This window comes from Sesamum indicum, linkage group LG9, assembly GCF_026168435.1.
Source record: "Sesamum indicum cultivar Baizhima isolate 11 linkage group LG9, ASM2616843v1, whole genome shotgun sequence".
NCBI lineage: Eukaryota > Viridiplantae > Streptophyta > Magnoliopsida > Lamiales > Pedaliaceae > Sesamum > Sesamum indicum.
This window is the reverse complement of record NC_142665.1, coordinates 9153345-9225433: the sequence shown is the minus strand read 5'-3', so window position 1 is coordinate 9225433 and position 72089 is coordinate 9153345. Positions and strand designations below refer to the sequence as shown.

The window sequence follows — 72089 nt, the reverse complement described above, 5'->3', positions numbered from 1 at the left end:
AGCTACTTGGTCTAAGGTTGTGAATCAAGAAGAAGTCCTTCTGAAGCTCACTGAGAAAGCACTCAGAATTACAGAAGAGAACGAAGATGATCAACAGAAGACAGGAGGTCAAACTGAATCAAATTTGATCGGCAGTGGTGAGAAGAGGAAGTGCAGCTTCGATCCAGAAACGACGTTCGATCCTCTCTAAACTTGCCAGAACTCCAAGTGCCCAAATAGTTGCATAGAATGGGCGTTTTCTGACAAGACTTCAAGAACTAATCACGAGACGTGGATGTGTATTTACAGGGACAATGATGTTGTTCAAAACGGGCAAGAAATTGTTGGTGGGATTCTTGAAAAACAGCTAAGTTTCGTTCATGCTGAAGAGAGGGAAATGCAGCCGAGTGATTTGATACAGATGACACAGGAAAAGGGCAGCCATGTCTTCAACGAAGGTGGAGAAGAGGCGCCTGGTGAGGTGACTGAACAGTTGCCGTTGGATCCGGGAATTTATTGGGATGTGATTGCACAGCTGCCGTTGGATCCGGCTTGTGGCAACATGGATTTGAATGCTAAGCCTTTTGAGGAGTTATTAAACGAGGAACCTGCAACTTCTGTCTGGGACTTGGCTTATCCGGACATGTAGGAGCCACCGGAAACTGCTTGCCGTACAGTACAGATGGGAAATTCTAGTTCATATAAACCGCCAATGTGAACGAATCACATGATATGTGAATTGCATTTACACATATGATTGATTCGGTTCAATCAATCTTAATTTAGATAAATTTTTTTCCATAAATTAGCATAATGAACCTGATTTTCCTCTTTTTCTCTCGTCCTGTTGGAGTCGGATTGTGTTGTGTTAGTTTCTTGATAAATATATAAAAAAGTGGAATCAAGAAAATAATTATCCACATTTTTTAATGATATTGTTTCCATCTTAGGTTTGTTGTTTAATATTTTGGAAATAAGAAGTTGGTATTCAAGTCTAAAAATTGAATGAGGAATTTTCTTGTTTCTTTTTTGTCACAATAATAATTTTCATAAATTTAATAGAATGATAGGTTATGTTCGCCACTTTTTGTCGCAAAAACAGTCACAAAAATGCCGTTCGTCATTTGGGAAGGTTAATTAGCAAGGGACATAATCATCTCAAAATTTGAGATGGGTTTTCCAATGATCTTGGTGAAAATGAGACAGCTCAGTGAAAAAGGTGAAGTATTTGGGATGGGTTTTTGGAACAGAAATGAATTAATTTGTAATGAGCCGACGGATTTTGGGGCAAAATTGACACGGGCAAATGCCCGTTCTTGCTAGTAGTGTCGGAAAAACTTTGTGATGGGAAAAATAAATTCGTAAAAAATTTGATGTGGACTTGGGACGGTGTTATATGTTGTCTAATATGCAAATATTAGTTGAATTAAATTTATAAGGATTAATTACAAAAACTGACCTATAATTTGGTGGTAGTATTTTGAGGTCTGTAACTTTGACCCTGGCAATATGTGCCCATAACTTTAAAAATTCGGCAATTTCTACCCTCCAACTGAATCTAAACAACAAATGACAATTTCACCCCTTTATAATTTTAAAATGAGCAATTTAGTCTTGTTTCACTATTTTTACAAAAGAAATATTTATTTATATTGCATTTAGATATTTTTACTACTAACGGAGGAGGCTTTTCAAAAGTATGAATCGAACGAAAGTTTGAGTTACAATGAAAATAGGGGATATTTTCAAATTTTGAAAATATAAAGAAGGAATTTTCTTATGAAAATTCTTGAAAAATGTGACAATAGTCCGAAAAGGATTGACTCAACTCTTCTCACGCTAGACGAAGAAAAGGAATGGATGCTGAATTTCTAGGTCTGTCAGATACTACCAGGGAATGCGCTGTGGCGCTTTACACTCCACTGAAGCCCATAGTAGAGTACTAGCAAGGAGAAATGGAATGGATAAATTCCTTCACCAATACAGTTTTATAAATTATGATTAGAGGAACTGCTCGAAAGAACTTGATCCAGGTACCTCAAAAATCTCTCAAAATCTAAGAGAGATCCAAAAAATAGTTCAAGACTATGGACATAGAATATACCTATGATAATAGAATCTTTGAGCCACGAGGTGGAAGAAATTCTCCCAGATTTACACAAGGATCTTGCAGATCTGAAGACTGATGTTACAGATCTAAAGAGAAACCAGAGGAAAAACTCTGAAACATCTAGATCTCGACAAGAACGAACCACGGATGCCTTTGGACTAGTATCTCTTTTATATCAGAAGGAAAAGACGATGGAGATTCCAAAGCCAAAGACTAGAGAAGATCTAATCCTTGAAGCCATCAAATACATAAAATAGTGGAGGTTACGAGGACAGATTTATTGGATTTATAAAAATTAGCTCAATCTTTTTCCCAACTCAGGATTGTGGACTTAGTCAATGTCAAACGAATGAAATCACTCCAGCATTGCCACCGCCGAAGGAAGTAAAGATTCAAATGATTCTTCATCAGATAATCCAATGAGAGAAAGTACGAATTTCCACACCTATGCCACCCCGATGTCTGTGGGAACCAGATAAAGATAAAAACCAAGGAGAAAGCCTAAAAATACACCTTGGGCAAGAACCATGCTCTAGCCCTTGAATCCATACGGCACTATACTCAAAACTGGATGTTATTGACTTTTGAAACATCGAGAAATTGATAGATGAATGGGTTGCATCCTTGAAGATAGCAACAACTACCTTAGAGCTCAAGAAAACTTCATAAGATTATTGGAGTTGAGGTCGGAGGGTTCTGTGAAGATCGGATGTGATAATACCCCAAATATAGTAAAGCCAATATCCTTTGCTGGAGAATCTAGAAGTACCATGGCAGAAAAGCTAGGAAAGCTCATCAATATACACTTTATCGGAGATGGATACTTCGAAGGAAGTATAATATAAAAAGTTATAGAATACGCACAAGCTCTCTTTGGCCTTGAATTAAGAAGTATATGAGCAGTAGGTTTCACAAGTATTTCTTCTAGGGTGGAGTAGCAACAGAAGTAACAACTCCTATGTTCTTTGCAAAGATCTATAGTCTATGGAGGAAAATGTTGATCCAATCATACAAAGTACTTGAAGGACAATTGGATTCAGTAGCAAGTAGGATGTCTTTCCTCAAAGATAAATAGAAGGATTGGTGTTATCAAATATCTATATAGAAAAACATGAAGAGACTAAGAGGGAAGATCAAACGAACACCTCTCTCTTTCAATAATAATGATTTTTCTACAATTATAGGAGAATCAAGCGAGCTAATGAAGAGGAGGAAGCAAAGCAGTGACTCCTACCCTAGGAGTTCTAGCAAATCTTTTTTCCGAAGGAGATCATGGTGGTCCAAATCAAATGTCAGATCATACAAAACTGGACAAAAAATTGGACCAACAAGGGCTTCATCCGAAGGATCTAGACGAACAGATGCAAGATCCAAAAGGAAAACCCCTTCAAGGAGAACTTTCAGAGGAGCCCATACTAGATTCCATGAAAGTTTCAACGACTAATTGCTGGACATACGGAGCAAAGGGATATATATCTCTAGACTGCTGGTAGAAACGTGGTGAATTATAATTTGAAGCCACGAATGATATCATAGATGTAGTTTACTATGGCGATTTGGTACCCATGTATCGATTCCAAGACCTTCCTTAAGATGAAAGCATTTATGAGGAAGAAATAGAGATTCATGCAGATGGATTTTCAATCGAGTTAAAATAACTAGAACGAAAGAGATAGGCTTCAAACATCTGAAGCCTACCAGGATTCTTTTCAAGGATGACAACATCAAACAAAACCATGGAAAGAATCATGCATCATGACTCTAATTCAGCCCATATGATGGATTTAGGATTGGAGGAATCGGTAAAGTCCTCAACCAAATAGGACTAATCCAAAAGAAGTGTCACATAATTTACAAAGTAAGTTCAAGTGAGTTTGCTATTCCTATGGAATTTACTAGTAATGTGATGGAAATACAACTTATTCCTAAGGAAGAAATTCTTGAAGAAATAAGTAGGCTCAAAGAAGAAGTAGTTGCTACTATGAAATGGATCCACATAGGAACGATTGAAGCAGTAATAAAAACAACTTTTAAGGAAGGAATTGATTCAGAAATATATTTATCAATAATGGATAGAAGAATCAACTTAAGAGATGGTTGTCTTGGGACAATGATAGAAAATCTGTTTGCAGGAAAATTAATGTTAGATATTCATTCTAGAATTGCATACAACCTAGCAGACTAAGATTTCAGCAAAGTCTAACACTTCATCAGGATTTTAAGAGAAAAGATCTTATGAAAGAAGGAAATAGATCATATTATATAACCTATGGAATAGCTTATGCTCTTTTCAATACACATATTCCGATTTATTTCTTAGAAAAGAATATATTGAGATTCCTAGAATTTTCAAGGAATTCGCCAAGGTAATGACACCAGATCCAATTAGAAAACCTAGAATAGGTAGTGATGATATAGTGATAAAAGATCACTGAGTTTTAAATCGAACACTTAGCTCTAGAATTGAGTTTAATAGCAAGATGTCCTTTACGAAAGATAGGATTACAGGCCACAAAGGTAAGGAGAAAGAATTGTTAAAAGCTTTAACTCCTCAGTTAATTCGGGTAGATAACGTAAAACTTAGATGCCCTAAAGACTAGAAAAAAATTCAAGTTGTATTTGACATTACTTAGAAAGAAGATTATTTTTCTTGTGACACTTATATCATTTACAGCAACCTGATATTGGTAAATATGAAGTTATGCTAGAAATAGTAGACCATTGGATCATGGTTGCAGGTGTTGCACGACGAGAAATGAGAGTATGACTTTGGGGTTAAGTTTCCTCGAAAATCATAAATCATGGGAGAAAAAAGTAACAATATGAAATTCAGTCTTAATGATGTTACCATAAGGATTGAATGACCAACCCCTTTTCACTATATAAATTTGTTGGTATGTTATGATCAATATAAGAAAGAATGCTCTGCAGCTTATACTGATTCAAGATCAGGAATTGCATAGCAAACCTGTAGTTTTCCCTAGAGAATCTATGGAAACCTTACCCGTCATTGCAGGAAGGGATATTTCACAGGAAATTCTAATGCTCAGTAAGGAAATACGAGAACCAAAAATCATGACTCGAGGAGTATTTGGAACACCTTGGTATAGGAAAAATTGCCCCTATCTATTTTCATGATACAAGAGCAGATATTTTGCTAGGAAATAATTTTATTCAAACATTTGCAAAATATGTACAGGATAACCACAAAAATCTATTGATAGTTACTACTAACTGTGTTAGTGAGATACAGGTTTTGCGAAGAGAAAAGACATTTAACAAGATATTGTCCATAAATTTTCACAGCACATATGGTGATTATGACGAGGCCAAATTAGCTCATCCGAAAATGCAGGTAAGAGAAAATTTGGTAAAACCCTTCTGTCTTTTACGCAACACGGCCTAAGCGATAGCAATAGTTTCTATGAGGCTTCTGAAGAAGAAATTAGGAACCTCAAGGAAGCATTGTAGGAGATAAAGTCACTGGACATAATCGAAGAGAGCAGGCTTTCTATAAAAAGTATCAAGAGACTTATCCAGAGGAATTTCAAAGAGAACCCTTTGGCATGATGGGATAGAAGCAAAATCGAAACTACTTTGAAAGTAAAAAAGGAATGTAAGTACGAGTATGTTCAATACAAGCCTATCCAGATGAACATGGAGGATAAAAAAGATATATGCTGGAGATCATCAAGGAGCATATCAATCTTAAACTTATAGTAACCCTGGGTTTTCTGATAAGAAACTATGGTCAGATAAAGAGAGGTAAACCCATTTTAGTTATTTTAACTATCAAGGTACTTATAGAATATTGGAATTTGATGGTTATTACATTCCCAGTAGAGAACACTTTTATACTAAAGGAGCAAAACTGTTTTTTAAATTTGATTGCAAATCTGAATATTACCAGATCAAGATGAAAAGTGAATCAAAGAAATTTACTGCATTCTCCACACTATATGACAATATTTCTGGAATGTGCTCCCAATTGACAAGCTAATGCATCCCAGATATTTAAAAGAAAAATGGATAATCTTTTTAAAGACTATGTTGAATTTATGTTTGTTTACATTAACGACATACTGATTGTATCTAAAAATATGAAAGAGCATACCAAACATCTTTAAATATTTTCTGATGTATGCTATAAAGAAGGTTTAGTACTTTCCAAAAAAAAAAAATCTACTATAAAAATCAATAAAATCAAATTATTAGAAATTCTTATTGACAAAACATGCATTGAGTTATAGGAGCATATTGAGGAAAAAAATTCGCAATTTTCCTGAAATTCTCAAAGAAAAGAAGCAATTGTAGAGCTTCTTGGGAGTCGTGAATTTTGCAAAAATCTTTATCAAAGATCTTGTAAGATATCGAAAGGATTTCTGACCACTTTTGAAGGAAACTGAAAGTGCAAAGTGGAAGTGGGAAGAAATTCACACTCAGAGGGTTCGTGAGGTTTCGCGATAACCTGCCCAAGCTTGTCGTACCATAGGGTGAGGATGAATTGGTAGTCTACACGGATGCCAATGACTATACATGGGCAGCAGTGCTCATGAAGAAGACTACTATAGGGGAAGAACCTAGTAGATATACATGAGGATTGTTCACAGAACAACAAGCCTAAGTTTTACACATCAACGAGAAAAATTTTTTTGCAGTTTGGAAGGCATTCAAGAAATGACCATTATTTTACTTGGTAAAGAATTTACGTTAAAGGTTGATAATACTAACGTTAGTCTTTCTTAAAAAAAAAATTAGAATAAAAAATTGAGAAAACTCGTATTATCAGATGAGAAACAAAATGCCATATTATTGTTATAAAATCTCATGAAAATATTTTTGCAGATTTCCTGATTAAAGATTGAGGTATTTGAAGCAAACTCCATCATTTTAGGCTCAGGTATCTCTAGGAGAATCTTGAGGAGCTTGATATAAAGTTTGGACAGTTAATGGTGAAAGCCCAAATAGCTGGCCAAGTTTAACGAGCAGATCTAGACACTGTCCAGATCATAATAAGAAGTACCATCCTGGCTTTTAGTTTGCTATTGAACGATCTCATGGAACCAATACGTAAGGCATCTGCCATTAGTGATGACTCGCGAGTTGAGAGAGCATAACTCTAAACCTGCGATTAGAGTACACAACTCTATACCTATAGCTGCGGATTCAAGTACCGCTGGCCATCGACAGACTCTTGTTAAAAAGCAACAATTGAGTCACAGGAAATAAAAACTCTTAAAGATTCATGTCAACCCAGCACCTTTGGGGTTAAAGAGGAGAGATTAGCCTTAGGCTAATGACTGAAAACTCTAAGGTTAATACTAACTATTTGATATCTTCATCTTCTGCTTGGTAGGTATATTAGCAAATGTGTGAAAATTAATTTCTCGCAGAGGAGTAAACGCAGGCAAGAACATAATCAAAACATTCAAAAAATACAATCGAGTCTAAATGCTAGAGGGGTCTAAACTTGATAATATCAGAGAATAGTATGATTTTGGAGCCTTGGCTTCGGTTCATCCTATGTCACCAAGTTTTTCAAAAATTTCAAAGCTTCCGGAATGTATTAGTATGGCGGTCTATGATTCATGACAAAACAACCCCCACTTGAAATGAGGAGATATTTTGGAGTTAAAATTCATTTCAGTAGCTCCAGAAACTTCAGGAAAAGAGTCTCATCCATCATTCCGTTTCATCAAGCTTCAAAGACCAGATATGGTGGCTTTTAACAAAATCAAAGCTACCACAGGAGAAGCTCCGTTTGTATCATCCATAAGTGAAGATGACATTTCTACTAGAAGAGCTTAGGGATTATGTGTCTATCTCATGGAGATGGACAAAGTAAAGTATCTATTAAAATTTTTTTCAAACAAATTAAATGGATCAATCCTATTAAACTCCATGACAGGGAAGATCACCAAGTTTGCGGAGTGCTTATTCGAGAAAAAGAGAATATGGGAGAATATGCTACCTGCAGCTGAGGCTACAAGGATTAAGATATGCAGTTTGTTGCATATTGGGCAATAGAATAACCATGTATGCCCTTGCTGTCAGAAACAAGAAAAGCCTCTATTCAGAACTATAATTCGGGTCACCCAAAAGAATCCGTAACCAAAACATGACAAGGGTAAAAGGAAGAATTTTTACAAGAAGAGGAAAAATCTTCATAATGTAAAAAAGCAAAAGCAGGGCTGTCGGTAGAAAAGGACAAGTAAGACAATAATTAAAAAGAAGTGGTAACAAGCTGGCAAGCACATGGTCGACAAGCTATCATGACCAACAACTGGAAAGAAGAAAGACAAAGAAGATGGCGAATTTAATGATGTCATCCAAAATAAGTTTGAAGTCCAAATTGAAGCCCGCGAGCTATTATAAATAAGCAGGATCAGAAGCAGATGAGGAGCATCAGACTACTTCTCCAACTCTTCAATTCATAAATATTTGAGTCTTTTAGAGTTTTATGTTTTATTTTCTAGTGTATGGGGATTTCCCATAGTGTCAAGTCCTCTTACCTTTGAGAGGCTAAATAGTTGTCTCCTCCTATAAAGGAAGAAGTATCCATGTAATATTTCATATATTTCTTCAATAAAAGTAAGGTTTCTCTTCAACCTGTTTCACCAAATTTTATTAATTCTCTATATTAGAATGCTTTCTACGCACTTAGGTAGGACATGAAATAGGATTATGCTGTTTGTTGCTGAAGGAGCCAAGTACCTACGGACCATCTGCTGCGGTAATGTGGTTGGAGAAAGTCAGTAAAATTGAGGACTTGGAATACCTAAGAGCATGGCGGTATAAACAAGGTATGAATTTATGGAGGCTTAATTTTATTTCGTAAGTATGTTGGGCCAAACTGAGTGCATGATAATGGACTATAGGGCTTTATCATCAAAAGGGTAAATGGTGATAATTTGGTTGGAGGGCATAAATCACACACATTTGAAAAGATACATGGTGAAATTGCCACCCCCGTAGTTTCGGTCCTTATTTTGACACTAACCTATAGGTACAGGGCAGTAATTGCATTTAAGCCAAATTTACAATGAATTTGTGGCGAACTTTGGAATGACTCCTTTTTATCATTTTGCAATGACTTTCTGTGATGCACGCCCATCTCAAACCTGTAAGAACTTTTGTGGCGGTTTTCCATGATTAACACCTAAAAGATGGGACAAATTTAAGACGCAGTTTGCAGCGCCATTGCTTGTGCGGGTTATTTTGCATAATTTGTGTTGCATTTTGTGGCTGTTTTTGCATTGGATTTTTTTTTTCAGCTATTTTTTTTTTATGTATGATGTTAATTTTTGTGACGATATCGATTATAAAATCTGCTATATTTTTTTAAAAAAATTAATTTTTTTATTTTTTATTAGATTGAATTATTTTAATTTATTTTATTTTTAATTAGTTTAATTTTTAATTTAATATTTCTAAATTTTAATTTGATAATTAAAATTTACATTTCTTATTATAATAGTTTATTTGAATTTGAATTGATAAATTTATTATTTTAAATTCTATAAACTGAAAAATTAAATAAATTGAACTGCAATTAAATATTAAAACTAGAATTAATAACATAATATATTAATTAGAAAATAATACCAAAATAAATATTAAAAAAAGCCCTAATATAATCAGCCTTTTCGTATTAGTTGTCGTCATCACCAGATTTGTTAGTTGCACAGGGTCATCTACTTGAGGATGGGAATGCTAGGACACTGGAGGGATGGGTAAGTGCATCATCATATGTATTATCATCTTCTCCATCCTTGCCATATGATTTTTCAGGTCGATCGTCTATGGATTTGGGGTTTGTGCCGATGGCGGTGGTGATGTAATCCTTTATGATGGTCCCACAGCTAACGTGTAGGCCTTTGAGCCTAAATCGAATATAAGACCTTGTTCGAGCTACCGATAGTTGAGATCCACTTTTGTTGTTTGGTTTGGGCCACCGAGCCTATTGAAGAAACAGGAAAATCATGCCCATAGGCGGGAGCTTGGGCTTTTGGAAGATCTCCTCAAATAAGAAAATTTTAATTAGTAAACAATCAAATAATTAAGTTTTATATTTTTTTTATGTACTTACTGCCACCTGCTCCGCCCTCGGCTCGCTTTAGCTACTGTCGACCTTCTTGTAGCATTTAGAAAAAGCTCCACCAGATTTGGCTTGCCAACCGAAGTATGTCTCCTTTGCAACAAATGAAGATCGTTTAGACTATAATTTATTAACTAAACCATATTTATTAATTATTTATAATTGTTTTACAAAAAGAATTTACTAGTTAATTTCATTTTGTGCATCCTAACGTAGGATGATCCCTGTGGTACACAATGGCCATGATTGACCTTATTCTTCGTGCCGTCTTCCTAATACCCGGGGGAGCCCCCGTACTCCTACAACTGATGCTAGATCTCGTTTGGTTAATCACAACAGTTGGACCAGTGTCTTCCTAGCTTCGCTGAACTAACAACGCCTGTATTTTTTGGCAAATATCTTGAAGAGTTTGTAAATGTCGTCGTCGATGCAATCCCAGTAATACTTAAGCTAAAAGTATGAGAGGCCAAAAAAATTGTTAGTCGAAAGTAATATCTTTTTAAAAGATAAAATAATAATTATTCACCATAAGTTGCTAGAATCATAAGTGCTGGTGTTTTAGAAGGACGTCCTTGTATCTAGGCCACAGATGGGGTATATGGGTGCGCACCATATCCCCAATAGCATTGTTGAAATCTCGATCTGTCCTAAAAAAATAATTAATCAATATCCCCTGAGAAAGATGCAAGGAAAAAAAATTAAAGCAATTTATTTGCTTTACCTCCCGTCGGAGAGGCTGATATACTGACACACGCTTGGTGGCAGTGGTGGTGCTATGAAGGATGGGATGGGGGATGTGGTGATAGATGGGGAGGGGGGCAATTGATGGCCCAACATGTGATGTGCTAGGCCAAGGGACTAATGGAATCATCGTTGTTAGATCCACCTCCAGGCTTTGAGATGCCGAAGTGGACTCTAATAGCGGGGGTGATAGTGTCCATGTTTCCATAGCATGGGAAACAATAGTAGCGGGTGGTGGAACCACCTACCCATGACCTCGGCCACATCCTGGAGGAGCAGGTCCCGAACTATGAGCCATGATCTATAACTAAAGAATTAAAGAAAAAAATTATAATTTGTTTTCAAAATTATAGTATTACATTTAAATATAAAATACTAGAATTGATTAAAAACTATACTATAAATATATATTTAATTATAGGCTTAAATGCAATTACTGCCCCATATCTATAGGGTAGTGGCAAAACAAGGACTGTATAAATAGGGGTGGCAATTTATGCCTTATATATATCAGATCTGAGCGTTTATTGCCCTCTGACCATTTTATCCTTTTGATGATAAATCCTTTATAGTCCATTTTTATGCTCTTAGTTTCGCCCAACATGCTTCCGATAATAAAATTAAGCCTCTATAAATTCATATTTTGCTTTGATCGCCTTGCTCCTGGGTATTCCAGGTCCTCCATTTTACGGACTTTTTACAACCACACAACAGCAGCTGATGGTTTGCAGGCACTTAGCTCCTTCAACAACGAAACAACACAGCTTAATTCCTTTCCTACCTCAGGGGGTAAAAGATATTTAAAAACAGAGACTTAATAATAATTTTGGATAAACAAGTGGAACAGAAGCCTTTTTTTTTTTAGTGAAGAAAATTTGAAAATATTGCATAGATATTTCTTCCTCTATAGGAGGAGACAATTGTTTAGCCTCTCATATAGAGGACTCTACTTGTTGGGGAAACCCCCATAAAATTGAAAAAATTAAAACTACAAAGATTTGGAAACTTGCAACGTATTACATATCTTCATCCTCGTAGCCTCGATTGTAGGCAACTTGTTTTTCCATATAAGTAGTCTCTTCTTCTCGAACATGCATTCTGCAAACTCAATACTCTTCCCTATTATGGAGTTTAATAGGAATGGTCTACTTAATTTGTTTCAAAATATTTTAAAGGGATATTTGACTGTCTATCTCGATGAGACAGACCCATAGACCTCAAGCTCTCTTGGTGGAAATATTATCTTCACTTATAGTTGACACTAGTGGAGCTTCTCCTAAGGCAACTTTAATTTTGTTGAAAGCTACCATGTCTGGCCTCTGCAGCTTGATAAAATAGAATGCTGGATGAGACCCCTTTCTTGCTATTTTTGGACCTACTTATATGAATTTTAACTCAAGAATATCTCCTCTTTTCAAGTGGAGGCTATTTTGCCAAGAATCATGAACTGCCCCACTAATCCACTCGGTGAAGTTTCCAGATTTTTGAAAAATTTGGAGACATAGTATGAACTGAAGCTAGTGCCCCCAAATCATAGCACTCTTAAATATCTTCTGGTTTGAACCCTTCTAACATCCAGACTCGATTATATTTTTTGGATGTTTCAATGATGGTCTTGGTTGGATTGACACCATTGCGAGAAATTAGTTTTTCCCTCATTTGCTGGTAAACTTGCCAAGCAGAAGAAGAAGATATCAGTATGTTAGTATCAGCTTTAGAGGTGCCTATAATTGGCCTAAGGATAACCTCTCTCCTTTGACCCTAGAGGTACTAAGTTGACTTGGATTATCAACTTTTAACTTGAATTCTGTAACAAGTAAGAATAAAGGTTATTTCTTAAAAGTCTTCCAAACTGCAAAGAACTCCTTGTTAATATGCCAAGTTTGGACTTGTTTTTTTGAGAATAACTTTCCTATATATCCACAAGGTCTTCCCCTGTAGTAGTTTTTTTAATGAGCATTGCTACCTATCTATAGTTATTGGTGTCTGTGTAGATTACCAATTCATCCGAGTCTTGTGGTATGACAGGTTTTGGCAGGTTACTTCAAATCTGTTTCAGCTAACGAACCATTTGAGTGTAAATTTCCTCCCAATTCCACTTTGAACTTTTTGTTTCTTTCAAAAGCGGTCAGAAATCCTTCCTGTATCTTGCAAGATCCTTAATAAAGATACTTGCAAAATTAACAACACTCAAGACGCTCTGCAAATGCTTGTTGTCCTTGAGCACATCTGGAAAATTGCGAATTTTCTTCATAATATGTTCCTGTAACTCAATACCTATCTCGTCCATAAGAATTCCTAAAATTTCAATTTTATTGACAAGAATGGTAACTTTGTTCTCATAAATCACTAATCCCTCTATATGGCATGCATCAGAAAATATTTCAAAATGTTTAATATGATCTTTCATATTCTTAGATGCAATCAATATGTCGTCGATATACATAAACATAAATTCAAAATAATCTTTAAAAAGATTATCCATTTTTCTCTAAAATATCTGGTGTGCATTAGCTAAACCATTTGAAGCACATTCTAGATATATTGTCCTTGTGGTGTGGAAATTGTAGTAAATTCTTTTGATTCACTCTCCATCTTAATTTGGTAAAATCCAGATTTGCAATCGAATTTTGAAAACACTTTAGCACCTTTAATGCAATCGATTAAGTATTTTCTACTGGGAATGTAATAACCATCAAATTTTAATATTTTATTAATGCCTTGATAGTCAATTACCAACCTGGGTTTACCTTTTTTTATCTCACCATGGTTCCTTATTAGAAAACTAGGGCTACTACATGCAAAGACTCCAGGCTCAATGAGTCCGAAATTGATAAGCTCTTTCATAATCTCTTGCATGTCCTTCTAATCCTCCATGTTCGTCTGGATAGGCTTGTATTGAACATACTTGTATTTTCACTTCTCTTTAACCTTCGGAGTAGCTTTGATTTTGTTCCTATCCCATCATGCCAGAGGGTTCTCGCTAAAATTCCTCTAGATAAGTCTCTTGACATTTTCAAAAGAGAGCTTGCTTTCTCCGCTAATATCTAGCGAATTTATCTCCTATAATGTTTCATTGAGGTTTTTAATTTCTTTTTCAAAGTACTCATAGAAGTTATAGCTATGGATGAGTCCCTATTGTATGAAAGACAAAAGAGCTTTACCAAATTCTCTTATTCAGCATTTTTGGACAGGTTAATTTGGCATCATCACCACGTTTGCTGTGAAATTTATGGACATTATCTTGTTAAATGCCTTTTCTGTTCACAAAATCTGTATCTCACTACCACAATTAGTCGTAAAAATCAATAGTTTTATGTTGTTCACATATTTTGCAAAGATTTGAATAAAATTGTTCCCAGCAAAATATCAGCACCTGCATTATGAAAGTAGATAGAAGGCATTTTCACCCTGCACAAGGTGTCCCAAATGCTCCTCTATTCATGATTTTCGTCTCCCGTATACCCTTATTGAGTATTAGGGTTTTCTCTAAAAAATCCCTGCCTGCAATAACGGGTAAGGTTTCCATAGCTTCCCTAAGAAAAACTCCTGATTTTGTTGTGCGAATTCCTGATCCTGAATCGATATAAATTGCAAAATATTCTGTCTTATATTAATCATACAAAATACCAACAGATATGTATATAGCAATGGGAATCATCATTGAATCCTTATGATAACACCATGAATACTAAAGTCCATACCGTTATATATTTTTTTCATGGTTTATGATTTTTGACGAAACTTATGAAAGCGCCTTGAAGTAAGAGTAGATTGGCCCGGGAACGTACTAGCAGAAGTAACGATAATAAATGCGTAAATTAAAATGAAAACGCAATAAAATCATAGTTCTAAGGGTGTACCCTTGGAGTTCCCGAGGGTTCGATGTAGTTAATAAATGAGAGGGGCATAAATCATAAATCAAGAATTACTTTGATTTGATTTCTAACCTCCTACATTTGATCCGTTCACGCAAGGCTTCAACATAGAAATCCTCTAAAGTTGCGTCCACACCACTCCGGAACTAGGGACCTTCTCAACTCAATTTGTTAGAAAAGAATTGAGGAGAAAAAAACACCAAGTGTGTACAAGAGGGGATCCGGCCGAGTGGAGTAACTTTAGTGAGGGAAATTACAGAGGACGAATTCTCTTCTTAGAACTCACAATCCTCGCTACGTACTTTGAATGCACTAGACAAGACTTATGATGACCATACACGATCACCTCTCGCACAAATCTAAGATACAGTCATCGCATGCACATTACTACCGTGGTTCCTCAAGTTTAAGGACTACTCCTGTACTATCGGACCTAGGTACTCAAGTCAACCGACCAAGCCTCTAAGGCTTCCCCGCAAATCAGTTCAGTCGATTCGACACCTAGTCAATCGACATTTTTAAGATCGCATAAACGTCCACGTCTATCACCGATGAAACACAGTACTCATCAAGTGAATGCTACTCTTAATGCAAGTCTCCATAGGACACTTGGATAGCCATTCTCGAGGTCCTCGACTTGAAATATTTCAGACCCAACCTTAAACAGTTGGTTTCATGACCGCCATCTAATGCGCAGTCCAACTGTTACACGGTTGTGCAAGGTGGTTTATGGGTTTTGTTGTGATGTTTGTAAGAAATGCAAACATAAATATAATGAAGACGACAAATGAAATGCCAATAGCGAATAGTCATTTTATTCACTCAATTATATTACATAAAATCGAGTTATTGCCAGAATAGATTACAAGCATGCCAATCCAATTGGTTTTTAGGTCACATATTCTAACAATCTCCGCTTGACCTAAAGCCAATCACCCATTGACCTCAAACCCAACTTATCCAGATGCCGAGCATGGGCAATTTGCATCATCAGCTTAGTAAGTGGATCCTCTGTGTTTTCTGCTGAGCTGACTCAGTCCATCCTGACGTCACCTCTCCTCACCATCTCTCTAAGCAGATGGTAGCATATAAAAATATATTTAGAATGGTGATGAGGTTTCAGTTCCTTTGCTTGTGCTATCACCCCGTTGTTATCATAGAAAATAACTACAGGATCAGCAATAATAGGTACCATACCCAACTCTTGGATGTAGTTTTTCATCTAAACCGCTTCCTTAGCTGCTTCCGAAACAGCTATGTATTCAGCTTTCGTGGTGAAATCCGTTGTGGTATCCTGCTTGGAAACCACCATTTAGCTTGACTACAAAATTCGATTGAGACTTGGCATCATCATCGTTTGATTGGAAGCTAGCATCGCTATAGCCTTCTAATATCGATTCTCCACTACCGTAAATCAAGAACATATCTCTAGTCCTTTTCAGGTACTTAAGTATTGTCTTGACTGCGGCCTAGTGCGTCTCCCCGGCGCATGCCTGATATCTATTTGTCCTGCTCAAAGCGTACGTGACATGGGTCTGGTGTATTGGACAACATACTGAATGCTTCCTATGGCTGAAGCATAGGGGATGTCCGACTTGGCCATGGCTACGGGCGAATAGTTTTCCTAGAAATCAAACTTGGGTCATCGAGTGTATCCTTTTGCCACGAGCCTAGCTTTAAAGGCTGTAACCTTTCCATCAACTCCAAGCTTACGTTTGTAGACCCATTTGCACCCGACAGGCTTAACACCTTTAGGTGGGTCTACGAGGGTCCAAACTTGATTTGAACCCATCGAGTCCATTTTGAACCTCATGGCCTCAAGCCACTTATAGTCATCTCGTTGGACGTCTGCTCTATCTTTGCCTTACACGGCCAGACATTTCCCATGGGGTGCAGCAATTGAGTCAGTTCCTGCAACGCCCCCGTGGTTCACATTGGCGAGCTGGTCTGTGTTTGGTGCGATACTTGAAGGGTTATCTAGACTTGGGTCTCTTCTATCCTTCTTCGAGTTCTCTTCGACTCTGGGCATTTTGTGACACTGATTGGGCCGCTTGTTCTGACTCCCGTCGTTCCCTGACTGAATTTGCAATCTTTCTTGGCCCTGCCCTCATTTCCTGGAAGACTAAGAAGCAATCTACGGTGTCCCGTTCGTCGGCAGAAGTTGAATATCGCAGTATGGCTGCGACTACTTGTGAACTGGAATGGCTCAGTTACCTTCTTCGTGATTTTGGAATTTCTGTTTCTGATCCTATCCCACTTCATTATGATAATCAAGCGGCCTTGCATATTATGGCCAGTCCCGTTTTTCACAAACACACTAAGAAGCACCTTGACATCGATTGTCATGTGGTGCGGAATTGTTATAAAGTTGGTTTTCTTCTTTTGGTCTTTGTCCGCAGTAATGATCAAATTGCAAATTTGTTCACCAAATCTCTTTCTCATCGCTCTTTCTCTGGTTTGCTAGGCAAGTTGGGCTTGTTCACGGGATTCACAAATCCACCTTATGGAGGGGGGGGGGGGTGTTGAGGAGGACATTCGTGAATGGCATCTTGGTTAGGCAAATTTGCAGCTCTAGCTACAGCTACTTCTTGCAACTTGAAGAAGTGGTAGCTTGAAGAAGACGAGCAAAAGCGTATTTTATGATTACATTTTTTCTTTGTCTGTGTAACACCTTTATAAGTTGCTGACTGGGCATGATGTGTATGCCATTTGGCGCCTACGTGTACTGTTAGTTAGTTAGTTAGGAGTTGGTTAATTTTTCTGTTTTTCCACTGTTTTCTTCCCTGTATTTAAACAAGAAACTACAGCAGAGTACTGATGATGACTGAGAAATTTTTCACTTGCTCCTTGATGTAGTCGAGGTTTTTACTAAGGGATAAAAATTGAGAATTTTATCTACGGCACAAATACCCACCAGGTGAAGTGCAATTTTCGAGGGAGCAAGAAAAGTAGTCAAATCAATGAATAGTGCTTGCCTTAAAAAATTAATATTTTGTTATTTATAGTAGTGTTGGAAATTATATGGTGTGGTGGGTTGCATTTGTTTAATGTGTGCCTCATATATGTTAAATTACTTTTTTACCCTTACAAGTTAATATTTTTTATCAATGTACATCATACAGCCCCCCCCTCCGATGGATATGCACAACCGGTGTAATATTTTGTCCAAGAGTAAACACTTTTCTAAATTGAATTAATACATGAGATTGGATGAATGGGTGGTAGTCGTTTATTATTTATAATTCTCATTGGGGGTGTTGGGGCTCGAGCAGGTTGCCTCGAGCTCGACCACGCGAGCCCACTCCAGCTGGCACCTGGTGCTGCGGCTCAAGTCCTCAAGTGTTGGGAGGAGGATCGCTTATTGTTGCGTCCCATGGGTTTTGAACCCAGGTCAAATTGATGGGAAGTGGGAACCCCAACCACTACACCATCCAATATTTTTTGTCAATATTTGTTCCTTTCTCTATTGGTAGAGGTTATTCAGAGTCTATTTATCTTTTGTACCGAATTCTTTCATTTATTTTGAGGAATTCAACGTCATCTTCAACAGATGAGATTCCCCGTAAACAATTCTTACATTTGGTGATGGAGCCCCCGAAGACTTTGGAAGAGATGAAGCGGTGTAATTTTTTTTTTAAGGACATTGCCTCTTGGGGTGATTTTTTCACCATCCATTAGGTTGAAAATTTTGGTAGGTAACTCGATAGTACTCCATATTCATAAATTTTGGATATTTTTGCTCAAGCCCCAGAGTTAGGTTTTTATCAACTTCGGAAGGGGGGGCAAAATTTTTCGAGTCCAATATTTTTATGAGGCGACATTGCCTCAAGAATTTGATAAGGGGATGTTGCCTCAAAGGATACTTCATGTCTCGGAGTCGGTCTTTTACCAACTTCAATGGGATGTAAAGTTTTTCGGACGACATTATTGACGAGGATCTCAATGAAAGTTCCGTTTAGGGGGTCCCGGGGCCATAGCGACTTTTTCCTATATGACAATGACGATTTTTGCCTCTAGGGTCCTCATGAAACTTCAAGAATCTCTATGTATAAATTTGTTTCGTTTGTTGGGACTACGACAAGAAAACTAACTTCATTACTTAAAATTCGGAATACAAAGTTTTAGGGAAAATCATAAGGGGACAAGGATATATTGAGCTACTACTCGAGTTTTCTCCTATTACAAGTGAATAGCCAAAAAAAAATTTTTTCCGCTACATGAACTTTGAATTACTCCTTCGTGGCTTGTTGATCTTTTTGAGGTCACAAGATGACTCTTGTGGTGGAATAGTTATCGTCACGAGGAGTTGGTACATTTGGCCCATGGTCAAATTGGCGTCCTTGTGGATAGTGGTTGACATATTCCTTTAAGTATCCTTGCTGGATCAATTTTTCTATCTCATACTTCAGGTGATGGCATTCCTCCATCGTGTGTCCCCTGTCTCGATGAAAACAACAATACTTATCGGATTTGAGTCTTTTGGGGTTATCTTTCATCTTTGTCGGCCATTGATTGATTAACCTTTGCTGTTCCGTCACCATTAATTTCTCCCCCCTGGGAGCATTCAAGGGGCTATAGTGAGCAAACCCCGCTGGAGGTTGATAGGATCGCATTTTGTGTTTATTTCATATAATATTTTAGCCTATTTTGTGATCAAATGCTCCTAATTAAATATTATTTTGCAGCATTAGGACAAAAGAATTGGAAAATGAAGAAAAACACCAAAATGGAAATTCAAACAAGATTCAAACCCAATTTTTGGCAAGAGTTTGGAGCTGCTTGGACTACCTCTGATGAAGGAAGAGTTTAACTAGGATTATAATTTTATCTCTATAAGTCTTTTAGTTCAACTAGGAATCTACTTCTAATCCTAGTAGAACTAGGTATCTAGCTATTATAAATAGGTTATCTAATTCACTTTAAGAGACAACTTTTGAACTCTTCGATTTCTCTACATTTTTATAATATTTTCTTACTTTGCTTTTCATGCTTTTTTTCATTAGCATGTCTAGCTAGTTCTCTTATTCCGGTTGAAGACTTGGTGAACGCTTAAATCCAACGAGTTGTGAGATCTAATTTATACTTTCTACTTTTATTTATATTGGTATTTGTGTTGTTCTCTGTGCTTTTATTACAAATAATCTGATTTATTGTCAAGAATATTTGCCTAGCCAATTGAAATTCCAAATCCGTAATTGTTTGTTTAGTTTGATAACTAGTGGTAACATAGCATAAGTGATTATGTAGAAGTTTTCGATTATGTTGTAGGGAATGCACAATCTAGCTTAAATAAATCCTCGTAGGAATTTATTGGTTAGAATTGGGCCTTTCTAGTTCTTAATGCCGTCGGTAAATTAAATCTTGAGAACGTTTCCAAGGTTGTTTATTGATTAGGGATTTAGTCAACGGACGTTCCTAAAGTTGTTTACTGATTAGGGATTTAGTTAACGGACGTTCCTTGACTATCCACAAGGTAAGGAAAGGTGAGGTCGTTAGGTTGTACCAATGGCCATAACCAATTTATCTATCATGAATAATTGTTATCTTTGCATCTATGATCAACCGTGGAATTAACCGTGATTCTGTCTTTAACTGGAATACTTTTATCATATATTTATCTCTTCTTATTTTAGTTTTTTTATTTTTATACTTCACAATCATAAATCCCCCCAATTATTTTTATTTTTATTTTTTTGAAGGAATTAATTTAAAACCAATCTCTGTGGATTCAACCCTACTCACACTTCTACAAAAGTGTTCGTAGGAATTATTTTTTGTGGATTCGACACCCATCAAATTTTGGCGCCGTTGCCGGGGATTGGTATCATTAAATTAATTTCTTTTTCGTATTACTTGATTTTATGCCACATTCTTCTCGTACAGGTAAACTTGAATTTGACCCAAAGATCGAGAAAATCGCTCGTAGACTCCGAAAAGAAACCAAGCAACACAAGGAAGAGGCTTCTACTTCTTCCAAACCAGCAGCAGACTCTGAGTTAGACGTGTCCACGTCTAACAACTCTAAAGACGAAGTCATGACTCAAAATCTGGAACGAACGATCAAAGAGATGACTTCCTTTGACTTAAATCAACAACCAGTCTACATCGAATATCCTAATTTAAATGTTGATTTTGAACTTAAATCTAGCCTAATTCATTTACTTCCTACTTTTCGTGGCCTTGCAGGTGAAGACCCACACAAACACCTCAAACAATTCCATGTGGTGTGTTCTGGCATTAGACCTGAAGGAGTAACTGAAGAACAAGTCAAGTTAAGGGCCTTTCCATTCACATTGGGTGACAAAGCAAAAGATTGGTTCTACTCCTTACCTTCGGGATCTATTGTTAGTTGGAACGAGCTCGAGAAACAATTTCTTGAGAACTACTTCCCCGCTGCAAAGACTACAAACATCAGAAAGGAAATAAGTGGAATACGCCAGTTCTCTAGTGAAAGTTTCTATGAGTATTGGGGGAGATTCAAGCAATTGGTGGAGAGTTGCCCTCATCACCAAATTCCCGACCATCTTCTAATTCAATATTTTTATGAAGGATTGTCTGAGGCAAACCGAAGCTTGGTGGATGCAGCTAGTGGAGGTGTTTTGTATGACAAAACTCTTACTGAAGCACGGAAGCTAATCACAACCATGGCGGCTAATAATCAACAATTTGGTAGTAGAAACGACAACCCCCCACGAAGGGGTAAACGAGGTAAGTACTTCTATTGATGAACGTTCAGATAAACTTACTTTTCTTGTTGAACAAGTCAAGACTTGTGGGATATGTACATCTTCGGGGCATTACATCGACGCTTGTCCTACACTTCACGAAAAATCAACCGAACATGCTGACGTCGTTGGTGGATTTTCTAGGCAAAAACAAAGGACATATGACCCATTTTCCAATACCTATATCCCTGGATGGAGAGATCACCCAAATTTGAGGTATGGTAATCAACCTCAAAATTTTCAAAGGGTTCCACACCAACAACCACCACCACCTCAAACCAATTCCAATAATGGTATGCCCTTGGAGGATATCGTGAAGACACTCTCCTTGAGCACCCAACAATTCTAACAAGAAACCCGCTTGAGCATACAAAATTTGGAATCCCAAATGAGCCAACTGGCCTCCTCCGTCAGCCGCTTGGAGTCTCAAGGTAAGTTTCCCTCCCAAACTATTATTAATCCTAGATAAAATGTTAGTGCTATTACCTTGTGCAGTGAAAAAGAGCTACAACTCGAAAATAGCACTAGGCGTGGGCTCGTACAGCAGGGCGAAACAGAGGATGCACTCGAAATTTATCCAAAACAAGTTGGAAAATTCAACCAAGCCGGCGAGGAAAATCCCAAGGTGTTCGTACCCAAACCTCCCTCCCCGGAGAGATTTGCCAAGTCCAAAGCGGAGGAAGAGGATAAGGATATCCTTGAAACATTACTCAATGTTGAGGTAAATATTCCCTTGCTTGATGCAATTAAACAAATACCACGCTATGCCAAGTTTCTCAAGGAGTTGTGCACCAACAAATTCAAATTGAGAGATAATGAAAGGGTAAGTATGGGAGAAAATATTTCTGCCATTCTTCAAAGAAAACTACCTCTTAAATGCAATGATCCATGTACGTTTTCTATCCCTTGCAAAATTGGAAAGATTCGAATAGAAAAAGCAATGTGTGATTTGGTTGCCTCTATCAATATTATGCCTCTTACCATTTATGAATCTTTGAATGTTGGCCCATTGAAAAAAACGGGGATCGTTTTTCAACTTGCCGATCATTCCGTAGTTTACCCCAAAGGAGTTCTTGAGGATGTTCTTGTGCAAGTTAATGAATTGGTTTTTCCTGCTGACTTTTATGTGCTTGATATGAAGGGAGATATTTTTTCCAACTCTACATCCATCTTGCTAGGAAGACCATTCCTTAAAACCTCAAAAATCAAAATTGATGTTGATGCTGGAATTCTCTCTATGGCATTTGATAATGAAGTTATGAGTTTTAGAATTGGTGGTGCCATGAAATATTCTAATGATGTGCATTCTATTTTTTTTTATTGATTTTATTGATCATTTGGTGCAAAAAAATACTATGTTCGATGGTGGAGGAGCATTTAAGACAACAATTACCAAAAGCCTCACCTCGAGTCCAAGAACTTATAAGAACTAAATCTTTCAGGACAAAATAAGTTCAAGGAAGAAGTCATCCATGGACCGCCAAGTTTTCCTAAATCCACACCATCACCAGGTGCATTACATAGAAGAAGTGGATTTAGAGTGTCCAACTTATTTGAGTTAAGGCACAACAACGTCTAGCCAAAGACGCTAAAGAAAGGCGCTTCTTGGGAGGCAACCCATATCTTTTTATTGTTCTCAATTGTTTATTTCTCTCTTCTTGTGAATGTTGTTATACCACTAAAATCGATTTTTGCAGGTAAAAAGGTATGAGCATCCACAGGGAACTCTTTCTCTCATCCAAGGTCTCACAATTCTCGAGCTGCTACAGTTCCACCCGAATCACTAAGGGACGTTCTCTTTATCCCTTTCTCTTATTTTATCGTCCTAGATATGTATGCTTATCACATTGGGGACAATGTGGAATTAAGTGGGGGGAGGGTGTTTTGATTTCTTTGGTAGAAAAATGAGTCTTGATGGATTAATTATTTTGATTGATGCTTACTACCCCTTCCATATTTGTTGAAGCCAATATTTTTTTTATCTTGTCCTCTTACTAGCTTTATGATCAAAGACTTATGCTAATCAAGTAATAATTTGGTAATATGTGATAAGGGTGTGCATCTAATGACTCTTGACAACTTACGGTTAAAAACTTGTTTTTGCAAATGGTGATTTAATTTGAAAATTGAATGTGGAAAATTGATGGACATAACCTACCTAGAGAGGAATTTTGAGCTTATACACTCATGAAAATATACAATTTTTCTTGTCTTTAGAGACAATGCCTCATGATTTTATCTTCCTAGAACTTGCTTTGAACCATATCGAGACCACATCTCCATGCATACACTTGAAAATGATAAAGGCACTAGGATAAAAACCCCTTTATCTTAAAAGACCACCCACATGCAATTCCCTATAGTAAGCCCATTTGAGCCTTATAAGTCTCAATTCCTTGTTATGAGACCCCAAGTATAAACAAACTTTTACCGTCTTTTTATTATCCTTGTTTGGCCCTTTCAAGGACTAATAGAGCGTCAAGGAAATAAAGATGTATTCTAAGTATGTATTTTGACATTAAGTGTGGGGATATCTCAATTATTGTAAAGGACGTTTATGAGCTAACATGTCACGTGACAATCTTGTTCTATGCCTTAATAGACAAAGAAAGAGAGAAAAGAAAAAAGAAAAAAAAATACTTTCAAAAAAAAAAGAGAAAAAGAAAAAAAAATCAAAGAAGGCAAGAAAAAAAAAGGAAAAAGAAAATTCTCTCTTTGAAAGAAAGGCATAGTTCGAGTCCGGGAAAGTGGGACATGAAAGAGCATGAGATAAATCAATTGTTAGAAGCTTGGATTCTTACATCTATTACTTGGTACTCTAATATAGTTCCTTGGATTCTCACCTCATTTTCTTCTTAATTCTTCCTACCCCTAAACCAAAGCCCCATTACAACCAAAATATAAGACCTATTGATTCAAGTGTGTGCATATTTATAAGTGGTGGAGATTATGGTGTATAATCAAGCCTATAGTGAAGTATTTTCATAGCAAGCATTTGAGCGAAACACTCAACCAAAAACACTTGAGAGATTGGGAGATATGAGAGCATAGTCCACTTGTTTTCCATATTTAGTTTTCATGAAGATCATCTTGTGAAAACTTGTTTGAAGCTTGTTGAATTGTCTTTTATCATATGATGTACCATTCTTTGAACACTTAACTAGATTCTTACTTGTTACTTTCATCTGCGATCCATAAAATTTGGAATGAACTTCTTCAACTATTTTATCTCTATTTCTTTGCATCGAGGACGAGCAAAGGGTTAAGTGGGGGGATATTTGATAGGATCGCATTTTGTGTTTATTTCATATAATATTTTAGCCTATTTTGTAACCAAATGCTCCTAATTAAATATTATTTTGCAGCATTAAGACAAAAGAATTGGAATATGAAGAAAAGCACCAAGATGAAAATTCAAACAAGATTCAAACTCAATTTTTGCCAAGAGTTTGGAACTGCTTGGACTACCTCTGATGAAGGAAGAGTTTAACTATGATTATAATTTTATCTCTATAAGTCTTTTAGTTCAACTAGGAATCTACTTCTAATCCTAGTAGAACTAGGTATCTAGCTATTATAAATAGATGATGTAATTCACTTTAAGAGACAACTTTTGAACTCTTCGATTTCTCTACGTTTTTATAATATTTTCTTACTTTGCTTTTCATGCTTTTTTCCATTAGCATGTCTAGCTAGTTCTCTTATTCCGGTTGAAGACTTGGTGAACGCTTAAATCCAACGAGTTGTGAGATCTAATTTATACTTTCTACTTTTATTTATATTGGTATTTGTGTTGTTCTCTGTGCTTTTATTACAAATAATCTGATTTATTATCAAGAATATTTGCCTAGCCAATTGAACTTCCAAATCCGTAATTGTTTGTTTAGTTCGATAACTAGTGGTAACATAGCATAATTGATTATGTAGAAGTTTTCGATTATGTTGTGGGGAAATGCACAATCTAACTTAAATAAATCCTCGTAGGAATTTATTGGTTAGAATTGGGCCTTTCTAGTTCTTAATGTCGTCGGTAAATTAAATCTTGAGAACGTTCCCAAGGTTGTTTACTGATTAGGGATTTAGTCAACGGACGTTCCTTGACTATCCACAAGGTAAGGAAAGGTGAGGTCGTTAGGTCGTACCAATGGCCATAACCAATTTATCTATCATGAATAATTGTTATCTTTGCATTTATGATCAACCGTGGAATTAAGCGTGATCTTGTCTTTAACTGGAATACTTTTATCATATATTTATCTCTTCTTATTTTAATTTTTTTATTTTTATTCTTCACAATCATAAATCCTCCCAATTATTTTTATTTTTATTTTTTTTAAAAGAATTAATTTAAAACCAATCTCTGTGGATTCGACCCTACTCACACTTCTACAAAAGTGTTCGTAGGAATTATTTTTGGTGGATTTGACACTCATCAGAGGTATATGCTTCCGTTCCTCTTTCTTTTTCGGCTCCTTTTCCTCTTCTCGACCCTTCCTTTTGCCGCTAAGGGAAGGATCCAAAGCATTAGACTCCTCAATCGGGATGTATTTTTGGGAGCGCACAAGTAAATCTTTCATAGTGCTAGGGGGCTTGTCGGCTATGGACTCCTTGAATCTTCCCGGTAGCAGGTTCTGTTGGATAATACTAGCCAACAACTCATGATTAATATGGGGAACTTCATGCACTGCGTCCACGAATATTTGGATGTAGTCTCTCAAAGTTTCGCCCTCCCTTTGGCAAATGGTGAATAGAGATGCAGCCGTTTTCGAAACGTTTTTTATTCATGGAAAAGTGATGCAAGAAACGTTGAACCAACTGCTCGACGATAGAAATAGTTCCAGCGGGCAGTTGGTTGAACCAGGCTAATGCACGTTTCGAGAGCGTAGTGCGGCAGACCTTGCAGTAAGCGGCGTCACTTAGATCGTACTAATCAATCTTGGCATAAAATTTGTCTAAGTGTTCTTGTGGGTCTCCTATTCCATTATATTCCGATAGATTCGAGACCTTGAGGCCTGCTGGGAGCGCTTCAGCTAGAATGTTCAGGGCAAAAGGGCTACGTCTTGGAGGATCTACGGCCAATGACAAGTAGGAATCCTTGACTCTCTTAGGTGGTGGGGGTGCGGAAGATTCTCGATTGCAGAGATTATGACCTTGAGTTTGTGCAACTTCAGGCCTAGAGATCTTGTTGTTCACTTCCTCCCACCTCTGCTCCTCCTCCTCGAGAGCCGAGGATAATTTTCGACTTCTGCGGGGGGAGTGCTCTCCCGGGAGGCACGGGCGGAGATTGTCGATGTGGTGGAGGAATCTCCTCATTGAGGGGTACTTGCTCATGCGTCAGAGGGGTTACCTCTTGGGGTGGTGACTGTTCGCGAGGCCGGTCTTGTTCCACCAAGGCTCGAGACCTGATTTGCATACTCAGTGTCGAGGTAAATATTCCCACAGACGGCGCCAATGATGTGGTCGAGGTTTTTACTAAGGGATAAAAATTGAGAATTTGACCTACCGCACAAATACCCACCAGGTGAAGTGCAATTTTCGAAGGAGCAAGAAAAGTAGTCAAATCAATGAATATTGCTTGCCTTAAAAAATTAATATTTTTGGTATTTATGGTAGTGTTGAAATTATACGGTGTAGTGGGTTGCATTTGTTTAATGTATGCATCATATATGTTAAATTACTCTTTTACCCTTACAAGTTAATATTTTTACCGATGTACATCACTCCTGAAAAAGTTTCCAGCTCTTGAACACACCTTCACCTTCTTTGCTTGCTCTTTCAACAGTCTCACTATTGGGCTGGATGTTTCTTTCCACACAATACTAAGTGTGATGTTCCGGTCAATAACATGAATGAATCATTTAACCACATCGTAATTGAGGCAAGAATATAGTTGAAAATAGGGATGGAGAAATACGAAGGGGTTGTTTGTCCTAATACCGCTATTAAGATTGATATAGAGACATGAATGCAGAAACTGTTTTTCGTCTTGGACTGGTGAGAATAAATATAAAACTATGCAAAACCCTATTGCTTTCGTCAGGGACAGACACTACAAATTTGGCAAGTTGTTTAACCTTGTAGGCTATCCCTGTTGCCATGCAGCTGAAGCAATTGACAATTCAAGAGAAAATATTGTTCGAGCCTTTTCTCTGTTTTTTTTTTTTTTTAGTTATTCAGAGTTTGACTTATTTATATTTGGTTTTCTTGTTTATTGCAACTTAATCATGCAATTCAAGTGGCATAAAACATAGACATATATTCACATTAAAGTTCACTTAAATATTACAACAATATTTATAACAAAAATAGCCACACATAGTGCCTTCAGCATTCCTTGATATGCCTCCAAATGCTTCATTTTGGTTGTTAGGTATTCGCATACGGATATTAGTTCCGTAAACCTTTCTTCTAGTCCTCTTGCATCGGACTCGACCTCTTCTTCCATTTGTGGTTTCTGGAACGTGCTTGAATTTGTACTTTGTGAATTCTTTTCAGAAAAATTAATAGGCTCCAACCAACTAAAATAATTGCAACGTCCGAATCTGCAATTGCAAAATAATTTTCCTTCAATATCTTTTATTTGACCCACAACTCTGATGGCGGCATGTTCTTGACAATAGCACCTAGGGTTCTTGAACCTCAAATCCATAAATTCCTCTCTTTTGATATTGGATTTCCTTGAATAGGATGTCATTCTACATGCACATCAAAAAATAAAAAAAATTAATTCAAAATAAAACTAAACAATAATATCAAAACTCAAGAGACGGGGGGAGGGGGGCGGTCGCAGGAAGGAAAAATGAAATTTAGCCTATAATTTATCCTAATAGAACGCGTGGAACCAACCTTCCGTTAGTTCCTAACAGAAAGGGTTTCGCGCAATGTTTGGACGGGGAGAGGGGGGTGGTTCACATACTTTCAAGAGATGAGACGATTTTAATTATTTTTCTCAAATACAGGAGGAAAAAATAGAATTTAGCCTATAATTTATTCTATTTATTTAAGTATAGGGTAGGATTAAAAAATTTATGAAGAGTTATATATAAGTAATAATTATTTTAAAATTGCTATTTAATCTTTTTCTATTAGCATTCTTTGTTCTTGTAGAGTTATATATAATTCTTTTCAAGAAGACATGAAAAGAGCACAAGAACCCATCACATTTGGATTATCGATTTCAAATTCTATTGCATGTTTTTTATTTCATTTAATATATACACGCTACGTGTACAAAATTTTTTCCGGAATAAAATAAAAAACATACTTTTTATACATGTAAGCGCGTATATATTAAACATAATAAAAGAATACAATAAAATTTAAAACAGAAAATTCAATCTGATATGAGTCGATGTGAGTTAGTAAGTATCGATCTATAGCTAAAACTCGCAAAAACTATGCCTTTGAGGCATGCAGTCCTGGAATTCCAACTTGGTGCCTGCGCAGGAATATCCCTTTCTGAACTTGTTGATGTTTTTGTTCCTGACCTCCACCTCCACCGCGAAGACGGCGGACACCGGCCGGTGGTCGGAAAATCTCGACTCCCCTCGTACATACGATAATTGTTCGATCCCGTTGCCACGCCATAAAATTCTGTCACACCTGAGGTGAAATCCGTCGTCGTGTTACAACAAATTTTTATGGAAGATTTGAGCAATTAATGGATATGTCTCTATTTTGATTATATTTCTCAGTTTCTAAAGTTTTTTTTTCTAAAAAAAAATATTTTATACACATAAATAAAATATCAGATGCAATATTATTTTTCCATAAATATATTTTTTTGATGGAATAAAACCAACTCATCCTATTTTGAAGAATTTGTTTTTTGTCAGAACTAGTCTTGATTATATGCAATTAATTAATTTGCATAAATATTATTACACTTACGATATATATAATTAATAATATTTTTCTATACTATACAGAAAAATATGTAATAAGTATAATGCACTTCCTATTAAATATATGGATAATTACATTGTTCTGCAAATATTTGGTGTAATTACATGTAAACTTCTGAGTTTGAAAAATTACGTCTAATAATCCCAATATTTATTTTCATCTAATAAATAGACACATCAGTTAGTAAAAATTCAAGTAATTTGTTGACATCAACAAAAAATTGAATGAAAATTCATATTAGACTTGTTGCAAATTAAACAAATCTTTTTTTGACTAAACTACCCTCATACACCTTTACATTCAAATTCATGTGAGGAGGTACTAGTGGAAAAATCGCATTTTGATCATCGCATTTTTGGTCTCATATGTTAGGGCCGTTTTCAATTTAATCATATTTGTTATGATTTTCTCATATTGTCTCCCATAAGCTGAAAATTTTCTCAATATTAGTCCTCACATACATTTTTTGTCCAATAATTAACTGAAAATGTGTGGAAATTCTAAAGCCTTTGTTAATCATTGGACGAAAATACACGCAATGACTAAAATTAGAAAACAAATCAACTTATAGGATGTAATATAAGCATGGGACTAAATTGAAAAAAATCCTAACATATGGGACAAAAAATGCAACGTTCTCAAGCACTTGTAATTAAAATTAAATTGTAAAGGTAAATAGTATAATATATCTAACAAATTCACATGCAATAATTTTGGAATAAATCAATCGAGGTCATATATGAATTTTCATTCAATTTTTTGTTAATATCGGCAAATTATATGAATTTTTACTAGTGAGTGAATCTATTTGTGGGCAAAAATAAATATTAGGATATTAGGAATAATTTTCCAAACTACATTATTTTTATATCTAATTATACCAAATTATGGGTCGCATTTAATTTAAAATAAAATATTTTGTGTTTGAAATATATATATATATATATATATGGGAAAAGTATTATTTTAGTCCGCTAAGTATGTCTAATTTTAATTTTAATCCAATAACTATGTCCATTTTTGTTTAGGTCCAGTAACTTACGAAATTGCTTACTTTTAGTACTCTGGCAGATTTTCGAACAATTTTACCCCTATGCAACTTTTGAAAGGCAGTTTTAGTCCATATGCACTCATAGGAGTAAAATTATCCGAAAATCTGCTAGAGGACTAAAAGTAAGCAATTTCGTAAGTTACTGGACCTAAACAAAAATGGACATAGTTATCGAACTAAAATTAAAATTAGGCATACTTAGCGGACTAAAATAATAGTTTTCCCTATATATATAGTGTGTGTGTGTGTGTTGGGTGGGGGGTTAGCAAGTACCATGCAGGGGTCCTTCGTTTTCTCCTGGACTTGGTGTTCTCTCCAGCATAGGAATCAGAATTTTGGGAGTACTTGTACGTGGGTGCGAACATAATCTTCCCTTCATTCCACCCACTAAACACTCTCCCAGCTTCTCTTTCCCTGTTCAGCTGTTGTTCAAACCATTCATTAATTCAAATATTTTATTTTTTATATAGTATGTACTTTTATTTTTAAATTTAATTTTTCATCTAATATTCTTATTATAAATTTGACATATACACATACAGCGTAAAATGGTAATAATTCAACAATCGCATAAAAGAACAAACTATTTCCTACATTACAAATTAATGCAACGTACAAGGGAAAATATTACAATTTTGATCCACTAACTTAGGGGTGGTCTGTGATGATTTTCAGTACAAATCAATTCGAAAATTGTAAGAAAAGATTATAATTTATAAAAAATAATAATTATGGTAAAAAAATCCTAATTCGACCAAAATTTGTCATATAGCCTACACGTGACACTTAGAAATTGAGGAATTTTTTTTTAAACTTTTCAATCAAATTAAGGTTAATTGGAACAAAATTGTCATTTTTTTTTCCATAAATTGTAGTCCTTTATGACAAATTTTCAATTGACCTAGTTAGTGGACTAAATTTACATTATCCCTAATGCAATTTTGGTCTGGAATAATGTAATTTTGGTCCACTAACATAGGGATGGTGGTAATTTCAGTTCAGACGAATTCAAGATTTGCAATATAAGATTGTAACTTATGAAAAATGACGATTTTGATCCAACAAACCCTAATTTGATTGGAATTTGTCATATGACCTGCACATGACACCTACAGATTAAGAAGATTTAAATTTTCCGGCCAAATTTGAGTTTTTTGAAACAAATTTGCCATTCTAGATAGATTACAGTCGTTTATTGCAAATCTGAAATTAGCCTAGACTGAAACTGCCACTACCCTATGTTAGTTGACCAAAGTTGCATTTTTCCTCGACTTACAAATCATGATAAATTAATACTATTCATAAGAGTCAAACAAAACTAATCCAAAACTTAAATTTTGATCACACACCGTTAACCAATAATTTTCATGATTTCAATTATATTCAAAATATTTTTTATGATTTTTAGCTATGACTAATTTAATTTGTCCAGTCGTAGACTAAAGTTAATTAGTGGGAAAAAAAAATTACGACTGTAGTTAATTAGTTAATCTTATGTCCCACAGGTTAGTCTTTTTGTGACTTTTTGGTCCCAACTTTTTTGAACTCGTCACATTGCATCTCATATACAACTCTAAAATATTCACAATTTTAGTCAAAAATTAAACTTTAATGCTGTTAAATTTTTGATGGAAACATCACGTGCATGGAACGGGTTTCGTTAAGTCTTGAGGGGCACTGACTTACATTTTTATTAGAAATTTAATATAATTAAAGTTTGAGACAAAAATTATAATTTTTTTTTTCATAATTATGGGATGCAAGTTACAAAACAACGAGACCAAATTACAAAACGACTAACCTAAGGGACGTAAAAAAATGTAATTTTCTCTTTATTAATAGGAAAAAGTATTATTTTAGTTCGCTAAATATGCTTAATTTTAATTTTAGTCCGATAACTATATTCATTTTTATTTAGGTTTAGTAACTTACGAAATTGCTTACTTTTAGTCCTCTTGCAGATTTTCGAATAATTTTACCCCTATGCAACTTTTGAAAGACAGTTTTAGTCCATATGCACTCATAGGAGTAAAATTGTCCGAAAATCTATCAGAGGACTAAAAGTAAGCAATTTCGTAAGTTACTGGACCTAAACAAAAATGGACATAGTTATCGAACTAAAATTAAAATTAGGCATACTTAGCGGACTAAAATAATACTTTTTCCTTATTAATATTGGCCACGATCGAGTTTTTATTTTTACTATGATAATTAATTATAATAAAAAAGCAACATATATCTTATAATAAATGTTATATGTACCTATTTACTTATTACTTAAAATAAAAGGTTGTGATGTAAGTTATCAGAAACCACAACCCTTAGGAGACTTGCACGTACATATATATCTAGAAATGAGCTACATTATGAATTGACTTCTTTAATATTGACATTTAGAGATATCATGTAGACTTAGGGGGTGTATTAGCTAAGTATCTTTTTGACTTGTAAACCCCATAAATTAATTTAATTTTAAATTATAAAAAAATAATAATAATAATTTAATAATAGATACACCAACACCAACCTGATCTTTGGCCAAGAGGGATTCCCAATCATTATCCTCTAGCAATAGCCTTGCTTCTTGATAGCTCAATCCCACTCGATAATTCAAGTCCCCTAGCCATATCGTACGGCTGTAAAAAAATTTATTTTTACAAGGTTGTAAGAATATAATTAGCATATATATGTACTCGTGAAGAAAGGACTTGTGTCATAATATTGCAAAATCAATGTAGTGAAATTGGACTTGGAAATTAAGGGTTTAATATAATTTACTGTTTTATGATATTATAAATGAATAAATTACCCTCTTATTATAAAGAAAAATAATTTACTTAAAAAATATAAAGGGTAAGTTGCTGTATTTTGAAAAATACAAAAGATAAATTGATATTTTTTCTTATAAGAGGATAATTTGTTCATTTACAATATCACGGGAGTTACTTGCATTTTTCTCCTAGAATTAATAACTAAATGCTATTCATGGTCGATGAACTTACTCGTGGTCCATGATTCTTTCTGGGATTTTGCGGCTTGGATTCTTGCAAGTTCTTGGGAATTGAGTGCCCTTTAGGATTTCGGTTACATCTGAGTTTCGTCTTAGCTCGTCTCCTTCCTTCTCCCCCGACGCCAGGTGACTGCACACGAAGCAAAAGCTCGTTTGGTGCAGTGTCATGCTTATAGATATACAACCCTGCAAATAACGTCTACGTTAGAATTCCTTCGTATAATGTCTAGTACTATTTTGAGTTGAACTCCTTGTCTTTAACAAGACAACCTCTGACCTAATGGTGGTACTTTGTTCGTATGAAATTAAGGCAGGTCAACAGGGTGCACGAGAAGTTTAAAATTTTAATGTTTAAACCAATTACCTTATTACCAAGGTAGCCCATGATGCCTCGTCCCATGCAAGAAATCCTAAGATGACCAATGTCTTTAACCAGCTCATGTCGAGCCCATATTGACAGGAAGATGCCGACCATTTGCTTGCTCGCGACAAGCTGGTAATTGAGCCTTGTGGGCAAGGAAATCTCAGCCATTGAGAGGAAATCATCCATGCTTGGATCACAGTAACTGAAGGGTGATCCACAAGGGTCTGTGAGTTTTCTAGCCCTCCGGTTCGAGATCAAGGAATCCCTAGAGCAATTGCAGGCCTTGAGTAGTTCACTCTCACCCCTCAGATTCTTACTGAGAGCTTTCAAATATGGCTTGTGGAATATGTTGACGGATTTCGAGTCCTTTGAATCATCGGACAACGGTTTGTTTAGGGCATGGCTTATTAGGGCTAGCCATTTTACTGCTGGCTCGCTGTCTTCTACCACTAACACATTTCCTGCATTTAGTGGGACAATCTCCTGAAACCTAAATTATGTGAAAAAAAAGAAAACACTTTGTCTTAGAAAAAACATAACAATCTTATAATTAGGAACGACGAACTAGGTAATAAAGAGTGGATAGAAACAAGAATGAAGAATCAATTGAACGCAAGAACGTCGGCCACAAGGACTCTGAATTCTCCTGCGTCCATGCGAATGCTCAATTTCTGATTAAAGTTGTATTGTTTCAATATGTTTCTATTCCATGAATTCGAACATGAAATCACATGAGATGAACATGTTTTATTACATGATGCACTTTGATATATATATATATATATATAGATGTTCCTATTCCATGAATTCTAACATGAAATCACAGGCTTCTCGATGGTTTTAGCCAATGGATTTCTTCTCCATGAACATTTGCATATCTATGCTCTTCAAACAATTAAACAGCAGCAAGTCACATATATATATAGTACCCGAGTACATAGATGTCTGCAGAGCCCTCCGCCTGCAAGAAATCCTCAAGGTTGAGTCCATAGTTAGGACTGTTCCCTCCCACATTCCACGTTCCCACGAAAATCCTACAATTTTTTCTCAACAAACCCTATTTTCAATACCTTAATACATTCAATTCTTTTTTTATTTTATACGTTCAAAAAGTCTCAGAACGATTAGTTACAGCTCATACCGGACATCTTGAACTGTCATGGACGGTGCCATCGATTGATCAAAACTCGAGAGGCTTAGGCTTTCGATCCCCGCGCAACTATGCCGTTCTGAGAGGGAAAAACAAATCATTACAGCTCTTTTATATTTCCCCCTCATGTCCTAAGTAAGGGTCAATGCACTAAGTGACAACATCTATGCAAGAAAAAACAACCACAAACTTAAGTTCTTTTCAACATTCAATGAATGCAATTGCAGTTTTCTTACACAGACACTTTAGTCTTCTGTTAGGTAAGCTACCAAAATACATATACACAAGCGAAAACATATATACGGGCTTCGACTAGATTAGTACGTGGCGTATATCCAATTAATGTCGTATCGACCTACTGCACGAACACTAGATTCTTGGATTATAAGGATAACATAAAAATATGCCGGAGATACGAGAATTCTTTAGAATAATATGGGTTTTCTTTCTTCAGTGTAAGGACAATTAGCATAGCCATCGCCTACTCATCATATGGCAAAGTAAAAATAATGTTCATGGATATTATACTATAATGTAAGAAAAAATTGACATGATATTATAATGATTTAGGTTTTTCAGCACATGAAGGGTTACATATATTAAATATTATTTATTTATTTATTTATTTTTGGATGATGGATGGATTTTACCTGAAAGACCTCTTCTCATGTTGCTGGGTGTAGCCTCCTGCCAAAAAGCTGTTGTTCTTGATGTAATATTTCCTTCGGATTCTGCTACCAAACACCCAACAACGCAAAGATTATCAAAAAGTAATATATAACTACAATTTTAAAAATTTCATATATTAAGGACAAAAATGGTCGGAAAATTACACATAATTAAGTTGGTCAATTACGTCCACTTTTCAGGTTATTTTAGCAAATCTCGATCATTTTTGTCCTCAATATGTAAAAATTTTAAAATTACAGAATAAAATTGTCAAGATGAATTCGTATATAGGAAAAATTATACTTTAGGCCCATAAGATAGGGTTCAATTCTTTTGGTTCTCAATTTTATGGGATTTTTAAAATGGTCCCACAATAAAAAAAACAAAAAGAATTGATACATTTAGTCCTATTAATTATGGGATTTTTCAAAATAATTCTAAAATTAAAAAACTCGACACATTTAGTTATCTATTTTACGGGATTTATGGAACTAAATTGGTCGAGTTTCTTCAATTTTGGGACTATTTTAAAAATTATGTAATGCATACGACTAAATCTGTCAAATGTTTTTTTTTCTTTTAAAATTTTAGGACTATTTTAAACATCTCATAAAATTGAACCCAATATCATATGAAACTAAAAGTGTAATTTGGTCGAATTCCTACAGAATTAAAATGGCCACCTAATCATATTTATCGGATTAAAATTTGCAATTTTAGGAGGGGGGGGGGGGGAGGACAAGAAACAGAAAACAAAAGAACGAACCATTTTCATTTCCAAGATCTGATGATTGAAGAATGTCCTCTATTGAGTTCCCTCTGCTGTGTCTCTTGGAGCTAAAAATCCTTGGAATAATAGACTTTTATCCCATTTATTTCAATTTATACATACATGTATATATGTATGTATACAGACACCAAAAGAAAAGAATTAAAAAAGCTGCAAGAAACTAAATTCTACAAATTTAATAAATAAAAAATACCTTTTTTTTCTTTTCAGGTTTGACAGAATTATCAGGGGTGGAAGTGGGGCTGGTGGAGGAGGAGGTGCCGCCGTCGATGGCCTTAGTCATAGTATCATCGGCGGTGGTGGGCCTTCGCCGGCTGTCACATTCATTGATCATAACAAGCCCTGAAAATGCAGTTGATTAATTCCTTTTCTGGGATTCCCAGGTTGTAATTTTTGGTACATCTTCAGAAAAGAAAAATTAATTAATATTATTATTATTATTATTTTTTAAGATATATATTTGAAGTTGAATGTGATGATGAGGTATTGGCGCCATTTCTTTCGGGACGTAGGTGGTTTAAAGCTAAAACAACACAGTTCAGCATTGCCTGGTCTTCCATTTTTACCCATTATATATATATATATATATATACACACACTCTATTCCATGTATGTATAAAAATATTTAAAAATTATAAATAATTAAAATTTTAGTTAACAAGTTAGCTACCAATAATGGGATAGCGGCTTCAAAAATGTATGAGTGTCAAAAGTTGGGAGTAACAGTTCGTAAAAAATGATGCAATACGAGGACTTTTTCAGAGGTCACCCATGCTAGTACTATTCTCGTCTAAGAACACTTAACTTTAGAGTTTTGATGGGATCCGATGCATTATTGTTGGTATGATCGCACGCTATGAGTACCAAAAGTTGAGGAAGTTTGAGAATCATTTTAGTAAATTTATTAGAAAACACTCAAATTACAATTAAGATCAAATTTTATTGAAGCGAAAGAATAAGAACAATAGTTGGTATGATAATAAAATTATCTTTTATAATAGTATAGAACTATAAATAGATATTTGAAAAATGAAATTAAGAAATTTAATTAGGAAAAATACAAAGTTATATCTATTTTAATATAAAAAAGAAAGGTCCTCTATATTTAAAAACTGTTGTTAGTGACACTGTCTCACTAACTTTTTAATGTAAAAATTATACCCATAATTAGATAATATTAAAAACTATTTGTTATTTGTTAATTATTTTTTGTTAATTATTTTTTGAATATTTTGAGAATGAAAGCATTGATGTAAAGAAATTATATCTGTAATAGCGAACTATTTATGATTGATTTGATTTTTCAATGTTAATTGCATTTATTTCGAGTGCAAAAATTCAGTTTGAATTAAAAGAAAAAAGATTCCTATAAATTTAAAATTAGAGCTCACGTTCCCGAGGGACGCTCCAATAATTAATAACACAATATTTCATAGTTGGGATGTTGAATTCAAAGCTCAGTCACTCTACATCCCCCCCCCCCCTCCCAAGAATTTATTGCTAGTAATTAGTACTTTTACATGGCCCGTATTTGAAAAAACGTACATCTATTATTGTTGCGGTTCGCTCTCGTCTAACAAATAAATTTTTTCGTTAGTCAAAATTCACCTAATTTATTTATATTAACAAAAAAATTGAAAACAAATCTATATTTATCCCCAATTGACTTATTACTGATTTATTGTAAGTCAAATAAATCTTTTTATAGCCAAATTATGCTCATACGTCTTCATGCGTTAATGTATGTGTGGAGGTATATTTTCACCGTTATAAAGATAGTTTAGAAAATATTGCTTGACCTGTAGTAATAAGTCAATCAAATGTAAATATCCATTTTCAGTTAATTTTTTTAATATCAGCAAATATAGTGAATTTTTACTAACGAAATGACTTATTTGTTGGAAGAAAGCAAACTTCGGAAATACTAGATATAATTTTTCAAACTATAGAAAATCTATGTACAATTATACCAAATTTAAGAAAGAAAAATGTAATTAATCCTAGAAAACATGGTTGGTAATATAGTATACCTAATAAGTCTAAAATTATAAATACACAGTGTAAACATTGAGGATAGGTTGTATAGAAAGGACAAATTTTAAGGTGGTATTTACATTTTAGGATGGGCTAAAATGGTGACAGATAAATATGGGATTAAAATAGGGATTTGTTTGGATACGATAGATTTATCATTCATTTATTTTAAGACAACGAAAATTGTGATTACGAATTAATAGCATAATCAAAAATGTGATTGTTTAGGCCTTTTATCAAAATATCAGAACAAGATAAAAAGACATGAATATGCAAGGTAATAATTATGGTATTGACAAAATGCAAACAGTCATCTTCTAATATTACAAATGAGTAAATTATCTCTTATGAAAGAACAAAATGTATAAAACCTCCCTGTATTTTAAAAAGTCTAGAAAAAAAAAAACCCTCCTATTATGAGAATAGGCTTAAAGCTCTCATGTGTTTTGTAAAACTCAGTTCAATCGCTCCCTCTCCATTAAATCCAACTAACGGTGTTAATCTTTTAGAAAATAACTGTTATACCCTTACTTAATATATACTATTTTTTATTTTAATGACCATTGAATATTTTTTTTTATCAAATATTGATCGTTAGATTTAATCAATTAATCTCAACTATTAGATTTTAAAAAAATAAAAGGTCTAGATTCAACAAATTATTTAACTTATATTATATATAAATAATTTAAAATTTTAAAAGTATATTATTATTATATATTTAAAAAAAAAAAAACTAACTACCCCGCTGATCCCCCACCACCCCCACCCCCACCCCCACCCCCACCCCCACCCCCTACCCCCGGCTCCCCCCGCCATCTCGTCGCCTGTGGTGCAGTTTTGTTAAAATCCTCGTATCTCCGTAAATTCTTTACCAAATTGAGTGAGGCCGTTCTCGTTAGAATCGTTTTGAAGAGACGAGTCTAATGGTGGTGGTCTGAGATCGAGATTCGACTGGACGGAGACGAATCGACGGCAAACATGTTCGACGGGCGTGGCTTGAGCCACTCTCTCTAATTGACGAAAACTCAAATTGAAAGTATGAAAATATTCGTCTTGAAGAGAGGATTTGAATGGTACCATTGGCCATTGGAAATTCGTTCGGACGGTGAAGTTTCCGGGGAAAAAGTGGTGAAATCGCAGTTTTTTTAATTTTTTAATTAATTTTAATTATATTAATTAAATATGTTTTAGTTAATTAAGAATAGTTTAAATAATTATAATAATGAAATATTTTGGCTAATTAATAATAATTATTGTAATTAAATATATATTTTAATTAATTAAAAATGATTTTAGATTTAATAATTAACAACTATAAAATTATTTGAATTAAAATATAATTTAATTTAATATTTAATATTAAATAAATTAAATATAATTTAATATTTCAATTTAAATTTAATATGGTAAAATTTAATACTTATTTTTTAGGATGAGAAATGGGAAAAGAAAGACACAAAACAAGCCAAAAAGCCTTTGTATGTTATATAAACCATATAGGGGTATTTTAGTCCAAAATATCGTTAAATATGAACCTAAACCGTAGAAAATGACCACTAAACATAGCAGGCGCGTGTCTCCTCCACTTCCCGTTAGTTGCTAATAGAATTGGGGTTTTTTGCTGACTAAAACAAAACAGGAAGGAGTTTTTAGCCTAATTTTCAATCTATTTCAGAGACTTTGCTTGCAGTTCCGGGTCGGGCATTAGACAAGTAAACAAAAAGTGGGATCCGATCCAATCTGTAAACAAAGACTAAAAGTAAAACGAGTTCCAAAAATATTGGTAGAACGAAAGTCTGCCTGCAAAATGACTTGAAAGTTGCCGTTACCAAACATAGGGAGGAGTTGAAGAATTTTTTACAAGGATGGGTTTGAATCAGTGATGGGAAAACTTAGGGTAAATTGCATACGTATTTTGATAAAATAGTGCAACTTCTATGTTAATTTTATTGGCATAAAATTTTTCAGTGCAACATCACTTATAATAATTATATATTATTAACTAAATTAAATTATTATTTAATTTAATATATTTACAATAGAATTTTATTTGTCTATAAAAAATATTAATTAAGTATTAAAAATACCAAAAAAAATATATAAGTTATTTTAAGTTATATTATTTACTATAAATAATATTTAATAATTATTTATTTGACCACCTCCCCTTCCAGACCACTGCCCCCTTTTGGTGGGGCGACTGAACTAGGCGACGTGAGGTCGCCCCCGCACTATCCACCCCTTTGTGCGTGGGCAACGACGACATTGCTCTGTTCTAGGTGATGCGTTGTTGTACAATCTAGGCGGAGACAATTGTGGCTGTGGCCTCCTACATCAGTATATATATATATATATATAATGTGTATATAAATAGACTGGCACAAAGAGGCCCAAGCAGTCCAGAAAAAAGAAAGAAATGAAAAGCCCAAAAAGCTAAAGAAGAAGGGATGAGGCACAAGACATCCCTCGACTCGAGACCAGAGACATCCCCCGACTCAGACCATTAATAGTAGATAACTATCTAAAAAGTATGAACAATTTGTATAAACAGTTCATAAATCCAGAGGTGTAAATGTAACTAGTCCTTTTTTTTAAAAAAAAAATATTTTTCAACTATATATTAATCACACAACAAGTGTAATATGTTAAACAATTAGTTCAAATTTAATAGATTTAATCCGAACTAAAATTTTCCTACTTACCACATTAGCACACAGAAAACTCGTATATATACACACATATGTATGTGTTTTTTCTTTTAAAAAGATTTCTCAGTAAGGTTGTCTTTATCTACATTAAAGAGTTTTGATAATCTAGTAAGCAGTTTGCAAGAAAGAACGAAAACATAATTACATTATTACCCCCTTAATTATATCAATTTACAGATATTACACTGCCACTTTTTAGTTTTCATTGGTAATGCTTCATTATAGTAATTGGAGGTCATGTAATAACAGTAATCACTCACAAAAAAGGTCTATACACTATCATTACACTTAGTCATGTGATTGATATACAATTCAAGAAAAGTCACCGCATGGAATAAATGTGATACAAGATTCTTTCATTCAAGGGGGATGGATGCAGGTTAACTAGCTAACTGAAGAGATAAATTCACATAAACAAGCCTTCTTTAATATTTGAGAACACATCATTCCACCAGTATCTCTGATGTCGAAGACAGAATATTAACTAGATCAGACATAAGGGAAGGGCGTCTAAATTAGAGATGAAAGTCACAGCAATTTTCTAACCGTTGATGGAGGATTAGCCTTTTATCCAAAATGCTCGATTGAGTTCCATGTGACGACCCAAAAAACAAGCCAAATCTCACTGCAAGAAGTTTCAAGCATAGACCATCGATCATTTAGCTTGATGGAATATATAAAGCTGGTTGCTATCTCATGATTTACTTGAAGAAAATAGTTTAGGATTCTCAATCTGAATGAACCATCCGTAGAATTAAAAAACACTAGATTGAAGAAGGCGATATTATCACCTTAGATGTCTTCGGATGTTTCATCTAGTTTTCGCCGATAGGCAGCCAAGCTCTGGAAGAAGAGAGTAAAGAACCTCTTAATGAATTGATCACACTGCAAAACTCTAACACATGTTATGGAAACGCGAAAGTTACATTTTTGGTCCCTCAACACTATTACTAAAATGATTTTGATCCTCCTTTTTCCACGAGTTACACTTTTGGTCCCTGAACTTACCAATTTTGAACACATTTGGTCCCAACCGTTTGAGTTTTCGCTTAACACTAGCAGAGATGTGTTGGAGTTCCGTGCGGTCCCCTCTTTTTTCACGTCCACGTGCGCCTCATGCAGTCATCTCTGTTAGTGTTGAAACATAATGGTTGGGACCAAATTTTTTCAAAATGTGGCAAGTTCAGAGGACCAAAAGTGTAACTCATGGAACAAGGGGGATCAAAATCGTTCTAGTGATATTGTTGACGGACCAAAAATGTATGTTTCCCTTATAGAAACTTATTCGAGCTAAATATATTTGCCCCAGGAAATTGCTTTCTCAAGGGAATAGTTCACTTCTCCACAAACTTTCCAGATTGCAGTTTCTCTATCTTATTCTTTTATGACCCGGAAAAATACACGGACAAGTGGGAAATAAAAAATTCACCATCTGAGACTATGTAAATAGGAAACTCCGAGTGTCGAGTGCAGCAAACCAAACAAAGTTTATACCTCCGTATAAGCATAAACACCAGCCTCAGAAGATCCAACAGGACTTCCTCTCCTGATGAAGTTTCCTTCTCTATATATGTAGAGCATCGGTACACCAGTCGAGAGCTCTAAATTGATAACCTGTCAGTAAGTGATCAATGAAACCTTAATTTTGTGGCCGAGTATGGAGAGTAAAGGCACTAAAAGAAAAAATCAACAAATATTTCGTACCTCTTGAGAAGTTAACTTATCAAGATACATAATTATGGACCTTAGTGAATTCGCATGAGCTACAACCATCACATGCATTCCACTCAGAAGCTGTGGTTCAATCTGTAAGATGAGCATCTAAGTATGTAAAATCCTCCCAGCGAAAGCCTCAGGATCAAATGTATGTTTTTATGCCTTAAGACAAACATAGGCGTATTTGCTTACGTGCTCTTTGAAAAAGGTAACTGCCCTCCCTAAGCACATCTCAAGGCTCTCTCCATTTGGAGGCCGAACATGATAACTTCTACGCCAGTTATGAACTTGCTCCTTCCCATATTGTTCAGCTGTTTCCTGCTTATTAAGACCTTGTAGCTCCCCGTACCTATGCACAAAAGCTTGCAGTGTTATTGTCAGCCAGCAATGAAAAGCGAATATAAAAGATAAGCTGAAGACTGAAAAAGAAAATTAGATATGAAGTTACATTCTCTCATTTAGTTGCCATGCTTTGACAACCGGAATAGATTGCTTCTTGGTGCCTTCACTATAGATCTGACTCCATATCCTTGCTTGTTCAGTTTCATGATGCATAATTATAGGCACCTGAAAACTTTGAGTAGGTCATTGCCAAGGATACATGTCTCTTTTAGAGATTGTTCTTTATTCCCTTTGTACATCTTGGAAGAAATTACTAATGTATAATACCTTGAGGCCCCGTTTACTTTGTGATACGAGTTATTTGGAACAAGATAGTAAAAAGCCCTAGATGGGTTGAGTTATTCAACCCAAACAGTACTTAGTCCAGGGCTCTTGGATTAGAAATAGGCCCCATAATTCAAGGTAAACACCTTACTTGGGTGTATTAAGCAGCTTATACAACCTAATACTGAAAAGTAAAAGGACCTAAATGATTTAGGAACCATTATTTAGTTTAATTATGATTGACTATTGGGAATGTTAAAAGAACATACTGAAATGAGTTGAATATGCTAACCTTTTGCAAATCAGAAACAATGATCTATGAAGTCCTTTTTTTACTTCTCGTTTCTTGAGCTTTTGTACATAAACATATAGACTAGGATGCTGGCAGGATGCAACAACATTCTTTCTCATCTACAGAGTAGTAAGTTTGCAAATGGTACAACAGCACTACCAATTACAGTTGGTTCAGGACCGATAAACTAACAAATTGCAACAGAACATTTGAACTACTATTTGCACACAAATCCTTCACTAAAAACCAAGTCATTATGGAAGTTGCTTGCAAGTTAAAATTCAAGTTCGATCCTAAGATATCTATAGTTCAACGTACCTTCATGCATCGGTGTTGTGTTAGAGCAAGCATAGTAGTCATCTGAGCACGGATCAATGCCGATGTGTAGATGATATCAAAAGGGAGGTTGCTAATTCTTTTCCCAGCTTCAATCGCTTCTTCGACTCCTCTACTGGTCAACGGCACATCGACACAACCAGTGAAAAGGTTTTTCTCATTCCACATTGATTCTCCATGTCGCATCAAAATCAAAGAAGACTCCTCTGTGAAAATGTAATATTGCCTAGGCATCACACATTAATATAACATAGAGGGCAGTGCAGAAACTTCAAGAAATGTCTTGGAATGCAATCAACTCACTCTCTTCCGTCTGATAACCATGAGAATGACTTCCGAAGGAGGACAAAATAGGATGTTGACATGCTGCATAAGACTTTGATGAACGGGATATGTACGATCTACAGATTCTAAACCTGTTAATCTTTCCTACAAAGGAGCGGGTATCGGCCAGAAGGCCAACTGAAAGTGATCCCACACATGATCCTCGAAATCTCTTACAAGAATGAGAATCACCACGACCTCCAATTAACCAACTGGAGTTTAAAGTTTGTGAAAGAGCAGGACCACTCATTCTTGAAATTTGAAAGTCCCTACAAAGTAAAACACAAGCAGATACATTTGAAATTAAACACATAACAAACGATTGGAATAACAAATAACCATAAAACATTCATCCAAATTTGCAATCAACAGGACTTATCTCCAATAACAAAAGTTTAAACTAGAATCAATGCAATAAACCGCTCCGGAAGGATCACTTGACTGATACAGACAAAGGCATAAAAATTTAACTACGCAATAGCTGATAAAGACAAGATGAAACAAGAAACAAATGAACACCCACCAAATGCATGTTTGTGCTATGGGAAAATGATAGATTTCTGTGTGCCATTTCACAACCATTTTCTCAAGTAATGCATCATCCTCAGACCATTAATTCTTACAAAATTTGTAAGAACAGTGCATTGCGAAGTAAGATGAAGGCAGATGAAGAAAGAAAGAAAAGTTCGAAATGGGTTACCTGAAAATGGGTGCTAATTGCGATCGAAGTAAGGTGGGATCACAGGAATGTTGATGCCGGGATGGTGGCCGGCCCGGAGGTTGGTGGAGAACAATGCGACATCGTATTAGTCTGACAGGTTTGTCGCGGTTTCTAGATGGGCTTGGTAGCTTTAGACCAACTCTGTGTCCAACTGTTCGAATTCGGTCAGCGGTCAGCCTAATTGTGTTTAGCAATACAACATATTAGAATAGCGGTGACGGTCAGGTCAGGTAATAATAGTTCGGATAGCTCAACTTAGATTTTAAATTTTTTAAAGTTCAAATAATTATCTGATTCTGACTCGATTTTTGTTGGATATTCAATTTTTTTCAAAAAAATTAAAATAAATAAAAACAATAGCATTTATTTTAATAAATTCACACTTATTGTAGAAATTTACAGATTGGGAGAAAAAAGATGATTTTTTTGTGGGGTTGGAAGTCTTGGACTTAGTAGTTGGGACTGAGAAGAAGAATAGAATATTGAAGAAAGAGATATAATTTAAGGCTCGTTCAATTCAAGTAAAAGGAAAAGAAAGTGGTAAGAAAAGGGGAAGTGAAAGTGATAGAATAATAGTTTTCTTTTAATTTGTTTCGTATGATTGGAATGAGAGTAAATTTCAAATACTTGTTCTTGTTTGCTACGAGAAAAACAGATTGAAAAGAAAATACTAATTTTTATAATTTTACTGAATAACAATTCTCTTCATTTTGTATTGAAAAATAAATTAATTAATATTATAAAAATATAATTTTAGTATATCAAAAATCTAAATTGTTATTAATAAAAATATTTATCAAAATGAGTATTGTTCATTTATTCTAAACTTTTTAGTTTAAATAAAATAAAAATTACATACTAACAAGATTGCCTACCCGATTGTTGTCTTCGATACAGTTGTTTTTCAATGATTTTATTTATATTTTTTGTGGCAATTATGTAGGGTATTATCAGTAGAAAGGAGAAAAGAATTAGAAAAAAAATTATATATATAGATATATATGGGTAATAGAGTAAATAAAAATAAACACTTATTTTTTGTCTTTTTGGTCTTATACTTCCACTTTTCTGTCTAATTTTGGATGGAAATAAAATTAAATTTTCAGAAAGTTCCATATATATCGAGTTTTAGTTTACCTCGATCTCTTCCCCCTAACCAAATACCAAATTATTTCTTATACATTTACTTTTACTCCCACTCCTCTTATACTCCCACTTTTCACCCGAACCAAACACACTATTAGAACAATATAACTCTAGAGTTAGATATGAAAAGATACACAATTTTTATTTAATTATTTTTTTAAAATTCAGATACCCGATCAAGTAGTTAGGATTGGGAAATCCTATTTGAACTCCGATCCGATTTTTTTAATTAAATTACCCGATACTCAATTTATTTTTTAAAAAAATTCAAAAATACACGATTGCCCACCCTATATTGGAGAGACCCCATACAATAACGTATGAAATTTATTTTAGTCCCCATATTTGAGCTCAACTATAAAATGATCCTTATCTTTTCAACTCACTTCAAATTAATTCCTTTGACAAGTGATTATTTCATATCACCTTTATAAAATTTTTATTTTTTTTTACAAAAAGTCATTTTAATCCCTCAGTTCCAAGTTTTTAATTTCATTTGCAACTTGGTCCCTTGGATATAAATTTTAAAAAAATTATAATTATTTGTAATCGAAAGTATTTTATAATTCTGCAATTATTTAAACAATAACTTGCTCGGTATCATATAAATATAAATTTTTTGAATATAACGAACTTCTTGCAATTCTAAAATTTAGAAAAAAAAAACACTAGAATTATTTAAAAATTAAAATCAAATGTGGGCGAATAAAATGAATTTTATTCCTCCAATAGCTATCTTAATTTACATTTACGAGTTTAAAAAAAAATTCATGTAAAGGTGGTATAAAAAAATGCAATATTTACCTTATAATAAGATAAATTTTCTAATATAAAAATTTCAAGTTTACCTTTCCACGGACCAAATAAATGTATATTCATTTATTATGGATTGTATTAGTGAAAACCCTATTTAATTTTGCATGAATAAGTGGTGACAACCTGGTTGGACTATCGGATATTTTGTTTACATTCTTATATATTTGGGTTAATTACACTTAGACCCCATTTAAAAATATAAAATTATAATTTCTTCCCAAAAAGTTTCGAAGTTAGACTTACGCCCCTTCAGAAAATTCATTATTTACGCACGACCTCATTTTATTAAGGTTTGGATGAAAAATATTGATATTAGCAAAAAAAATTACATAAATTTTTAATTTTACGCCTCATATAATATTCTAATGTAATAATATTGTACGTATCATGTTAGCCTCACTCCACACATAATAAAAATATTATGGGGGGAAAAATTAAAAATTTATGTAATTTTGTTTTTAGCATAAGCATTTTTCGTCCAAATTCTAAAGAAAATGAGTCAGGTGTAAAGGAAGAACAATCGACCTTCTGCATTCTTCACTATGGAGGAACAACAATGTTTTCAGGTTAAAACCTTTGAGCTCCCCTCTCCTCTCCTCCATCTTCCATATTACTCAAAACAAAACTCATCAAGTGTAGTTGTCTCCATAACATGCACCACGCTCTAGTTTCAAAAACTAGCTTTTGGAAACTCAAGGTAGGTCTGTCCGTCCTGGACGGTGCTTCTCCGAGTCTGTTTCTTTTATCTATTGAGACTATAGTAAAACCTCTATAAATTAATAATTTTAGGACCATGAAATTTTATTAATTTAAAAAGATATTAATTTATCGATAAATTAATATTTTATTAATTAAAAGAGAGACTTTTTAAATTCATCAAATTTAGTATGTATGTATTGAAAATAAATGAATTCATATATGTTTCATTGATTATATTCATGCATCAATCAATTCTTTGTAACTAATTAAATATATTCATGTATAATATCAATTCATTGTATACAATTAACTGTTATATTCATAGACGCATGTTCAATTCATTGGAATTACTTAAATATACATATTTACATTAATTCATTGCACTAAAATAACTATTATAGTCAATTAAATATATTGATGCATGATAAATGAAACATATACTATATAAATCTCAATATGAAAACAAAATAATTCATAACACCCAACCATGTCTTCTCATCTAAAAGACATCGCACTATCATCCATGAATGATCAAATGCGTACAGTATTACAGACTTCATATTTTAGCAAATTACCATAATATTTATAACTGTAATATTCATAAATTATTAATTTAGAGTTTTAATGGGACCTAATATTCATAAAGGAATTTTTCAAAAAATTATTATCTTATTATCTTATCGAATTTGATTATTGTTTACAAAGGCCCAAGTCGGGACCGGAAAATTTTATTATTTTAGAGAATTTATTAATTTATAGAGGTTTTACTGTATTTTCTTTAACTTTATCCTCCGTCTATGCGCTACAATAACATTCCTATCTATTAATTGCTTACACATGGACTTGATCTCTATTGCTGAACCTGTGATTTTCTTCAGTTATAGTGGATATCCATTTCATGCAAGATGTATTGAGTATATTAGCTTGGATTAAATATTTTCTCTTGCATGTCTTTATGGGGAAAAAAAAAAAAAAAAACCCTGAACACCCCTTTGTACTGCATAATTAAATTCTACTCTTATAATGCCCTAATTTGATTGTAATAATTAATATTCATTCTTGGGCACGTTCTTCAATATTGAGTTTTGTTAACTAGACTTGCCTTTACATGCATTGCCAACTTTATCCTTTATCCTTGAGTACAGAAATTTTGTCTAAGATTCTGTTGAACCATAATACAACAAAACTGACCCATTGCCTTATGTGCTTTGGTGGTATCCCATATTTGCACAGATGAAAAATGAAAAAGGGGCATTGAGGTGATGATCACATAATGGAACAAATACATCATAAAAAATGTGTTCATGGGAGAGTGCGTCATCTTCCCAGAGGGGCGTTCTGGTATATGCACATGTGGGAAGGAGGTTGAACATCATGGACTAATAACAATCCTCGTAGAAGCTTTCGAGGATGTACGAAAAATGGATCAGCTTTCTTTTCCCTTAATAGATAGTGATAGGATCGTATTTTGTGCTTATTTCATATAATATTTTAGCCTATTTTGTGACCAAATGCTCCTAATTAAATATTATTTTGCAGCATTAGGACAAAAGAAATGGAAAATGAAGAAAAGCACCAAAATGGAAATTCAAACAAGACTCAAACTCAATTTTTGGCAAGAGTTTGGAGCTGCTTAGACTACATCTGATGAAGGAAGAGTTTAACTAGAATTATAATTTTATCTCTATAAGTCTTTTAGTTCAACTAGGAATCTACTTCTAATCCTAGTAGAACTAGGTATCTAGCTATTATAAATAGGTGATGTAATTCACTTTAAGAGACAACTTTTGAACTCTTTTATTTCCTATGCTTTTATAATATTTTCCTATTTTGCTTTTCATGCGTTCTTCCATTAGCATGTCTACCTAGTCCTCTCATTCCGGTTGAAGACTTGGTGAACGCTTAAATCCAACAAGTTGTGAGAACTAATTTATGCTTTCTACTTTTATTCATATTGGTATTTGTGTTGTTCTCTGTGCTTTTATTACAAATAATCTGATTTATTGTCAAGAATATTTGCCTAGCCAATTGAACTTGCAAATCCGTAATTGTTTGTTTAATTCAATAACTAGTGGTAACATAGCATAATTGATTATGTAGAAGTTTTCGATTATGTTGTGGGGAATGCACAATCTAACTTAAATAAATCCTCGTAGGAATTTATTGGTTAGAATTGGGCCTTTCTAATTCTTAATGCTGTTGGTAAATTAAATCTTGAGAACGTTCCCAAGGTTGTTTACTGATTAGGGATTTAGTCAACAGACGTTCCTTGGCTATCCACAAGGTAAGGAAAGGTGAGGTTGTTAGGTCGCACCAATGGCCATAACCAATTTATCTATCATGAATAATTGTTATCTTTGCATCTATGATCAACCGTGGAATTAAGCGTGATCCTATCTTTGACTGGAATACTCTTCTCTTATATTTATCTCTTCTAATTTTATTAGCTTTTTAGTTTTATTATTCTTTACAATCAAAACTCCCCCTAATTATTTTCCTTTTTGAAGGAATTAATTTAAAACCAATCTCTGTGGATTCGACCCTACTCACACATCTACAAAAGTGTTCGTAGGAATTATTTTTGGTGGATTCGACACCCATCAAATTTTGGCGCCGTTGCTGGGGATTGGTGTCATTTAAATTTATTTCTTTTTCTTGTTACTTGGTTTTATGCCACGTTCTTCTCGTACAGGTGAACTTGAATTTGATCCAGAGATCGAGAAGACCGCTCGTAGACTTCTAAAAGAAACCAAGCAACACAAGGAAGAGGCTTCTACTTCTTCCAAACCAGCAGCAGATTCTGAGTTAGACGTGTCCACGTCTAATGACTTTAAAGATGAAGTCATGACCCATAATCCCGAACGAACGATCAAAGAGATGACTTCCCTTGACTTAAATCAACAATCACTCTACATTGAATATCCTAATTTAAATGTTGATTTTGAACTTAAATCTGGCCTAATTCATTTACTTCCTACTTTTCGTGGCCTTGCAGGTGAAGACCCACACAAACACCTCAAACAATTCTATGTGGTGTGTTCCGGCAAGAGACCTCAAGGAGTCACTGAAGAACAAGTCAAGTTAAGGGCCTTTCCATTCACATTGGGCGACAAAGCAAAAGATTGGTTCTACTCCTTACTTTTGGGATCTATTGTTAATTGGAACGAGCTCAAGAAACTATTTCTTGAGAACTACTTCCCCGCTTCAAGGACTACAAACATCCGGAAGGAAATAAGTGGAATACGCCAATTCTCTGGTGAAAGTTTCTATGAATATTGGGGGAGATTCAAGCAATTGGTGGATAGTTTTCCTCATCACCAAATTCCCGACCATCTTCTAATTCAATATTTTTATGAAGGGTTGTCCGAGGCAAACAGAAGCTTGGTGGATGCAGCTAGTGAAGATGCTTTGTATGATAAAACTCCTATCGAAGCACGCAAACTAATCACAACCATGGAGGCTAATAATCAACAATTCGGTAGTAGAAACGACAACCCCCCACGAAGGGTAAACGAGGTAAGTACTTCTATTGATGAACGTTTAGATAAACTTACTTCTCTTGTTGAAAAGTTTATAGGGGGAGGCCTTCAACAAGTCGAGACTTGTGGGATATGTACATTTTCGGGACATTGCACCGACGCTTGTCCTACAATTCACGAAGATTCAACCGAACATGCTGACACCATCGGTGGATCTTTTGAGCAACAACAAAGGAGATATGATCCATTTTCCAATACCTATAACCTCGGATGGAGAGATCACCCAAATTTGAGGTATGACAATCAACCTCAAAACTTTCAAAGAGTTCCACACCAACCACCACCACCACCTCAAACCAATCCCAATAATGCTACGCCCTTGGAGGATATCGTGAAGACACTCGCCTTGAGCACCCAACAATTCCAGCAAGAAACTCGCTTGAGCATACAAAATTTGGAATCCCAAATGAGCCAACTGGCCTCCTCCGTTAGCCGTTTGGAGTCTCAAGGTAAGTTTCCCTCCCAAATTATTATTAATCCTAAACAAAATGTTAGTGCTATTACCTTGGCAGTGAAAAAGAGCTACAACTCGAAAATAGCACTAGGCGTGGGCACGCACAGCAGGGCAAAACAGAGGATGCATTCGAAATTCCTCCAAAAGAAATTAAAAAACCCAACCAAGTCAGCGAGGACAATTCCAAGGTGTTCATGTCCAAACCCCCCTTCCCAGAGAGATTATCCAAGTCCAAAGAGGAGGAAGAGGAAAAGGAAATTCTTGAAACTTTACTCAAAGTTGAGGTAAATATTCCCCTACTTAATGCAATTAAACAAGTACCTCGCTATGCAAAATTTCTCAAGAAATTGTGCACCAACAAATCCAAATTGAGAGATAATGAAAGGGTAAGTATGGGAGAAAATGTATCTGCCATTTTTCAACGAAAACTACCTCCTAAATGCAATGATCCAGGTACGTTTTCTATCCCTTGCAAAATTGGAAAGATTAGAATAGAAAAAGCAATGTGTGATTTGGGTGCTTCTATCAATATTATGCCTCTTACCATTTATGAATCTTTAAATGTTGGCCCATTGAAAAAAACGGGGGTTATTCTTCAACTTGCTGATCATTCCGTAGTTTACCCCAAAGGAGTTTTTGAGGATGTACTTGTGCAAGTTAATGAATTGGTTTTTCCTGCTGATTTTTATGTGCTTGATATAAGGGGGGATATTTCTCCCAATTCTACATCCATCTTGCTAGGAAGACTATTCCTTAAAACCTCAAAAACCAAAATTGATGTTGATGCCAGAATTCTCTCTATGGAATTTGATAATGAGGTTATGAGTTTTAAAATTGGCGGTGCCATGAAATATTCTAATGATGTGCATTCTATTTTTCTCATTGATTTTATTGACCCTTTGGTGCAAAAAAATGCTATGTTCGATGGTGGAGGAGCATTTAAGACAACAATTACCGAAAGTCTCACCTCGAATCCAAAAACTTACAAGAATAAAGTCTTTCACGACAAAATAAGTTCGAGGAAGAAGTCATACATGGACCGCCAAGTTCTCCTAAATCCACACCATCACCGGGTGCATTACATAGAAGAAGTGGATTTAGAGTGTCTAACTCATTTGAGTTGAGCCACAACAACGTCTAGCCAAAGACGCTAAAGAAAGGCGCTTCTTGGGAGGCAACCCATGTCCTTTTATTTTTCTCAATTGTTTATTTCTCTCTTCTTGTGAATGTTGTTATACCACTAAAATCGATTTTCGCAGGTATGAACATCCACAAGGAACTCGTCCTCTCATCCAAGGTCTCACAATTCTCGAGCTCCTACAGTTACCCCCGAATCATTAAGGGACGTTCTCTTTCTCCCTTTTCTAATTTTATCGTCCTAGATATGCATGCTTACCACATTGAGGACAATGTGGAATTAAGTGGAGGGAAGGTGTTTTGATTGCTTTGATAGAAAATGAGTCTTGGTGGATTAATTGGTTTGATTGATGCTTGCTACCCCTTCCATATTAATTAAAGCAAATATTATTTTATCTTGTCCTCACACTAGCTTTATGATCAAAGACTTAGGCTAATCAAGTAATAATTTGGTAATGTGTGATAAGGATGTGCATCTAATGACTCCTGACAACTTACGGTTAAGAACATTTTTTTGCAAATGGTGATTTGATTTGAAAATTGAATGTGGAAAATTGGTGGACATAACCCACATAGAGAGGAATTTTGAGCCTATACACTCATGAAAATCTACAATTTTTCTTTTCTTGAGAGATAATGCTTCATGATTTTATCTTCCTAGAACTTGTTTTGAACCATATCGAGGCCACATTAAAGCATTCACTTGAAAATAATAAAGGCACTAGGATAAAAACCTCTCTAGCTTAAAAAGACCACCTACATACAAATCCCCTTAGTAAGCCCATTTGAGCCTTATAAGCCTTAATTCCTTGTTATGCAACCCCAAATATAAACAAACTCTATCGTCTTTTATTATCCTTGTTTGGCCCTTCCAAGGACTAGTAGAGCATCAAGGAAATAAAGATGTATTCTAAGTATATGTTTTGACATTAAGTGGGGGGATATCTCAATTATTGTAAAGGACGTTTATGAGCTAACATGTCACATGAAAATCTTATTCTATGCCTTAAAAAAAATGCCTTAAAAAAAAGAGAGAAAAAGAAAAAAAAAAGGAAGGCAAGAAAAAAAAAAGAAAAAGAAAATTCTCTCTTTGAAAGAAAGGCATAGTTCAAGTCGAGGAAAGTGGGACATGAAAGAGCATGAGATAAATCAATTTTGAGAAGCTTGGATTCTTACATCTATTACTTGGTGCTCTAGTTTAGTTCCTTGGATTCTCACCTCATTTTTCTTCTTAATTCTTCCTACCCCTAAACCAAAGCCCCATTACAACCAAAATATAAGACCTCTTGATTCAAGTGTGTGCATATTTATAAGTGGTGGAGATTTTGGTGTATAATCAAGCCTATGGTGAAGCATTTTCATAGCAAGCATTTGAGCGAAACACTCAACCAAAAACACTTGAGAGATTGGGAGATATGAGAGCATAGTCCACTTGTTTTCCATGCTTAGTTTTCATGAAGATCATCTTGTGAAAACTTGTATGAAATTTGTTGAATTGTCTTTTATGATATGATGTACCATTCTTTGAACACTTAACTAGATTCTTGCTTGTTACTTTCGTCTACGATCCATAAAGTTTGGAATGAACTTCTTCAACTATTTTATCTCTATTTCTTTGCATCGAGGACGAGCAAAGGGTTAAGTGGGGGGATATTTGATAGGATCGCATTTTGTGCTTATTTCATATAATATTTTAGCCTATTTTGTGACCAAATGCTCCTAACTAAATATTATTTTGCAGCATTAGGACAAAAGAAATGGAAAATGAAGAAAAGCACCAAAATGAAAATTCAAACAAGACTCAAACTCAATTTTTGGCAAGAGTTTGGAGCTGCTTGGACTACCTCTGATGAAGGAAGAGTTTAACTAGGATTATAATTTTATCTCTATAAGTCTTTTAGTTCAACTAGGAATCTACTTCTAATCCTAGTAGAACTAGGTATCTAGCTATTATAAATAGGTGATGTAATTCACTTTAAGAGACAACTTTTGAACTCTTTTATTTCTCTACGCTTTTATAATATTTTCCTATTTTGCTTTTCATGCGTTCTTCCATTAGCATGTCTACCTAGTCCTCTCATTCCGATTGAAGACTTGGTGAACGCTTAAATCCAACAAGTTGTGAGATCTAATTTATGCTTTCTACTTTTATTCATATTGGTATTTGTGTTGTTCTCTGTGCTTTTATTACAAATAATTTGATTTATTGTCAAGAATATTTGCCTAGCCAATTGAACTTACAAATCCGCAATTATTTGTTTAATTCAATAACTACTGGTAAAATAGCATAATTGATTATGTAGAAGTTTTCGATTATGTTGTGGGGAATGCACAATCTAACTTAAATAAATCCTCGTAGGAATTTATTGGTTAGAATTGGGCCTTTCTAATTCTTAATGCTGTTGGTAAATTAAATCTTGATAGCGTTCCCAAGGTTTTTTACTAATTAGGGATTTAGTCAACGGACGTTCCTTGGCTATCCACAAGGTAAGGAAATGTGAGGTTGTTAGGTCGCACCAATGGCCATAACCAATTTATCTATCATGAATAATTGTTATCTTTGCATCTATGATCAACCGTGGAATTAAGCGTGATCCTGTCTTTGACTGGAATACTCTTCTCTTATATTTATCTCTTCTAATTTTATTAGCTTTTTAGTTTTTTCTTCTTTACAATCAAAACTTCCCCAATTATTTTCCTTTTTGAAGGAATTAATTTAAAACCAATCTCTGTGGATTCGACCCTACTCACACATCTACAAAAGTGTTCGTAGAAATTATTTTTGGTGGATTCGACACCCATCAGATAGTATGACTTCCATGTAATAGGTTTTTAATTGATGATCTTCATGTATAGTTAATAAAATGGATATCTTTTTAAGAGCTCGTATTATGGCACGTTGCAATGGGTCGACTTGCCAATGTATCGCAGGGCAAAAGAGGTCATCCTAGTCCTGCTTAACCAGATTTCGCAATATGAAATTGGCTTGAAAATGGAAAAATAACAGGTTGACCACTTAGATAGTCGTTGGTGCAGGTCTCAACGTTTACTACTGCCAATATTAATCGCCTTTGCATTTTCTCTTATTGTTTTTGGTTTCTAGGCACGTTTATCATAATTTCATGGCATAAGATGTACGAAAAAGAATTCCGTGTGTTTTAACTTATTCTATAGGGGTGTAACATATTGTCTAGAAGTATATATGCTGGGACCGACCACATCCATGCATCTGATATTTTATAAGCCCTTATCTATGATCTTTTTGACACATTTGTATGTACTTCTGCTGGACATGAGGATCTGCTGTGAGCGCTCTAATATTTTAACATATGTCATTTTGCTCTATATTATCCTGCTTTATCTTTTTTCTTGTTCAAACACCTGGCATCGTGTATTGCAATGTTTAATTGCATGTTCAAGAAGGATACTTGTATCCGCATTTACAAACGCTCAATGATACTATACCCGATATTCAATGTAAATTCGATATGGTTGATTATAATAGTCGAAACTTACTTCATGTTCCTCGGGGTGATGCAATGTTTTAAGTGTGCATACAATCAAGTGTTGCATTGTCTCAAGAAGCAATAATAACATAATGTTGACATTTATTATTGAAAATAATTTTGCTGATTCTTAATATAAAGCCACGAACCATGGCAGTGAGCCACAAGGACAATTATCTAACATTTTATGCCGTTTAGAATATTGCATAGGTGTAGTTGTGTTTAAATAATAAAAATGCAGCCAATCTTGTGTATCAATTTCATATGGTTTATTTTTTGTTCAAAACAAGAAAATTCATCACAGGAGAAAAAAGACAGCGTAGACGATAGATTTTTTGGCACGTAAGTCTATCTTCTAGCATGAGAAGTCGTATCAAGAAAGTCCCGCTCAAAGAGCTTAGCCAAGAGCAGTCAACGAAAGCGCAAAGCATCCATGTTCAAAACCTCTGCAGTTTCGAAAGATTCCTTCGCATGACGATGGTCCTGGCTGACCTCTCAAGCATCCATCTGTATTCACTTTCATCCATCCAGGAGGTAGAGGTTGCCATTGAAAAGAGTCGATAACCGGAGCTTTGCGTCACTTTGTAATAAATGCATGTAATCTCCTACTTCTTGAAGTGGTAGGAGACTTTATTAATTACCATTACCTACTTTTCCATTAAGCAATTGATGGTCAATGGTTAGTTTTCTATATTAATATCATCCCATCTAGGCATTTTTCAATGTTTAAGTGTGGACCTTCCCTAACTTATCACAATTATAGTGTTTTCTACAATCTTCTCCCCTACCCTGAGGATTATAAGAATGTACCCCCCTCCCCCCGTGTCAAGGGCCCCCGCGCACTCGACACCCTTGACGCACATTCAGCCACTAAACCGCTCTACTCGGCCGACCAACAACCTTCGTCGACAGACGCTAGGCTTCCGACAGTCTTAGAGTTTTTAGCCGTTGGTCTTTTGTCTTGTACTTGATGTACCGTTGTAAATACTTTTGTTTGCTCAGGGGGACGTTAGGCCTCCTGAGGTGCGATGTTCAGCTTTTTCAATGTCTACTGCTGTCAATAGGAAAAAATTTTTTAAGACTATTATAGGGGGGAATGAGTTCTCGAAGCTTGGTATAGTGTGCGTGCTAGTGTCCCCCTCAAGGCGATCCCCTTGCGCTAGCATCGTTGTATAATGTATATGCAATCTTCAATGCAATGAAATCTACTTTCTGAACCGCGTGCTCAATTTACTGCTTTCGTACTGCACCTTGCTTACTGTTGTTGCTGTTGTTGCTGCTGTTGCTATTGTTGTTGCTATTCCTGTCGGTGTGCTGTGCTAGTGCCCATCGGGTTTTCGGTGGTGTGTTGCTATTAGCGGAAGTAGTCTGCGGACTGCTAGCCACACGGTGCCCCTTTCCCCGCATTGCGGAAGGCGCCTCGTGAGAAGTGGTATCAGAGCCTCGGTGCCTTCATGGGGCCGAGGAGGGTTGCTGTGACCCAAGCTAATTCTGCTGCGAGAATGTCGGGGCAAGATGCTGAGAGCCCGCGACGAGCAGCGTCGCCTAGCGAGCGAGCTGCAAACCTGGAGGATGACAACTCCCGATTGACTGAAATGGTGATGAATTTGGAAGAGAAGGTCTCTTCCCTTGAAACTGAAGTCTCGGTGCTGAGCGCCGAACATGACGAATGTTGGCTGGCGGTCCAAGAGATGGGCAGTGCTTTTGGAGGTGGCGGTGTCGCCGATATGCGGCGTGACATGGAACAGATGTCGATTCAGATTGGTCTGCTCCAACGTGCAGTGAGTAATGCCCCTGTTGCTGCTCATGATCATGGTGCTAGGCTTCGGATTCCTGAACAGAAGGCCTATGGCGGTGCTCGGGATGCGAAGGAGGTCGAGAACTTCCTTTTTGACATGGAACAATACTTCCTTGCGGCAAATGTGGAAGATGAGGCAAGGAAGGTGTCGACGGCGACCATGTATCTGACAGGTGATGCCAAGCTGTGATGGCGCACCAAATATGCGGAGATCCAAGCCAATCAGGTGCGGCTTGATACCTGGGCCCTTCTTCGGGAAGCGATTCGAGAGCAGCTCTTTCCGGAGAATATCGAGTACAATGCCAGGCGGGCATTGCGGAAGCTGGAGCACACAGGCTCCGTGCAAGAGTATGTGAAATCCTTCTCGGCGCTGATGCTGGATATTCGGGATATGTCGGAGAAGGACAAGCTCTTCACATTCATGGAGGGCCTAAAACCGTGGGCGCGTCTTGAGCTGTAGCACCAACGGGTGACTGATTTGGGGTCGACTATGGCAGCGGTCGAACACTTGACAGATTTCAACCCAGAGGGCCGGAGGGACAGGCAGATGATGCCTGGTCTTGTACAGAATAAGCCGGGCGGGGCGAGATCATTCAAGAGTAACTCCAATAGAGGCGGGGGAGATCGGAAGCCCCATGCTCAGAGTAGTTCGATGGGCAGTTCGGACAGGAACAAGCCCCAGGAGACGAAGCAGGGGGCACCGCAGAAGAACAGTGGATGCTTCCTATGCGACGGCCCGCATAGATATTGGGACTGCCCGAAGAAACAACTATTGAACACGCTGGCGACCTTTACTGACAAGGCGTCGCCCGCAAAGACTATGGAGCCACAAGCATCTGCGAGCGGCGGGCATGATTCGGAGGAAGAGGAGGACAACTTAGGCGTCATCTCCCAATGGTGCAACACGCTGTCCCAGGTGGCGGCAAAGAAGTTAGTGCCACCGAGAAAGACTGCCCCGGCTCTTACTGCGAGCCAGCCGGAAGAGGAAGCACAGCCCCGGAACCCTGGGAAAAAAGGGCTAATGTTTGTGGATGTGAAGATTCATGGCAAGCCTATCCGTGCCATGATCGATACTGGAGCTACGCACAACTACCTTGCGAGCACCAAAGTAGAGAGACTTGGGCTCGTACTGGAGAAGGGAGTTGGGCGAGTAAAGGCGATAAACTCGACCGCACAACCCATTGCTGGTGTGGCCAAATCTGTGCTGATTAAGGTTGGTCCTTTTGAGGGCAAAACCAACCTTTCTGTCGTGGTGATGGACGACTTCAAGCTCATCCTCGGGCTTGAATTTTTGCAGGACACACGTACAATAGTTTTGCCGCGTGTTGATTCGTTGATGATGCTGGGGTCCAAACCTTGTATCATCCCCACATTGGCCGGGCGTACAGGAGAGAAAAATCTATCGACCGTGCAGTTTGAGAAGGGGCGCAAGCGGAACGAACCATCCTACTTGTGCACCCTTCGTTTTGAAGAAATTGAGGAGACGTCAGGGCCCATCCCTGGCGAAATAAAGAAGTTGCTGAAAGAGTTCGAGGACGTGATGCCGGACGAGCTGCCTCGGAAGCTTCCGCCGAAGAGGGCAGTGGATCACGAAATCGAGTTGGTGCCTGGCACGAAACCGCCCGCCAGGGCACCATACAGGATGTCGCAGCCTGAGCTGGTGGAGCTTAGAAAACAACTGAGGGTCATGTTGGAGAGCGGAATAATCAAACCCGCTAAGTCGCCGTATGGGGCGCCGATCCTATTTCAGAAGAAGGCCGACAGCTCCCTACGTATGTGTTGTGACTATCGGGCGTTGAACAAGATTACAGTGAAGAATAAGTACTCGATACCGTTGGTGGCGGATTGCTTTGACCGTCTAAGCCGGGCGAAATATTTTACAAAGATAGACTTGAGGTCGGGCTACTGGCAGGTCCGAATTAAGGAGGGCGACGAGGCGAAGACGACAGTGGTCACACGGTATGGAGCTTTTGAATTTCTTGTCATGCCTTTCGGCCTGACGAATGCTCCCGCAACCTTTAGCACGTTGATGAACCAGGTACTTCATGGGTTTCTGGATGAATTTGTAGTGATGTACCTTGACAACATAATTTCATTTCTACTCTATAAATACTTTATCATTTCACAATTCTAATCTCAATCCACTACCCTTAATGACATATCTGAAAATAGAAATATTTGATGACCAAAATATGATTTTTTTCATTGTACTTTAATCCTTCAAATATTTTTTTATTAGAAAAAACATATTTTAGTTATATAATTTTCCGGCAACGGCGCCAAAATTTGATGGGTGTCGAATCCACCAAAAATAATTTCTACGAATTCTTTTGTAGAAGTTTGAGTAGGGTTGAATCCGCAGGAATTGGTTTTAAATTAATTCCTTCAAAAATAAAATTAGTTAAGGGGGTTTTGATTGTGAAGAAGAATAAAAAAGACCAAATTAAACTAAAAGGCTAATAAAATTATAAAAGATAAATATAAGAGAAAAGTATTCCTGTTAAAGACAGGATCATGCTTAATTCCACGGTCGATCATAGATGCAAAGATAACAATCATATGCCCATTGGTATGACCTAACGACCTCACCTTTTCTTACCTTGTGGATCTTCAACGAACGTCCGTTGACTAAATCCCTAATCAGTAAACAACCTTAGGAACGTCCTCAAGATTTAATTTACCGACAACATTAAGAACTAGAAAGTCTCAATTCTAATTAATAAATTTCTGTGAGGATTTATTTAAGCTAGATTGTGCATTTCCCACAGCATAATCGGAAACTTCTATATAATCAATTATGCTATGTTACCACTAGTTATTGAACTAAATAAATAATTACGGATTTGCAAGTTCAATTGGCTAGGCAAATATTCTTGACGATGAATAACGGTACCTATCATTTATAAATCAGATCATTTGTACTAAAAGTACAGAAAACAACACAAATTTCAGTATGAATAAAAGTAGAAAGCATAAATTAGATCTCACAACTCATTGAATTTAAGCATTCACCACGTTTTCAATCGAAATGAGAGAACTAGCAAGAAATGTTATTGTAAGTTCTTGGACTCGAGGTGAGGCTTTTGGTAATTGTTGTCTTAAATGCTCCTCCACCATCGAACATAACATTTTTTTGTACTAAAGGATCAATAAAATCAATGGAAAAAATAGAATGCACATCATTAGAATATTTCATGGCACCACTAATGCTAAAACTCATAACTTCATTATCAAATTCCATAGAGAGAATTCCGGCATCAACATTAATTTTGGTTTTTGAGGTTTTAAGGAATGGTCTTCCTAGTAAGATGGATGTAGAATTGGGATAAATATCCCCCGTCATATCAAGCACAAAAAAATCAGCAGGAAAATTAATTCATCAACTTGCTCAAGTACATCCTCAAGAACTCCTTCAGGGTAAACTACTGAATGATCAGCAAGTTGAAGCACAACACCCGTTTCTTTTAATGGGCCAACATTCAAATAGTAAGAGGCATAATATTAATTGAAGCACCCAAATTACACATTGCTTTTCTATTCCAATCTTTTTAATATTACAAGGGATAGAAAATATACCCGGGTCATTGCATTTAGGAGGTAGTTTTCTTTGAAAAATGACAGACACATTTTCTCCCATACCTCTCAATTTGAATTTGTTGGTGCACAATTCCTTGAGAAATTTTTCATAGCAAGGTATTTGTTTAATTGCATTGAGGAGGGGAATATTTACCTCAACTTTGAGTAAATTTTCAAAGATCTCCTTTTCCTCTTCCTCCTCTTTGGACTTGGCGAATCTTTTCGGGAAGGGAGGTTTGGGCATGAACACCTTGGGACTGTCCTCGCCGACTTGGTTGGATTTTTCAACTTGTTTTGGAGGAATTTCAAGTGCATCCTCTGTTTTGCCCTGCTGTGCATGTTCACGCCTAGTGCTATTTTCGAGTTGTAGCTCTTTTCCACTGTACAAGGTAATAGCACTAACGTTTTGTTTGGGATTAATGATAGTTTGAGAGGGCAACTTACCTTGAGATTCCAAGCGACTGACGAAGGAAGCTAGTTAGCTCATTTGGAATTCCAAATTTTGTATGCTCAAGCGGGTTTCTTGTTGGAATTTTTGAGTTTCTTATTAAAATTGTTGGGTGCTCAAGGCGAGTGTTTTCACGATATCCTCCAGGGGCATACCATTATTGGGATTGGTTTGATGTGGTGGTGGTGGTTGTTGGTGCGGAACTCTTTGAAAATTTTGAGTTTGATTGACATACCTCAAATTTGGGTGATTTTTTCATCCGGGGTTATAGGTATTGGAAAATGGGTCATATCTCCTTTATTGCTGTCCAAAAAATTCACCGACGGCGTCAGCATATTCGGTTGATTCATCGTGAAGTGTAGGACAAGCGGCGGTGCAATGTCCCGAAGATGTATGTATCCCACAAGTTTTGACTTGTTGAATGCTACCCCTATAAACTTTTCAACAAGAGAAGTAAGTTTATCTAAACGTTGATCAATAGAAATACTTACCTCATTTATCCTACGTGGGGTGTTGTCATTTCTACTACTGAATTGTTGATTATTAGCCGTCATGGTTGCGATTAGTTTGCATGCTTCGGTAGGAGTTTTGTCATACAAAGCACCTCCACTTGCTGCATCTATCAAGTTTCTATTTGCTTTAGACAACCCTTCATAAACATATTGAATTAGAATATGGTTGAAAATTTGGTGATGAGGGCAACTCTCCACCAAATTGCTTGAATCTCCCCCAATACTCATAGAAACTTTCACCGAAGAATTGACGTATTCCACTTATTTCCTTCCGAATGTTTGTAGTCCTTGAAACAGGAAAGTAGTTCTCGAGAAATTGTATGTGTATGAAAATCAATTGATGGAGCCTATGAAACTATGGTACTTATGTTTAATGTGCTACTGAAGTTTGGCAAATCTACCGCTTTGCCAGCTTAAGAGACACTTAGAGACGTGCAAAGTTTAGGTGAGTAATAAATAGTGTTGATTTGATTGACCTTTTTAGTGTATATAGGCATAGCTTCCCCTACTCCTATGGGCTATGCCAATTAACTTTCATTTATTGGAGTAATAGAAAATATTAATTTCATTTGTACTCTATAAATACTTTGCCACTTCACAATTCTAATCTCAATCCACTACCCTTAATGACATATCTGAAAACAGAAATATTTGATGACCAAAATATGATTTTTTTTCATTGTACTTTAATCATTCAAATATTTTGTTATTGGGAAAAATATATTTTAGTTATATAATTCTCCGGCAACGGCGCCAAAATTTGATGGCTGCCGAATCCACGAGAATTGATTTTAAATTAATTCCTTCAAAAATAAAAATAATTGGGAGGGTTTTATTGTGAAGAAGAATAAAAATAAAGACTAAATTAAACTAAAAAGCTAATAAAATTAGAAGAGATAAATATAAGAGAAAAGTATTCCAGTTAAAGACAACATCATGCTTAATTCCACGGTCGATCATAGATGCAAAGATAACAATCATTCATGTAGATAAATTGGTTATGGCCATTGGTACGATCTAACAACCTCACCTTTCCTTATCTTGTGGATAGTCAAGGAACGTCCGTTGACTAAATCCCTAATCAGTAAACAACTTTGGGAACATTTTCAAGATTTAATTTACCGACAACATTAAGAACTAGAAAATCCTAATTCTAACCAATAAATTCCTGCGAGGATTTATTTAAGCTAGATTGTGTATTTCATACAGCATAATGGAAAACTTCTACATAATCAATTATGTTATGATACCACTAGTTATTGAACTAAATAATCAATTACAGATTTGCAAGTTCAATTGGCTAGGCAAATATTCTTGACAATGAATAACGGTACCTATCATTTATAAATCAGATTATTTGTAATAAAAGCACAGAGAACAATACAAATACCAATATGAATAAAAGTAGAAAGCATAAATTAGATCTCACAACTCATTGGATTTACGCATTCACCAAGTTTTCAACCGGAATGAGAGAACTAGCTAGAAATGCTCATCGAAGAAAGCATGAAAAGCAAAGTAAGAAAATATCATAAAAGCGTAGAGAAATAGAAGAGTTCAAAAGTTGACTTTTAAAGTGAATTACATCACCTATATATAATAATTGGATACCTAATTCTAATAGGATTAAAATGTAGATTCATAATTGAACTAAAAGACTAATGAAAATAAAATTATAATCCTAGTTAAACTCCTCATTCATCAAAAGGTACTCCAAGCAGCTTTAAATTCTTGCCAAAACTCGAGTTTGAATCTTGTCCGAATTTTTATTTTGGTTCTTTTCTTCATTTTCAATTTTATTTTTCTAATGCTGCAAAATAATATTTAATTAAGATCATTTGATCGCAAAAGATGCCAAAATATCACATGAAATAAGCACAAAATACGATCCTATCATAGAGAATAAATCACTAACTGTGCCTTAGGCCCAAGACCATTTAAAGAGATGAAATTGGATAACCCACCTCTTGCAATGGGTTTCGCAGTCAGTTAATATGCATAATTGCTGGATGGAGCTCTTGTATCGAGCTTCAGTCCAACTAAGAGAACATTAGACTAGCCTGGATTATTAGTTTAATTCAGACTAATCCATTAAAGTAAACATACATAATAAAAACTATAAGTTAGTACTCACGTATTTATAAATATAAAACATGCCTTTGCTAATGTCTTTGCTTTCTCTCAAGTTGTAATAAATGAACTCTATCTTTTTTTTTTTTTTTTTTATAAAAAGCAATCTAACTCATATTGTTTGAAGTAATTGCTATATATTTTATTTTATTTTTATGGAATTGATTCCTGATAATATAATTGATTACAACCATGTTCCATTAATTTACTTTATTAGAAAGATCAAACACTAAAAGGGTGATTGATATGTAGGAATGAATTTGAGTGGAATATATATAGAATAAACTTAGGAATTGAAAAAAAGTAATTAGAATTAAATGATTTTGGTATATTATTTTCTATGTTTGGTATATCAAAGGAATGAATTGAGTAACTGAATAATGAAACTTAAAAATAAAAAATAAACAACTAAGCAACTCTAATTATATAAGAAATATGATTTTGAAATGTTAAATTAATTATAAATTTGTAATATATAGTGTTGAATATTTTCATATATTTAATTTTTTTAACTTATTATTTACCTACTTTAGCATACATATGGTATGTATGCTATTATATTATATTTTTATACTTATAATAATATTTGATAAGATGCATATAAAGATTTGCAATAATTTTATATTATATTTATTAAAATATTTAAACATTTATTTTTTATATTATATATTTTAATTTTGGTAACACATAAATAGGGTAAAATGCAGAAACCCACCAGCATATGGGGTCATGTGCATTATACCCCCAACCTTTTGATTTTTTTGTACTTTCAATATTTCAGGGAATTATGATGGAATATTTTGTTCGTTTTCGTACACGCGCCTGAGGGAGATTTTGGATCCGATAAACTTGTAAAGGTTAAATACAGACAGCCCTCCGACGTATAGAATCATTTGCACTTTGCCCCTAACCTTTTAAGAAAAATAAAATAAATAAATAAATAGAAAAAATGGAGAAAAATTCAATACATAATTTGTAAATAAATAACTTCACATTACAAGATAAAATCAAACATAAATACCATGAACTTTTCACAATGTAAGTGTGAAATTGCTAAACTCGAATAAAAAAACTTTAAACTTCAACACAAACACAAAATCAACAAAATATAAAAACTAAAAACTTCAACACAAACTAAGAAACAGGCCAGGGTCTCTAATTCTCTGTCGAGGCAGAGTATCGTAGCATGGCCGCCGCAGTTAACGAGCTCCGTTGGATCTCCTCTTGCTCCGCGACCTCCATGTTCCTGTTTTGCTCCCGATCCCATTTTGGTGTGACAACAAGGTTGCTCTTCACATCATTGGCAACCCTGTGTTCTACGAGCGTACCAAGCATCTGGAGATCGACTGCCACCTCGTTCGCGATTAATACAAACTTGGCTTTATTGCTCCCTCTCACCTCCCTGGTTCTGCTCAGGTCACCGATCTCTTAACTAAATCCCTCACTGCTGCAGACTTTGCTCCCTTCCTTACCAAGCTGGGCCTCTCTTCCTCGGCTCCATCTTGAGGGGGGTTTGTGAACAAAGTAAGTCCGCGAGATTTGTTAAGTTGTGAAGATTGATTTGAAGAAGAAAAAGATAACCTGATTCAACTTAGAAATCCCAAGTTAAGTTGGAGAAGGATAACCCGATTCAAAGTTGAGTTGGAGAAGGATAACCCGATTCAAAGTTGAGTTGGAGAATGATAACCCGATTCAACTTAGAAATCCCAAGTTGAGTTGGAAAAAGGATAAGTCATGGCTATATATATACTACTCTTATTAGCATTGTTTTGTAGAGTAGAGTAGAATAGAGTAGAGAGAAAAGAAAGAGTTGAGACGAGGGTGAGTGTTGTCTTTCACGTGTGGTGAAGACTTGCATACAAGTGTGTGTGTGTTGTACTCCTCAATTTTCCTCCTCTTTGAGTGTTTTCTCCTGGCTTGGTATCGCCCCCAGACGTAGGATTTATATCCAAATTGGGTTAACAAATTCGTGTGTCTTTTATCGCCTTCATATTCCACCTGTTATCCATCTTAACCCGATCCATTTTCTAACAACTGGTATCAAGAGCCTGGTTCAAGGAGTTAAGATGGAGGGAAAGTTTCCAGTCGAACGGTTCAATGGTTCCGACTTTGGGTTTTGGCGTATGCAGATGGAGGCTTACCTGTACGGGAAGGACCTATACGAACCACTTGCAGAGAAGTCCGAGAAGACGAGTGATGAAGAATGGAAGGTGCTCGATCGAAAGGCGATGAGCGCAATAATCCTGTCGCTCTCTCAGAATGTCGCCTATCATGTGAAGGGAGCAAAGAGCACGAAGGAAGTCCTACAGACTCTTGCCGATATGTACGAGAAACCCTCAGCAATGAACAAGGTCATGCTGATGAAGAAACTATTCAGGTTGCAGATGGAGGAGAGGAAGTATGACTTCAACCAACTCACGAAACAGCTGGCATCTGTGGATATCGTGTTTGACGATGAGGTAAAAGGTTAATTTTGCTCTCATCTTTACCTGACAGTTGGGATGTGGTTGTTACTTTGGTAAGCACTTCGTCTGGGAAGGAGAAGATGAAGTTCGACAACATCAGGGACATGATGTTGAACGAGGAAACCCGTAGAAAGCAAACGGGTGGATCATCTGGCTCTGCACTACATACAGAGTCCAGAGGGAGACCTGACACACAGGGTAAATACCGTGGAAGGTCAAGGTCCAGGGGGAAGAACAAGGGCAAGAAGGAGATGGTGTGCTGGAACTGCGAGAAGCCCGGACACATGAAAAGCGAATGTCGGGCGCCAAAGAAGGAAAAGGAGGGCCGGACAGCGAATGCCGCGACGGAAGAGATCACGGATGCACTCTTGTTGAGTGTGAGCAGTTCTTCCGATGATTGGGTTGTGGATTCAGGGGCCTCATTCCACTCATGCAGCAACAAAGACATCATGGAGCCATACACCTCAGGTGATTTTGGCTTAGTTTATCTTGCAGATAACAAACCCCTCAAGATTGTAGGAAAGGGAGATGTGCGGATCAAATCAACGAATGGGTCATGCTGGACCCTACATGATGTGAGACACATACCAGGACTGAAGAGGAACTTGATCTCAGTCGGACAGCTGGATAGTGATGGATTCCACAACGACGTTTGGAGACGCGAAGTGGAAGATCAGTCGGGGAGCAATGACTTTGGCACGAGGACTAAAGTCAGGAACGCTCTACATGGCGGGAGGATCCAGTTCAAACATCCCCTTTGCAGGAACTGTATCGCAGGCTAACCTGTGGCACAATCGCTTGGGCCACATGAGCGAGAAAGGAATGAACGTGCTGAAGTCGAAAGGACGATTGCCTGAGTTAAAATCGGTGAAGGTGGGTCATTGCGAACACTGCGTGTTCGGGAAGTAGAAGCGGGTGAGCTTCTTGACCACAGGAAGAACTCCGAGGAAAGAAAAATTGGAGCTTGTTCACACCGATTTGTGGGGGCCAGCACCAGTGTCATCTCTTGGAGGATCAACGTACTACATGACATTCGTCGATGACTCCACTAGAAAGGTATGGGTGTATTTCTTAAAAAGAAAATCTGATGCCTTTGATACATTCAGGAGATGGAGGGCACTAGTGGAAAATGAGACAGGTCTACAAGTGAAATGTCTCAGATCGGATAATGGTGGCGAGTACAGCAGTGAAGGTATCAAGAATTACTGCGCCGACCATGGAATCCGAATGCAGAAAACAATCCCAGGGACACCTCAGCAAAATGGCGTTGCTGAGAGGATGAACAGAACACTGAATGAGCGTGCGAGATGCATGCGATTGTAGAGCGGACTACCAAAGATGTTTTGGGCAGATGCAGTCAATACGGCTGCTTTCTTGATCAATCGAGGGCCTTCTGTCCCGTTGAACAACAGGATACCAGAAGAGGTATGGAGTGGTAAGAAAGTGGATCTTTCTTACGTACGTTTGGTTGTTCAGCCTATATTTTGAACGATGATCGGACTAAGCTGGATGCTAAGTCGATTAAATGTACATTCATTGGGTATGGGACTGACGAATTTGGGTATAGATTCTGGGATGATCAAAACCGAAAAATAATTCGTAGCAGGAATGTTATATTCAATGAGGATGTAATGTACAACGACAGGAAGGTAAGCCCGGACGATGACAAGAAGGAAAGGGAATTTGTTGATCTCGACATTTCAAATTCCGGGATCATGAGATCAGCAGATACGGATTCAGTGGGAGTTCAGACGGACGAAACCGAACAGACGGAGATAGAGCCAGAACCAGTATCGGAGGAACCGATTACTGAAAGCAGCACACCCTTGGCACTAGGTCGAGAACCGAGGCTGAGAAGGGCCCCAAATAGGTACTCCCCCTCTCTTTATTACTTGCTTTTGTCTGATTGTGGAGAACCCGAATGTTACGTAGAGGCAGTCAATGATGTCCACAAGAGCAAGTGGGAGCTTGCGATGAACGACGAGATGAACTCGTTGAAGAAAAACAACACATGGAAATTGTGTCAGCTCCCAAAAGGAAAGAAGGCCCTACAGAATAGATGGTCTATCGGGTTAAGGAAGAATCAGACGGGAAGAAGCGGTACAAGGCAAGACTCGTAGTAAAGGGATTCCAACAAAGATACGGTATTGACTTTACTGATGTTTTTACACCTGTTGTCAAGTTAACTACTATTCGTCTTGTGTTGAGCATGGTAGCGGCAGAGAACTTGGAGTTACAACAGATGGATGTGAAGACAGCCTTCCTACACGGGGATCTTGAGGAGGAGATATACATGGTACAACCAGAGGGGTATAATGGAGATGATCAGCAGGTGTGTCGCCTGAAGAAAAGCCTATATGGATTGAAACAGGCTCCGCGGCAGTGGTACAGGAAGTTTGACAACTTCATGCTAGAGATAGGTTTCTCTAGATGCAATGCTGATCATTGCTGCTACGTGAAGAGGTTCGATGAGTTTTTTATCATTCTACTCCTGTATGTTGATGACATGTTGATAGCAGGATCAAATGTCAAGGAGATCAATAGGCTCAAGGATCAGTTATCGAGGAAGTTTGACATGAAAGATCTTGGCGAAGCAAGGCAGATATTGGGCATGAAAATCACAAGGGACAAAGGTATTGGTAAATTATGGTTATCTCAATCTGATTATATTGAGAAAGTATTATGCAGATTCAAGATGGAAAATGCAAAACCGGTTGGAACGCCATTGGAAAATCAGTTCAAACTATCCAACAGTGATTCGCTCCAGACTGACTCCGAACGTGCAAAGATGAGAATCACACCGTATGCCTCAGCAATTGGGAGCCTGATGTATGCTATGATCTGTACTCGACCGGATATAGCACATGCAGTGGGAGTAGTTAGCCGTTTTATGAGCAATCCAGGAGTGATGCACTGGGAAGCTGTGAAATGGATTCTTAGGTACCTAAGCCCTAAGGACCGAGCATTGGTGTTTGGTAAGGGCAAGCTTACCTTGTTTGGGTTTGTTGACGCTGATTTTGCAGGGAGTGACTATGACAAAAGGAGGAGCACTACAGGGTACGTGTTCACATATGGCGGTACAGCCGTATCCTGGGTCTCAAAGCTGCAGAAGGTTGTCACACTGTCCACGACGGAAGCTGAGTACGTGGCAGTTACTGAGGCGGCTAAGGAGCTCATTTGGCTGCAACACTTCTTGGGTGAATTAGGGAAACCTCAGGCAGATGTGATTCTTCATAGCGATAGCCAGAGTGCAATCCATCTGGGAAAGAATCCCGCGTTCCATTCGCGGACAAAGCACATCGAGATCAAGTACCATTTCATCCGACAACTTCTGGAGAAGAAGGCACTGCAGCTGGAGAAGATCCAAGGAGAAAAGAATCCTGCGGACATGCTGACCAAGGCGGTTGCGATGGAGAAGTTGAAGCTGTGTACGGCTTCGACTGGCCTTGATGACTAGAGTGGACAAACCCGGCGGTACCAAGAAAGAAGTGGAGAAAAGCTAATCAATCTTCAAGTGGGAGATTGTTAAGTTGTGAAGATTGATTTGAAGAAGAAAAAGATAACCTGATTCAACTTAGAAATCCCAAGTTGAGTTGGAGAAGGATAACCCGATTCAAAGTTGAGTTGAAGAAGGATAACCCGATTCAAAGTTGAGTTGGAGAAGGATAACCCGATTCAACTTAGAAATCCCAAGTTGAGTTGGAAAAAGGATAAGTCATGGCTATATATATACTACTCTTATTAGCATTGTTTTGTAGAGTAGAGTAGAATAGAGTAGAGAGAAAAGAAAGAGTTGAGACGAGGGTGAGTGTTGTCTTTCACGTGTGGTGAAGACTTGCATACAAGTGTGTGTGTGTTGTACTCCTCAATTTTCCTCCTCTTTGAGTGTTTTTTCCTGGCTTGGTATCGCCCCTAGACGTAGGATTTATATCCAAACTGGGTTAACAAATTCGTGTGTCTTTTATCGCCTTCATATTCCACCTGTTATCCATCTTAACCCGATCCATTTCCTAACAAGATTGCAGGTTACATCCAGGTCGCGAGATCGCGGGTTACATCCAGGTCGCTTGTTTCAAGGTCGCGTCGCTGTCCTCCGTCCTGTGGGTCACCAACAACCTCCATTTCGTTCTTTTTGTCTTTTCTGTACAGTTTTGTTCTTTTATCTTTTTCTGTACTTATATGCTGTTTGTTACGATTTTTCGGTTATTCTTAAATTTGATTAGTTATTAGTTTGTTAGCTAGATTCCCTCTTGTTGTATTTATATACTAACTTCTCATTGTATTCTTCTATTGATGATGAATGAATACTAGTTTTTCTCCATATTGATTTGAGAATGGGGGTACTGTTTTTCTTCTTCAATTTGAGAACTTTGCATTATCCAATCCAATCGCAGTCCCAAAAGAATTTGGTTTGGGCAACCCAACACCAGCTTAGTAAATTTGAACTCGGACAATTAACCTCAGCCAGTTATGACAATTAATCTCAACTCGGATGAAGCGGTCCGGCTAGCATAATTACAAGGCTTGCTTTGTGGGATTAAAGAATAACATCGTATATAGAGCAACATCTGTAAGAAGGCACAACGATGAAAC

At 36.2% G+C, this 72089-nt stretch overlaps 4 protein-coding genes across 4 annotated transcripts in view; 2 read left to right on the top strand and 2 right to left on the bottom strand.

The window, feature by feature from the left end:
* LOC105171184 (putative ETHYLENE INSENSITIVE 3-like 4 protein) overlaps nt 1-912 on the top strand; it is a 1960-nt gene extending 1048 nt beyond the window's left edge. The window contains 1 exon segment of the mRNA XM_011092212.3: nt 1-912. This exon segment is cut by the window's left edge and continues 1048 nt beyond it. Coding sequence (XP_011090514.1) covers nt 1-628 — 628 coding nt within the window. The 3' untranslated portion in view covers nt 629-912.
* A 27854-nt stretch (nt 913-28766) lies between these two features.
* On the bottom strand, nt 28767-36862 carry BST1 (DNAse I-like superfamily protein). Its single transcript, XM_088885140.1, has 10 exons — nt 36664-36862; nt 36447-36540; nt 35662-35742; nt 35003-35090; nt 34791-34895; nt 33862-34351; nt 33490-33683; nt 33015-33123; nt 30761-30909; nt 28767-29133 (listed from the first exon to the last, which is right to left on the bottom strand). Exons 1-10 carry the CDS (start codon nt 36802-36804, stop codon nt 28911-28913), a joined length of 1674 nt encoding a protein of 557 aa, XP_088741266.1. The 5' UTR covers nt 36805-36862; the 3' UTR covers nt 28767-28910.
* Nucleotides 36863-41471: 4609 nt separating this feature from the next.
* Nucleotides 41472-45449, bottom strand: LOC105171182 (2,3-bisphosphoglycerate-dependent phosphoglycerate mutase 1). The gene is made up of 9 exons (XM_011092210.3): nt 45250-45449; nt 44529-44818; nt 44208-44431; nt 43380-43498; nt 43124-43280; nt 42920-43021; nt 42710-42829; nt 42007-42058; nt 41472-41840 (listed from the first exon to the last, which is right to left on the bottom strand). The coding sequence occupies exons 2-8, from the start codon at nt 44797-44799 to the stop codon at nt 42008-42010; spliced, it is 1044 nt and encodes a 347-aa protein (XP_011090512.1). The 5' UTR covers nt 44800-44818; nt 45250-45449; the 3' UTR covers nt 41472-41840; nt 42007.
* Nucleotides 45450-50601: 5152 nt separating this feature from the next.
* LOC148786867 (uncharacterized) lies at nt 50602-53048 on the top strand. The gene is made up of 2 exons (XM_088884690.1): nt 50602-51919; nt 52378-53048. The coding sequence occupies exons 1-2, from the start codon at nt 50602-50604 to the stop codon at nt 53046-53048; spliced, it is 1989 nt and encodes a 662-aa protein (XP_088740816.1).
* Nucleotides 53049-72089: the final 19041 nt, after the last annotated feature.

What these genes read in the sequence shown, in the direction of transcription:
- BST1 (XM_088885140.1), bottom strand. Translation starts at nt 36,804, where the DNA reads ATGATCAATGAATGTGACAGCCGGCGAAGGCCCACCACCGCCGATGAT. An exon ending in ATGACAGTTCAAGATGTCCG is followed by an intron (nt 34,896 to 35,002) that starts GTATGAGCTGTA and finishes AAAAAATTGTAG; the next exon opens with GATTTTCGTGGGAACGTGGA. An exon ending in CCCTCTTGGCCAAAGATCAG is followed by an intron (nt 30,910 to 33,014) that starts GTTGGTGTTGGT and finishes TTTGAACAACAG; the next exon opens with CTGAACAGGGAAAGAGAAGC.
- LOC105171182 (XM_011092210.3), bottom strand. Translation starts at nt 44,799, where the DNA reads ATGAGTGGTCCTGCTCTTTCACAAACTTTAAACTCCAGTTGGTTAATT. An exon ending in TGGTTATCAGACGGAAGAGA is followed by an intron (nt 44,432 to 44,528) that starts GTGAGTTGATTG and finishes ACATTTTCACAG; the next exon opens with AGGAGTCTTCTTTGATTTTG. An exon ending in TGGCAACTAAATGAGAGAAT is followed by an intron (nt 43,281 to 43,379) that starts GTAACTTCATAT and finishes TTTTGTGCATAG; the next exon opens with GTACGGGGAGCTACAAGGTC.
- LOC148786867 (XM_088884690.1), top strand. Translation starts at nt 50,602, where the DNA reads ATGCCACGTTCTTCTCGTACAGGTGAACTTGAATTTGATCCAGAGATC. An exon ending in TAGCCGTTTGGAGTCTCAAG is followed by an intron (nt 51,920 to 52,377) that starts GTAAGTTTCCCT and finishes GCAATGATCCAG; the next exon opens with GTACGTTTTCTATCCCTTGC.